At 44.4% G+C, this 72089-nt stretch overlaps 3 protein-coding genes, 1 long non-coding RNA gene and 2 other non-coding genes across 6 annotated transcripts; 5 read left to right on the forward strand and 1 right to left on the reverse strand.

Annotated features, from left to right (window-relative positions):
• The first annotated feature begins 15152 nt into the window (after positions 1 to 15152).
• LOC127343359 (D-glycerate 3-kinase, chloroplastic) lies at positions 15153 to 19012 on the forward strand. The gene is made up of 12 exons (XM_051369476.2): positions 15153 to 15358; positions 15788 to 16149; positions 16482 to 16561; positions 16648 to 16699; positions 16798 to 16839; positions 16943 to 17021; positions 17230 to 17261; positions 17341 to 17409; positions 17489 to 17563; positions 17640 to 17756; positions 17847 to 17897; positions 18680 to 19012. Exons 1-12 carry the CDS (start codon positions 15208 to 15210, stop codon positions 18821 to 18823), a joined length of 1254 nt encoding a protein of 417 aa, XP_051225436.1. The 5' UTR covers positions 15153 to 15207; the 3' UTR covers positions 18824 to 19012.
• Positions 19013 to 20330: 1318 nt separating this feature from the next.
• Positions 20331 to 20403, forward strand: TRNAE-CUC (transfer RNA glutamic acid (anticodon CUC)). The gene has a single exon. It is a non-coding gene; the product is annotated as a tRNA-Glu (tRNA).
• A 738-nt stretch (positions 20404 to 21141) lies between these two features.
• LOC127343360 (histone H3.2) lies at positions 21142 to 21796 on the forward strand. Its single transcript, XM_051369477.2, has one exon. It carries the CDS (start codon positions 21220 to 21222, stop codon positions 21628 to 21630), a length of 411 nt encoding a protein of 136 aa, XP_051225437.1. The 5' UTR covers positions 21142 to 21219; the 3' UTR covers positions 21631 to 21796.
• Positions 21797 to 22508: 712 nt separating this feature from the next.
• LOC127338534 (uncharacterized) lies at positions 22509 to 24252 on the forward strand. The gene is made up of 3 exons (XR_007874404.1): positions 22509 to 23559; positions 23771 to 23873; positions 23998 to 24252. It is a non-coding gene; the product is annotated as an uncharacterized lncRNA (long non-coding RNA).
• A 35266-nt stretch (positions 24253 to 59518) lies between these two features.
• LOC127343361 (katanin p60 ATPase-containing subunit A1) lies at positions 59519 to 65155 on the forward strand. Its single transcript, XM_051369479.2, has 7 exons — positions 59519 to 59786; positions 60642 to 61113; positions 62364 to 62561; positions 62935 to 63179; positions 63475 to 63633; positions 64334 to 64421; positions 64644 to 65155. Exons 1-7 carry the CDS (start codon positions 59668 to 59670, stop codon positions 64923 to 64925), a joined length of 1563 nt encoding a protein of 520 aa, XP_051225439.1. The 5' UTR covers positions 59519 to 59667; the 3' UTR covers positions 64926 to 65155.
• Positions 65156 to 65772: 617 nt separating this feature from the next.
• TRNAD-GUC (transfer RNA aspartic acid (anticodon GUC)) lies at positions 65773 to 65844 on the reverse strand. Its single transcript has one exon. It is a non-coding gene; the product is annotated as a tRNA-Asp (tRNA).
• Positions 65845 to 72089: the final 6245 nt, after the last annotated feature.

A 72089-nucleotide genomic window follows, 5' to 3' on the forward strand; every position in this document is an offset into this window, starting at 1 on the left:
CCATGTACGATGGATAAGTTATTATAAATCTTAATGGTGAAACACACATACATAACACTGACGCTAAAATGCCATAAGGCAAATGATTTGAATTCCACTTATTTGTGGAACCGCCATTTAGGTCATGTTGGAAAGGAACGCATGAAGAAACTCCATGCAAATGGATTATTGGAGTCATTTGATTTATGAATCATTTGACGCTTGCAAATCTCTTCTAAAAGGAATGACTAAAATACCGTTCATAGGCCAAGAGTTGAACGGGCAACTAACTTAGTGAAAACATACATAATGATGTATGTGGTTCACTGGACATAGTTGTGTGCGGGAGATTCTTCTACTTCATGAAAACTTCAATCAATGAATTGAGTATATGTGGATATATTCGATAAGGAAGAAGTTTGAAACATTTGAATAGGTTCAAATAAATTTCAGCATGAAGTGGAAATCATCGTAATAGAAAAGTCAAATATCTATGATTGGATCATAGTGGAAATATTTGAATTACTAGTTTTAGCGAACATCTAAGAGAGTTATGAAATTGTTCTACATCTCACGTTTCTTGGAGTATCATAGTGATGATGAAGTATCCGAGAGATGTATCCAAAACTTGTTGGATTAATGATGAGATAAAATATTATGACGCCATTATATTTTTGTGGATTATGCTTTAGTGACTACCGCTTTTACACTAAATAGAGCATCATCATGATCCATAGAAATGACACAATACGAGTTATGGCATGGGTATAAACCCTAATAGTCCTTTCTTTAAATTTTGGTCTAAAAGTTTACAACCAAAATCGGATAAATGTCTTTGTTGGTTATCCCAAAGAATTGATTGGGAATTCTTTCCACTATGAAGTAAATGACAAAAGTGTTTGTTAATGTTACTTGCTTATTTCCAAGAAATTGTTTTCTAGCGAAATATTTAAGTGGGAGGACAATAGAACTTGATAAGGTTTATGAACCTGAGCATAATGATCAGAGTAGCACATCATCGGAAAATTGGTTCCGGAAGCGGTCACAACGATCATGGCTCCCATGACTACAAAGTGTTTTTAGCCATGGAGATCGAAATACATATTGAACCTTGTAGGTATGGTTTACTTTGTGATAAAATAAATGATTTGTGGACAAAGGATTGATTTTGAACAATGATAAACCAACTACAAACAAAGAAGTTATGATGGGCCCTGACTCCGTTAAAATGGCTATACGCCATGAAATCCAAAATAGATGAATACTTTTTGAAAGTAAATGGATCTATAAAATTGATAAACTTGGATGAAATATCCTTGAAGAAGCTTGACCTGTCGAAAAGTTGTTTATGACAAAGTTCAAAGAGTTGACTACGATAAGATTAGATCTTCCATAGCAATGCTTATAGTCTATGTGGATTATTCTAGTAATCACTACATATTTCTTTTATGAGATATGCTAGTAGGATGGCAAAATACATTACTTATCAGACGTGTGTATTAAAGGTGTATACAAGATACAACCAATTGTTTTGCTAGTCCGTGGAATACTAGATAGGTATACAAACTTCAATTAGATGAAGTGAGTATCACGGAGTTGGAATCTTCACCAGATGAAATAGTCAAAGAGTTTTTGATTTCATCAGAAACGATGAAGAGGCTTGCATTTGCAAGAAATTAAGTGGGAGCGCTGAGACATATTTATAATACTTTATGTAGACGACATATAGTTAGTTATAAATAATGTAATTATATACTTGATTAAAAGGTTTCATTTAACTTTAATGAAAGGATATAGACTGAAACAAATTTTGTGTCAATATCTATAAAGATAGATTGAAACACATAATAAGTTTAAGTCAAAGTACATTGAATAGATATTGAAATAGTTCAATATAGAAATATTAAGAAAATATTCTTGACATGTTAAGTTTTAACAAGACTTGAGTGTATCTGACACTCAATGAGTAAAAACACATGAGTGATTATAGATCACGAATAATATGTACACAATCAGATGTCCTGTGCTATAAAGTGTTATGAGCATATACCAGAATGATTCATATGATGATCATTGGAAAACAGTAAGAATATTCTTGAGTACTTAAGAAGAACCAAGGATATATATATATATATATATAGTTTTGTATGGAGAAATGACAAACAAATCGCTGTAAGGTGATTACACCGATATTTGTTTTGTCACATATAAAAATAGAATTTCAATCTCAAATTAGACTAAGTGTTGTTAAAAGTAGCACAATGAGCTAGAAGTTGTCTATGCTAGATTTAGAAGAGTTCTAAATATTGTGACGGATTCTACAAAAGAAGGCAGAGTATGTCATTGTTTTGACAATGGCAAAGGATGTTAAGTCAAGAGGTTCTTTTAGAACTTGGTGTAGTTCCAACAGAGTCGGAATTTTGAAGCTATATTGTATGTGACAATATTAGTGACATATTTTAGACCGCGGAATTAAGGTTCCACCAAAAGACCAAACATATTTAATGCCGACTCAATTGGAAATGAGTGATGCGTTGAGATGCAAATGAATTACAAAATACATACGTTTCTGAGCATGTCAGATCCGTTGACTAAAACCTCTCCTGTGAGCAATACATGATAAAGCACCAGAAGGCCAAGGTGTTATATCTTTACAATGTAATCTAGATTATTGACTCTAGTGCAAGTGGGAGACTGAAGGAGATATGCCCTAGAGGCAATAATAAAGTGGTTATTATTTATATCTTTATGTTTATGATAAATATTTATATATCATGCTATAATTGTATTAACCGAAACATTAGTACATGTGTGATATGTAAACAACAAAGAGTCCCTAGTATGCCTCTTAACTAGCTTGTTGATTAATGGATGATTAGTTTCATAATCATGAACATTGGATGTTATTAATAACAAGGTTATATCATTATATGAATGATGTAATGGACACACCCAATTAAAGCGTAGCATAAGATCTCGTCATTAAGTTATTTGCTATAAGCTTTCGATACATAGTTACCTAGTCCTTATGACCATGAGATCATATAAATCACTTATACCAGAAAGGTACTTTGATTACACCAAACGCCACTGCGTAAATGGGTGGTTATAAAGGTGGGATTAAGTATCCGGAAAGTATGAGTTGAGGCATATGGATCAACAAAGGATTTGTCCATCCCGATGACGGATAGATATACTCTGGGCCCTCTCGGTGGAATGTCGTCTAATGTCTTGCAAGCATATGAATAAGTTCATAAAGAGACCACATACCACGGTACGAGTAAAGAGTACTTGTCAGGAGACGAGGTTGAACAAGGTATAGAGTGATACCGAAGATCAAACCTCGAACAAGTAAAATATCGCGTGACAAAGGGAATTGGTATCGTATGTGAATGGTTCATTCGATCACTAAAGTCATCGTTGAATATGTGGGAGCCATTATGGATCTCCAGATCCCGCTATTGGTTATTGGTCGGAGTGAGTACTCAACCATGTCCGCATAGTTCGCGAACCGTAGGGTGACACACTTAAAGTTGGATGTTGAAATGGTAGAACTTGAATATGGAATGGAGTTCGAATATTTGTTCGGAGTCCCGGATAAGATCCCGGACATCACGAGGAGTTCCGGAATGGTCCGGAGAATAAGATTCATATATAGGATGTCATTTTATGTGAATTAAAATGATCCGGAAGGTTCTATGGAAGGTTCTAGAAGGTTCTAGAAAAGTCCGGAAGAAACCACCAAGGAAGTGGAGTCCCGGAGGGACTCCACCTCCATGGCCGGCCAAACCCTAGAGGGGAAGGAGTCCCAAGTGGACTCCCCTTATGGGGCCGGCCAACCCCCCACATGGAAGGGGGGAATCCCACCCCAAGTGGGATTCCCACCTTGGGTAGGTTTCCCTATCACATGGAAGGTTTTGGGTTCGGGTCTTATTCGGAGACTTGTAGTCCAACACTTGGGGCTTCCACCTATATAATGAGGGGCCAAGGGGAGGGGGCCGGCCACCCAAGAACCACCAAGGTGGCCGCACCCCTTAGTGGCCGGCGCCCCCCTCTCCCAAACCCTAGCGGCCTCTCTCCTCCACCACATCCCGCACGCTTAGCGAAGCTCCGCCGGATTTCTCCACCACCACCGACACCACGCCGTCGTGCTGTCGGATTCAAGAGGAGCTACTACTTCCGCTGCCCGCTGGAACGGGGAGGTGGACGTCGTCTTCATCAACTACCGAACGTGTGACCGAGTACGGAGGTGCTGCCCGTTCGTGGCGCCGGAGGGATCGTGATCAAGATCTTCTACGCGCTTTTGCAAGCGGCAAGTGAACGTCTACCGCAGCAACAAGAGCCTCATCTTGTAGGCTTTGGAATCTCTTCAAGGGTGAGACTCGATAATCCCCTCGTTGCTACCGTCTTCTAGATTGCATCTTGGCTTGGATTGCGTGTTCGCGGTAGGAAATTTTTTGTTTTCTATGCAACGTTATCCTACACGGGGTCCACAGTTCACTAGTGGTGTCTCTCCCATAAGATAAATAGCATGTTGGGTGAACAAATTACAGTTGGGCAATTGACAAATAAAGAGGGCATGACCATGCACATACATGTTATGATGAGTAGTGTGAGATTTAATTGGGCATTACGATAAAGTACATAGACCGCTATCCAGCATGCATCTATGCCTAAAAAGTCCACCTTCAGGTTATCATCCGAACCCCTTCCAGTATTAAGTTGCAAACAACAGACAATTGCATTAAGTATGGTGCGTAATGTAATCAACAAATACATCCTTAGACATAGCATTGATGTTTTATCCCTAGTGGCAACAGCACATCCACAACCTTAGAACTTTCTGTCACTGTCCCAGATTTAATGGAGGCATGAACCCATTACCGAGCATAAATACTCCCTCTTGGAGTTACAAGTAACGACTTGGCCAGAGCCTCTACTAATAACGGAGAGCATGCAAGATCATAAACAACACATAGATGATAGATTGATAATCAACATAACATAGCATTCAATATTCATCGGATCCCAACAAACGCAACATGTAGCATTACAAATAGATAATCTTGATCATGTTAGGCAGCTCATAAGATCTAACAATGATAGCACAATTAGGAGAAGACAACCATCTAGCTACTGCTATGGACCCATAGTCCAGGGGTGAACTACTCACACATCACTCCGGAGGTGACCATGGCGGTGAAGAGTCCTCCGGGAGATGATTCCCCTCTCCGGCAGGGTGCCGGAGGCGATCTCCTGAATCCCCCGAGATGGGATTGGCGGCGGCGGCGTCTCTGGAAGGTTTTACGTATCGTGGCTCTCGGTACTGGAGTTATTATTGACGAAGGCTTATGTAGGTGGAAGGGTAGGTCAGGGGGCGCCACGAGGGGCCCACACAACAGGGCGGCATGGTCCCAGGCCTGGCCACGCGGCCCTGGCGTGTCGCCGCCTCGTCGCTCCACTTCGTTTCCCTTTCGGACTTCTGGAAGCTTCGTGGAAAAATAAGATCCTGGGCGTTGATTTCGTCCAATTCCGAGAATATTTCCTTACTAAGATTTCTGAAACTAAAAACAGCAGAAAACAACAACTGGCTCTTCGGCATCTTGTTAATAGGTTAGTGCCGGAAAATGCATAAATATGATATAAAGTATGTATAAAACATGTGAGTATCATCAATAAAGTAGCATGGAACATAAGAAATTATAGATACGTTTGAGACGTATCAGCGCGCGCAAGCGAGCCAGGGCAGCGCGAGGCTGGCTAGTGAGCGAAGCAGCACGGCACGCGGGCTAGCGCGCGGGCTAGGCCAGCGAGCGACGTGCGAGGTTGGCAAGCAAGCGGCGCGCAGCTGGGCCAGTGAGACGCGCGGTAGGCGGCCAGAAGCTGGGTGCGAAACTGGGCCGGCCCGATAGTTCCGCTGGGGGCGGGCCGAAGGTGCCGTTCTGCGTGGCCCGGCAGTGCTGCACACGGGAGCCGACAGTGCCGGTGGGCCAAGCGGTACTGCCGGCCCATCAAGGGCGGTAATGCCGGCAGCCTCACCTTTTCCTTTTTTTTTTCTTTAAAACAAATAGAAGACAAACTTCAAAAGACAATATCTCGAGTTTGGAAACTCCGATCAATACGAAACCAATTTTGTTGGAAAGAGGACAACAAAAGCTACCCCACAAAGTGGGGATTGATTTTCTATGAGTTTTAGAGGTGCAACCCCTCAATACGAGAAACCGAGAAAATACCCAAACTCGAAAACTCAACAAGTGATACATGCGAAAACCATTTTTGATGATCTAGAGCTTGCTATGGAAATAACCACAAGCTTTAAATCATCACATGGATAAGATCCAAATAACAACCAAGAAAGATGATGCAAGGATGTAAATGTTTGAGCTCTCCGAAGGATACGATCGAATTACTCACTCGAGAGCCCTCTTGATAGTACGACAACTAAACTATAAACCGGTCTGCAACTACACCATGAGACCGGTAATAAATAAACCCTATCAAGAGCAAACATTAACCTAGCGCGTTCCACTTGAGCTCGATGATGACGATCTTGACCGCAACAAGATGGAACGCCTTTCTTAACTGTGCTTGCTTGACGAAGTCTTGTGGATTGCTCCCCCATAATCCACCATGGGAGAGCTTCTTCTTCGGCGTATCTTCACATATCCATAATCACCATATGGATGGCAAGCTTCAATCATATGATCTCTTCGAGTTGTCTTATCTTGAACTTGCACTTCATTTATTCATTCTTCATCATGTTGATGTCTAGAAGTTAAACTTGAGAGCTCACTCACTTCATCTTTATCTTCAATACATACTTGACACTTGATATTCTTCATCAATTTCTTCTTATTGCAACCTTGAAGCCAACCTATGGTTCAAGCATTGCCTATGGACAACTCCTACAAATATAAATAAATGCAAACATTAGTCCATAAGAGTTGTCATTAATTACCAAAACCACACATGGGGCCTCCATGCACTTTCAAGGCTACACCACTCTCACCAACATTGTTATGCCCTAGACGGATGAGCCATGTTGGATAGATTAGCTATACACATGGATATCGGCAGAGAGATCGTGTTCGATCTAATGAGCAAGGAGGAGATATCCTAGCAGCTGGAAGTGATACTCCTAGCTTTGGGGATTGCTCGAATCTGAGTTATCATCGAGAACTTCTGCTACTAGCTCGATGAGTTAACCTAGTTCTAATCTCATTGTTGGATCTCCATAGATGCATCTTGGTGATTCTTGTAGGATGATTTTTTTTCCAAGCATGTAACCCAACAATAAAGGTTCGGTCGCCGCCTTCAAGAGAAATACTTAGTGGATCCGTTCATTGTGCTAAGACACGAGGAGAATAAAGTGGGCCTTTGTGGCGCTTGGTGGGCTTTATGCCACCACAAATCTCAAGCGAAGATGTACTCCCCCAAAGAAAGGAACTTAGGGTATGACATCATCTTTTGTGGTTATTTCTACCCTTTACTTACTTGTTGTTTCATTTGTGTATGCTCTGTATATGCTTGCCATATAGGTTTTCTACGTAGTTGCGTATCAAAAACTTGCATTTCTGTCAATCCCCTAAAACTAAAAATGGTAATAAAAATTGATAGACACATGTTCATTCCCCTATAATCAACCATACCAACCATTTCACTTCGTATGCAAGATTCTTACATCATTCATCTTCTACCGTTCATGTGCATAGAAAAACTTGGGGTTGATATGGTTTGTAAGATTTTGCTCTTCGCATAACCCTTTTAGAGTTGTGCAACATAAGTGGCATTATCTCCATAGATAACGGTGATGGTTTAGATGATGTTCAACCCACATGTTATCTGGATGTGGCCGTTCATCTGTCGAAGTCATAGAAAATCTCATCAGACTTCTCATAGTGTTATGATTTTCGAGGGGTTCATCGATCCTCGTTCTTTCGGTAAAACAAGCTAAGATCTTTTATTCCTTATATGTATCGGAAGATGTCCTTACTTTTTAAAAAAAATGATCCCTTATATGTATCGGAAGATATCCTATTTCCCAATGTTTTTTTGTAGACTTAGGAATGTAATTAGCAAGCAAATTGAGGTAAATGCACTATCCAGTCGTGTACTTCATGAGAAACATGAGTGCCTCAGTTGCCAAGTGTGGTAATTTTGTTCGCATGATTTGCTTCCCTTCTTTCTTTGGCCTGATGTAATTTTGTACAAAAATAGACAATTTCTCCCGTGTTCTCTACAAAAAGTTTGAGAACCTTTTTTTTTTGTGAATCAGAAGCTTTATTCATTAAACATCGGTATTACAATCCTTAACCAGGATACTACTACATCCCTTCCTATCAGACTAGCAATACGAGCACACAAATGAGCTGCCTCATTGGCACTCCTACTAACATAAATTATATTAAAGGTTCTTTTGATTCATAGGATAGGAAAAATATACGAATATGAAAACCATACGATTAATATGTCATGTCTACTTTTTTTTTCGACAAAAAGAGTATATATTAATATCAGAGATACCAATTACACCTAGCTTCTGCAACAACGCACTGCTCTAGCGATATTACGGATGCACACAGCCAAAATAGAAAGAATAATTACCAAAAAAGAAAAGCCCCGTTACAGTGATCTAATCCTTTAAACAACAGCACTAACACCACCATGACAGCACCAGAAGTTCAGCTTCTCCAAAAGCGACGCCTCCAAGAAGGTAACAGTGCATCAGCGCTGTCGTCGTCCGATCATAGATCTTAGGTTTTCACCTAAAGAAAATCCTCACTCTCAAAACAATGTCTTCAACAAGGACATTGTCACGCACAACCAATTAAGGCCAGACCTTGGATTTTCACCCTGAAAGGTAAGATTTTGAACTTCTCCAGTGCAGTCGTCCCCAATCGCATGCCGCTACTCCAAAGACACCGATCACGAAGCCAATTCCTTCTCGCCACCCAGACTCGAGCCACCATTGCAAGACCACAGATCTTGACTTTCATGTCATTCTCCGCCAGCACCACGGAACAAAAACGTGCTCCATGATAATAACCGCCAGCAGAGCTTCGAAACGCTCCCTCTGTAACCAAATGGCCAGAGTAAAAACATGGGTGCGCTCGACCGAATTCCACCCGATCCAGCAACCTCCAGGCTTGAATCGCCCAATGGAGCGCCGGCGGAGCCTTCCGGAACATGACACAGCCACCAAATCGATGAGGACAGGAACCAGCATATCGGCATCTTGGCGCGAGAAGAAATCTAAGGACCACCACCATTATTCGCAAAATCAGTCGGTCCCCACACCGCTGGTCAACTCCGATGCAGCAAAGGCCGAAAGAGGAAAAAAAGGGGATCCAGTGCAGGACCGGACTAACCCCACGATCACCGGATCGGGCCGCAGCCATCCACCAGATCTCACGGGTCAGGGCGCCGCCACGGACGCCTCACCCCTCCTCCTCGACGCCTCCCGCCGGAGACCTCAAGCGCCGGCCATGGGGCAGCCGCGCGGCCCTGCGCCCGCGAACCGATCTCCCACCTCCTCCCATGAGAGACCTCCAGGGCGCGCCTCCCCTGCCCACCATCGGGTGGGTGCCGCCACCGCTGCCTGTGAGGGTAGCAGCGATGGCCAGAAGGGCAGGGGAGGGTGGCCTTGAGGCGGCGGCGAGGTCCCCCGGAGTCGCTCGAGAGAGGAGCGACTCGGGAGGAAACGGTTCGGCCAATAACAGCTCAACTACCCATGTCATGTCTACTTGAATTCTATAGGAAGATGAAGTATGTTGATTGTAGCAAAGGAATTTTTCATGGGGTATGAGCTAATGTTTTTTTCCTATAAAAATTACACTACAAAATTCTTATAGGAATTTTTTCTATGGGATATGTTCCTATGAATAAAACAACTTGTATAGAAAAATTTTCATAGGATCCAAATTTTACACAATTCCTATGAATCAAATGAGCCCAAAGCTAGTGAAGAAACTGTGGTGACCCTGCATACCACTGCATGTTGTAGTATGCCAGTCGTTGATATAACATTCACGAAGTACCATTCCGCAAATATTACATCCCTCAGAGTAGTACAACAGAACATAGCAGGGTCCATAACTCATTCACATATTATTACAATTAACATACACATGTCGTCTTGGAGCTCCTCTTGGGTCCTAAGAGGAATACTCCTGGGTTCGAGGTGAACCCATCTTAACTTACAATACCAGAGTTTCATTAAACTAAACATTTATTTCATCGAGCAGCTAAATACTAAGAGTTCCGGCTGCTCGGTTACTACTACTAGCGGATATCCCTAGGCTTGTTCTCCTCCGGAAGCCTCTCCGGATCCGTAGACGATGAGGTAGTCTACGCCTTCAACTCCTCCTGAGAGGTCTGGTTCCTCGTAGCCGATGATCTCGGCTCCTTCATTGTTGTCGCAGTCCTCCTCCAGACGATTCAGACAATCTAAGCATGGGATTTAAGAGTGGTATGAGTACGAGCGTACTCAACAAGTTCATTATAGATAAGAGGTGTTTAATGCACTAGCTACAATATTAGACCAGAAAGCCTAATATCAATGCAAGTTTTGATAAACATTTCTTCAAGAGATTGCTTTTATTTTAAAGAGCTATGTCCGTCAGCCTTCACCGGTTTACTAGAACTTCATGGAGCTCCTTTCCGGCCGCGTTCGCAGTTCCTCAATCCCGGAACAGGGAGTGACAGGTCACAGTTTGTTACACTCTGCAGAGGTGTGTTGCTTTACCCATAAGAGATCTTAACCTTGGTGCCAACCGGGCAGCTTTCCCGTCCACACTTCCTTTGGTGTGAGGCCCGGTATAAGGTCTAGCCAATCATGTTCCTCCGCTACCTCGAACACCCACCCTTTGTTGCATGCGCCGACCCTGGGTCCACGTCGGTCCCATTATTCCCGTAATTTCAGGGTGGACCCCGACCACGACAACAGTGCTGGGCTCTACCATACACTCCTACGCCGGTGGCTGCAACCCATCATAGACCGCATTACCGTGGGGAATTAGAATGGGATCCCCACCCTCCGGTTGTTCCGCAAGACACAACTGCTACGGCAAGCAATGCTTTACCGTGGGGAATTAGAATGGGCTCCCCACCCTCCGGTTGTTCCGCCAGACACAACTGCTACGGTAAGCGCATCCGTTGATGAACGAGAGGTGGAAACACTTTTGACTACTCCGTCCCACTCCGGATCTTATGGTTAACACGGGTATTACGGCACAAGAATCATCGACATTTGTTGTTTAATCCTAGATGGATATAAATCCGTGCAATGGAACCTCCACCATATCAACACAATCCATGGTTCCATTGCCCACCACATAGTCATATTCATAGTTATGAAAGTAGTGGTTTTGATTTTTATGCAATAGTGTTAACCATAATACTTTGCAAGTAATTTGATAGAAATACTCAAATGACATGAGCAAGTGATGAACTTGCCTGAACACTGCAAAGTTCTGCAGTTGGAAGGTATGGACTGACCCTTGTCCTCTTGTTCTGAAAAATAGCATCATTGTCCGATAAGGGCAATGGTTAAAGAAGCAATTATGCATGATTCCATTTTTAGGGTTTGTTTCCCCCTTCCGATATCGTTATTATTTCATGTAAGAGGTTAATACTAAGAATAATTTGGGAATACTTGTTTAAGAGTAAAATTCTACCTTGAAATATTGTCAAGGTGTTTTTGAAGTCCAAATACATTAATGGACTTATTTTCTTTATTGAAAATGATATGTGTGATTTAAATCATTATTTAAATCATCAAATTAAGACTTATTCATAATTATCTTCAAAAATCCTCTTTGATATTTTATTTGGATAGAGAATTTTATGCTGATTGATTTTCATATTTTTAATTATTTTTTTAGAGCCATATTCTATTTTATAAAATTCTTTGAAATTCTTACTTAAATGGTATTTTGGAAATGCCCAAATTGCCCTCGGGCCCACCTGTCAGGGTGAATCCGAGTGGGTTGGGCTCAACCCAGTTGGCCTGGTCCGGCCCACTCGGTCGCCCTCACTTCCCTTCTCTCTCCCTCGCGAACCCTAATCCTTGAGCTCTGGCGACGCATGTCGCCGCCGTCTTCTTCGATTTATTCCGGCCATCTCCGGCCGTTGCCGCCGGCGAGGTGTGGCGCATCTGAACCGCCATTCGACGGCGATTCAGATCCACCGCGGCGATTCGTGCTGCGCTGCTTGCTCGCTTCGCCCCCAACGCATCTGCGACACGGCGGTGGCGATTCCAGGCGATTCATCGCCCGCCGATGATCCAGACGCCGCGCCGCGACGTGGCCGTGTGCCTCGCCGTGGTGGTCTGGGGCGTTTGCGCTCGGCGACGCCCGGCCCTGGCTGCGACCCTGGCGCCGCCGTGTTAGGTCCGTGCCGCCGTGCCGCCATGGGCACGCTGCGGTGCTCTGCTCCAGGTGTGTGTGCCTCCTTCTCTCCTGTCTTCGCTACCTCCTCTTCTTCCTCTGGTTGCCTTGGCCTCTACCTTGTTGTGCTAGTTGCTACTGCCTACATGCGTATGCTGCTATGTGCTACTGCTATCTTTGTGTTCTAGCTTGTGCTGCTCTACTTGATTATCAGTGCATGCTTTTGTGCTTCCTAACTACTTCGTTCATGCCGTGTCCTGTTTGTGGCCCTCCCGTAATTGCTCTTGAGCATCCATTGATGTTCATGGCCTACCGGCATGCTCCTATTCTTTTTCTTGTCACTTGGGCATACTATGTGTGCTTAATCTTGTCCCTGGCTTGATTGTGGTGGTTAATCCTTGCATACTTGCAAGTGCCAGTGCCTCTGGTGAGATCCTTATTGAGTTGTGATTCATAGGAATGTTCTATTAAGCATGACTGTTGGCTAGACAGCTTCATTCCTTGTTAGTGTGCTTCTGCATACAATTTATATTTCATATATTTGATTATCTGTGATGCAATGGTTGGTTAATTTGTGGCTTTGGATGATCCTATGATCACCAGCTTGCCGGTAACTCGCTCTTTGGTGTCTGTGTGCCTTACCGTTGCTCACATGTGTATTACACAGCCTGGCCTCGATGTGTCTTGTTGCTTGCTTGAGCATCAATTGATGCCCGTAATGATCCATTTGATCATTTGCAAGACCCCGGTGCATCAATTGCTTGTCTGCTTTATTTATCTGTTTATCCTTGCTTGATTAAATGGATAAGTAATGTGAACCGAGATTCGGTGATGATCATTTCAATGAATTTGTTAGGGTTAGAGGGATGCCAACACTTGTTGGGTACCCTAGCCCTCCTTTTGAACCCTACTGGGTGATGATATCTGTGCAGGGTTTCTTTGTTGGAATTGGTTAAGTGGTTGAGGTGATCCCGGCAAGATTTATGTGCTGCCCTGGGATAGCTCCCCTCTTGTTGGCTTGTTGTGGCTCACCAAATGCTTTCTGGGTGATCCATTTATTGGATTGCCGGTAGCTCTTGATGTTGAAATCAAAATAGACAATGATTTGTCCAAGTCTGATGGCCTGAATAGCTATAGGTGCTGAGTGTGTGGGCTAGGCTAGGCTAGGACTTCATCTTTTGCTGGATTTCTTCGATTATGCAATCGTTTTGCATGACTGATGTTCCCATAGGCTGATTTCCTAGAGTCTTTACCCATATTTGCTTGCACCAATTGGCTTTGTAGCCAGATGATGACATAAACAGGGTTTTCTACCCTTCTGTGCTCCTGTGATGCATTGTATGCTTATTTATGAGCAAAACTTGGTTTTGCTCAGGTTGATTTGGTTTATACCTCACTCCAGCTCCTAGATGATTTGTTGGTGTAGAGGATTCAGCTGTTGGTTGAGTTCTTGGCTTGCCCTGCTCCTCCTTGCAAGCTTGATCTCTTGGTTATATGCTGTGGTGGTGGAATTGTGTTGAACAAAGCAGTGACTGTTCAAGCCGTTCTTGTGTTCTTGGTTTCTGATGAACTTACCCGGTGCAATCCTGTCGATGGATTGACTAGGGTTTACTTGTGGAGGTTTTATATGGTCTCCTGCTCCTTCTCTCGGTCGACAAGCCCCGGCAACCTGTTGGTGACTCACCAGCTGTGTGTGTGTGGTGTGCTGCATGCACACTGCTGTGTGAGCAGCCTAGCTGTGTGTGTGTGCAAATTCATGGTACCTGGCTTGTGTCTTGGCTGTGAGATGATCAGCTCGGCAGAGCTGATCCATATCTACTCAATTTCATTATTCTTCTAACCTGCCAAGTGGTTTTACCACTTGGCATAACTTCTCTTTGGTTGTATTTATGTACAGGGACAATCTGTGGCTCCATTGATCATGAAGATCATCAAGTTAATGAAGTTTAGCTAGTAGTGTTTAGGATAGATCCTTAATTTGTAATTTTCCTTTTCTTTTCTTTTTCTATTTTTTTGTTGTTGTCAAATTCTTGTAATATGTTGTAATGTTCATATTTTATTCTGGATATTGTAAAAACAATGTATCTTGTGTGAATATCAATAAAGCTCCAATTTTTCTCTATTGAGCTTTATATATTAATTGTTCTATTTATATCTTGGTTATTAAAGATTGTTTATTAAATTATCTCAAGTTTGAATTATGAACTAATATCCTGATGTTTGAATTTGAAATTCAAATTCAAATTTGGTTTGAGCTTGATCAACTATCTTAACTTAGAATTCAATCATGCAACTTAAATTGGTGATTCAAACTCTCCCCTCTCAACTCAAAACCCTAATCTAGTTAAGTGAGATGCAAGTTTGTCGCACCCTCGAAACCCTAACCCTGTAAGGTGTCGAGAGAGAAACTTGTCCCCCTTCGATGCAGTTTTTGTTTAAAAGCGCGAAATTTCCCCAGAATTTACTATGCAATGCACATCCCTTTCTAAAATCTACCCCTCGATCGTCTCTAAACCTGGGATATTACAGAAACCACTAAGCTCCCTAATCTCTTGACATACACTAGGAATGATCGATCTTCACGTCAAAAAAATAATGATCGATCTTCCAATGCCAGGTTCCTCCTAAAGATTCAAGTTGGGGTCAAATATTTTGCATATCAATTTTATTTGGCTCTGGAAAGCGACAGTTGGCGTGCCGCCCTGCACGCACTGCATCGAGAGGCCGGCTTCACTCCGCGCCCAATCCTGAAAAAAATCCCCTCCGCTCCTCCACCCCAAAATCTTGCACGCTCCCCCGCACGTCAGTCCAGCATCATCTCGTCTGCTCGGGACCAGGAGAGATGACGCCGCTCCACGCCGCCCCGCCGCCGCTCTCCGCGTCGGCGGCGGTCTCGTCGTCCGCGCCACCCCTCCTCCTCGCTAAATCTTACCATCCCAAGGCCGCTGCCTCTTGCTCACTTGCCGTGACCGCCGCCACTCCATCAAGAAAAGGTTCAGCGCGCTCCCGCCCAAAACATTATTTTTCTTCACACGAGAGACGATTGCACAGCAGTGCGTCGTGTGGAATCCGTTGTCTGTGTTCGCTCGGTTTTGGTTTGTTTAGTGCCGTGTTGCCACTTCCCACTGTTGGTTTTTTTAATCGATTCTCGTTCCGTCTTGTCCCGTGCCCGCACAACATCCGGGAAGAGGATAAGAACGGCGGTGGAGGCGATTATTTTGTGCCTTTTCGATCGATTTGTCATTTGCTAGTTCGATCGTTCAGGTTCTTGCAACAGCATGGACGACGGTAATCTTTCTTCAGATTCCAAGACGGTTGCTCGACAAATTCTTACCAAATGGACCTTGCACCATGGCTTGTACTAGCAAGATATCCCCTGCCGTTTCCGCTGACGCAATAAATTTCTTGTTTCTTGGCGCCAGCTTTCCTCGCATGCCCGGATCACAGCCCGGCGGCCGGGCGGTCGCTGGCGCCGGCGCGTTCCGCCCCCGCCTCGTCCCCAGCGCTCATCTCGGCGGTGCAGGACCTGTACGAGTTCATGTGCAGCGGCCCGCTGGTGGACAGGATCGGCTACACCCGGGAGAGGATCGCCGAGTCCATCGACCGGTGGCTCTGGTGCGGGTCGCAGGTCAGCCGGCTGTTCCGCCTCGACGAGCTCCGGCTCTCAGACGCCGAGAAGGCGAGGATATACCACTTCTACATACCTGTCTTCCTCTGGTGCGAGGACCAGGTCGCCGACCACAGGTCCAAGTACAACGAGGGGGACGAGATCCCGCCATTAGTGGTATGCATTTGATCAATGTTGGTTCTATTTCAATTTTCATTCTCAAGTGAAATTAGTTCATATAACTTTGTCCTCTTGTGCCGACAGCATCCAAAACTCTCATGACATGTTCAGTCCACTTAGACACGAGCACATATTCTCTTGCATTATGCCGGATGCTTCTGCATTATGCTTTTAGCAAAACAAATATCATCAAAGGCATATGCTGTCTTGTGTGGTTATTACCACAGATTGAGATAACTTGACCAAAATGTGATCTGAATATTATCAAGTTACAAGAATGAAAGTACTTCGGTTCATTCACATTACTTAAATGGATCGTCTTTCTGTAGATCGGGGTCAGCGCTCCCCAAGGCAGTGGAAAGACAACTCTTGTTTTCGCACTTGATTATCTATTTCGAGTTTCTGGTAGGTGAGTTTTCCTCACCATGTTGATTACCTTGTGTTTTGTTTTCCTTTATGAATGAAAGTTGACAGCCAAACTATTGCGCGCCGCAGGAATTCTGCCACGTTGTCTATCGATGACTTCTACTTGACTGCAGCAGAACAGGCATGAATGTTCAAATACAGAGCAATTAAATATTGTATTGAAAAATATTCGCTTACTGAATTTCAGTGAAATGATCGACAAATACATTTTATTTGCAGGGTAAATTGAGGGAAACACATGCCGGAAATTCTCTTTTAGAGGTACAAGAATACCCCAGTAGCCCAGTCTACTACACTGTGTTTTAGACTTTTAGTTGAAGTGATGTTCAGCATGAACTGAGAGTACCTTACTAAAACTTCACAGTTCCGTGGAAATGCTGGAAGCCACGATCTCCAGTTCTCAGTCGAGACACTTGAGTCACTGGTCAAACTAACAAAGGAAGGTACTGGTCACAAATAAGTATTTATATCTTCTTCAAACCCTTTGCGTTTCTATTCCATGGTCATTTGTGCATAGGTCTATCATTTAGTTTTTTTTTTCTATTTGTTATGTGAGCTGAATACTAGATTTTTTTAAACGAAAGGCATCATAGATTCATCAATGAAAAATATATTATTACTGAAATTACAATTGTTTCCTACAATCTTTAGGTATGAAGATGAAGGTTCCACGGTATGACAAGGTAAAGGGTTGCAGTTATCTTCCTGTACCTGATGTTTATGTTTGAGTAGCTGCATGACACACCTCAGATGTCCATGTAGTCTGCTTTCGGTGGAAGAGGTGACCGGGCTGATCCTTCAACATGGCCGGAGGTTGAAGGGCCCACAGAGGTAATCTCGTGTTTAACGGAAAAAACATTTTCAGTTGAGACTGTTCTCAACTTTTTGTATGCTTTCTTTCCTGTTGTAGGTTGTTCTCTTCGAAGGATGGATGCTGGGATTTAAACCTCTTCCAAATGAAGTTGTAACAGCAGTGGATCCTCAGGTTTGTCTCTAGCATGAATACATTATTTGATTTGTTTGTTCTTACAATAATTTGACTTTTTCTTTTTCTTCTTCAGCTTGAGGTGGTTAATAAGAACCTAGGTGCATACTATGACGCATGGGACAGATTCATTGAATCATGGATTGTCATAAAAATTAAGGAACCTAACTGTGTATTTCAATGGAGACTGCAGGTTATGATTACATTTATCCAACTAGTGGCTTCACAGTATGCACAAGAAACCCTGAATTGGAATTTTCTGACGCTATTATTTTGTCTGCAGGCAGAGGTAGCTATGAGAGCTGATGGTAAAGCAGGGATGTCTGACGAGGAGGTGCGTTTCTCATATAGCTAACTTGTTCATCATAGTGACCTTTCTTTCCAGTTGGATCATTTGTTAGCGCCGTACTGATTTTCAAGGAGAGTAGAGTTCTTTAACTGGGTGATCGGACTGCCCTAACAAAACTTGTCACCATTGTCAAGCTTCATGCACTAACCAACGCAAACAATCCACTTCTACACTTCACAACACCCCTCTCACGTGTGACGGGGCAACAAGAATTTTAGGATAAATTGCGGAAACCAGGACTTGAACTCAAGATGGCTCTGCTACCATGTCAAGCTTCCTGCACTAGCCAACGCAACAAAAAATTCAAACTGATGGAAAGGGCTAATACAATCCGCTTATACACTTCATAACAACCATATAGGACTTTCTGAGTTCTTAGCTGTGGGTTGTGACCAAACTGGATAGTGCATCTCTCGAATCCGGAAAGTCATCCGCGAAAAAAAATTAGGACTGTTAGAAGCGTGTCTTCTGAATAAAAAGTACAATTGAGCAAAAAATACAAGGATGCAAGTGCGAACGTACTTACCAACCAGTGCCATAACTTTGTACCATTTTTTCGATAAAGATAACTTTGTACCATAGTTGGGCAATAAACCAATTATGTTAACTGGTATCAAATCATACTGTATTGAGTATTGACTTATGCAATTTCTTCAATAAACCACTTCCATCATGTGTTCATTTATCCATTGATAATCTTGAGATGCCTTAATTTGACTGTTCTTTCCAATGCTGTTGACCATGATGAAATCTGACAATTCCTGCAGGTTATGGATTTCGTATCACGCTACCTACCAGCATACCATGCGTATTTGCCCACGCTATATAAAGAGGGACCAAATGGCGCGAAGAAAGACCATCTGCTGGTCATTGACATAGACGAAGAGAGGACTCCTATCTCTGGTAGCTGAGTCCTAAATGTACATACTGAAATGGATATCTTGACTCAGTGGTTGAGCTTGGGATTTCTGATCTTTCTCAGACCAGATATGCCAAGCAAGCACCACCGACCTCTTTTTCTTATCGCTTATATAAATTCTAAATGTGTAAATTCAATGTATACCAAATTTTGCTATATATTTAAAGAAACTGGCCTCCCATTCCTTCTTCTGCCACCAGCATTATTTGCCTTTTCGAATTCACAATTTGCAGAACAGTTCTTTCTGTGTTCTGCGTGCATCATTCTAGGCCCCTTTTACGCATCTCATAATATATGCATTCAGTGATGTAGTTTGGCCTCAGAGTGCTGACTGACAAATAGGACCAAGGTTCTGTTGATAATCACGCATTCTTTTTCCGCATTAGTGCATTCATTCTATTGAGTGACTACTTACTACTAACTTCAACTTATCGTTGTCAGCCTCTTTCAAGTGACCCTGTATGTGAATCCTGCACCATCAGATGTTTGAATTCCATACTTTGTTTTTGTAGCAAAGGGGTTTCTTTTTCTGTAAGTAGCTTAGAAGCTGGGAAACAGAGATAGTGCTTGGTTTCAGATTGTAAAGAAGGATTACCTTTAGAAACACAGGCCATCTCAAGCTGTTGCCGAGAGAGGGGTCTCTCCTTTGTTGTCAGGGCTGATGGATGTTAAATGATACTACGATTCGGATATGGTCTTCAAACTAGATTCTTGGAGGACCCATGGTGTGAGGAGCAAGAGATTTTGTTTTTGATCTTTGCCAGACTTTGCAACCCAAGTTATTAGTCTAGAGGGCAATGCCTACAGTTCAGGAGGGGCTTTTGCGGAGATCTAGCTCTCAGAACAATCTGCATCAACACTCAACTCAGTGCTGAACCTGACAGACTATCTTGGACACCAAATAAAGAAGATTTTACTGTTAATTTCCTGCAAACTGGGAAGCGCAAGAGAATTATTTACTTACCATATTTGTAAGCTAGGTGTTTGCCTGGGACATTTCCAAGGGTGGGTTGTGTGTAAGATTTTCCCAGCCCGGCTGCTTTGTTCTGGACTCTCTGGAAGGCAATGAATTCTCCTTGTTTTGAGAACAAGCTCCTTGCAGGTGCCAGTAATGTTCTTTACCGCATACTGTTTGCTAATTGCTTGACTAGTGGACTGATCGGAACAAACAAAAGGTGTCAAAAGGATGAGAACTAACATGTCAAAGAATCGCTAGTGGAGTATTAACTCTATGGACCTTGGTTTTTTCTCGGTTCGTTTGCTGGTTTGTTAAATTGTTATGCTGCTTACGACATTGTTGTGTACTACTCCATTGTAGTACATGCATCCAATCGAAAATAATCGACGCCAGCACAGTACATACATGCAAGCCTAGTTTCCCGTCAATCTAATGCGATAGGAGGGAGTACTTGTGTTAGAATTCATATTTTTCGAAGCCAACTCGTCAAGGTTTTTTTTCTATGCTTGTTATTGGCCAACGTAGCAAGCTTACCATGTGATCCGTCGTAGTCTAGGTGGTTAGGATACTCGGCTCTCACCCGAGAGACCCGGGTTCAAGTCCCGGCGACGGAATTTTTGTTTTTCCCATTTGCGCAGCTCCCTTCAGTACTTTGTTTTTCACTTTACCAGGTTACCAGCTACAGCCGGCAGGCAATTGCAGAAAGTTTTGCAGCCACACATCCCATTGGTAGAACCAGACGTAGTGGCTGGTTCGACATTTTATCCAGCTGATGCTTTTGGAATTCACATCTGTGACTCCGCCGGTTAATGGTTAATAGAAAACATCTTTTCCTACTTCTCTCCCTCTGACCACTGCCGGTGATTAGAACCTGATATTTTTTTTTTCAACTGGATTAGAAGCTGATATTTGGTACGGTATCAATTTATAAGCTTGAAGTTTTCCTAATCACTTGTTCGTGTCTTCTAGAAACCTGATAACCATTTGCTGGTCGAATCATGGAGATGGCCACAACCATACCGGGACCCTCCATTTTTGGACGCGATGCAACGGTGCCCGTCGCGTGCACCACGCCCACAAAGGGTCAAAGGCACAACCAGCCAGGGCAGCTGCGAACAGCACACGGATGCAGCACGGATCGCGATCCGTGGCCAACTCCCCCTGACACATCACCGCCGTCCAATCCTACCTAATCCTGCGGCTGACCCAAACCCGCGCTCCACCCTCCTTTCCCTTCCAAAATCTTTCACACGAAATCCCCAAAATTTCAAGCTACGCGCCGCCCGCCGTCGCTCCCGCCCGCAAAATCCCGCGCCCCCTCTACTTAAACCCGGCGAACTCCTCCCCGAATCCTCACACAACAGCGACGAACCATCTCACACCAATCCACCCCACCAATCCTCTCTCCTTCCCCATCCCAGACCCACGAGATGGCCCGCACCAAGCAGACGGCGCGCAAGTCCACCGGCGGCAAGGCCCCGAGGAAGCAGCTGGCGACCAAGGCGGCGCGCAAGTCGGCCCCTGCCACCGGCGGCGTGAAGAAGCCCCACCGCTTCCGCCCCGGCACCGTCGCGCTCCGCGAGATCCGCAAGTACCAGAAGAGCACGGAGCTGCTCATCCGCAAGCTCCCCTTCCAGCGCCTCGTCCGCGAGATCGCGCAGGACTTCAAGACCGACCTCCGCTTCCAGAGCTCCGCCGTCTCCGCGCTGCAGGAGGCCGCCGAGGCCTACCTCGTCGGCCTCTTCGAGGACACCAACCTCTGCGCCATCCACGCCAAGCGCGTCACCATCATGCCCAAGGACATCCAGCTCGCGCGACGCATCCGTGGCGAGAGGGCCTAGAGGCCTAGGCGCCCCCGTCCGTCCTTTGTGCTTGATTCGTAGTCCTGCAGTATGTGTTTAGGCGTCGTTCATGTCGTGATCTAGTCGCGCTTCTCTGTAATAGCTTAATGGTTATCATCAAATGTTGTCTGGAGCTATGAATGGGAGATATCTGCGTTTGTGTCCATGTGTTCACGACTGTCGATGTTTCAATTGCTTGGCATGATGAACCTCCTGATTTCTTACTTTCTATTCTGTCAAACAACTGTGGTTTGACAATCTCATGGATTGATTCACTGCTGAATTCGGCCAAATCCATGCCTCACCAATGCCAGTTCAGAGACAACACCTGTTGCTACCTGGTTCTAATAATTAAGCTCATTTCTAGACACACAAGGCCTGGTCGACAAGTTTCCAATGCCCACTTATTTGGGGAGACAAAAGATGATATGCTGTACTGAAGTTGCATCAGGATTCCCAACTGTCATTCTGCTACTGAATGTCAATTGCACTGGGATCACAAGAACAAAAGAGTCGATGCTATGATTTGTTTTAGTAAAATGGTTTGTTTTGGTAGATTAACATTTCCTTCCATCCTTGGAACATATGACACATTCTGACTGCCCGAGTTCATACTTTGACTAATATGGTTTTGTGACACAAAATATCGAGGAAAGCAGCTCACAATACCCAATTTTCATTTCTTAATGGAAATTGATAAACAAAACTTAATTTTAGAGATCCTCGCACACCAAAACTACTAAACAAGCAAAATCTATATCTATACCTAATAATAAAGGAAATGGTTTCTCGCCAAAAAGTCATTAACGCTTTTTTGAATCGTTTTCGCCTCTCCCACCAAAACGCATAATACATCAAATTGCCACCGACCGGTTATTTATTCTCTTTTCTTTTCCCCTACCGAACTCGACTTCTTCCACGACCCAGATCTGGCTGCTACCACGTCGATCTGGGGCTGCAGGCGACCTCCAACTCCAGGTGCAGCTCGCCGCTAGGAAAGATGACGTCGAGCCACTACCGAGACTGATTGGAGGAGCTCTAGCCGGCCGAGCTCGCATCGAGGCGCTCCCGCTGAACGGGACATGTAGGCAGGTAGAGCCGTAGAGGAAACCGGCTCGATTGGGAGCTGCCAAGGCTCGACGAGGTGGCCTTTGCGTCTTTGGTTGTGCTCCAGGATGGCGACGTGGCTATGGAGGTGTCCAGGCGCCGGAGATCGGCCGGCGGCATATCCAGATGTCAGGGCGGCAGGGTGCGGACGTTTGTGTTCGTAATACAGTCGGTATTGGCCGGGAACCGATGCAAACGCAGGCGGGCAGGTATAGCCACGAGGAACCGGTCCGAGCTAGCGTCGTCTCGCCGGAATTTTGTCGGCTGCGGAGGTGATCTGCAAGGGACATAGAGAATGACGGCTCGTTTAGGAGACATAGAGAATCGGGGCAGGCGCGACCAGTTGTGGAGGAAGGCACAAAACCTTCACTGCTGTCGAAATTGTTGTCTGCAAAGACTGAAGATGGGGCAGTCGGAGATGAGTATTCACGAGTCTGCGCACTCTGCATCTCAGCACGCATGTGTGCCCTCCTTCCACCAATTTTTTTAGCAGGGTAAAATCGATTTCCGAGCTCTTGCATGTATTCAACTATTCCAAATTGTAATTTAGTTCAAAAGCTTCACTATTTGTGGAGATGGTGCTCCAGGTGAGGATCGACCGAGTAGTTGGAGTGGAGGGATGTGACCTGCACATGCGGGAGAGGGAGGTGCTGACTGCTGACCCTGTTCTCCATTATTGCGCTCAGCTCGACAATGATTTGTGTTGTGTTCGTGGAGGCTATGCTAATACTCATCTTCTAGATGCAAGGGTGGACTTCAGATGAGGTACTAATACCCAAATTATAGACTTCAGACCAGATTTTCTGGTAGCTCGGATGTAAGGTAAGTATTGAGAATCATAGAGACTCAAATCATAGTACTAGCTTAAAGTATACCAGCAGTTGTAAGATGCAGTTTTTATTTTTTATTTTTTAATGAATCAGTTCAAATTCTGAGGCACTATCAACCTGTCTATGTATATAGCCACCCCTGCCACGAACGAACATGAAGGCCATCAATCTGCTCTCTGGTCTAACTCGCAGCGAAAATGCAGGTTTCAGTCTGTAGATGAACTATGCTAGAGTGTACTTTTATTTCGATGAGAAACTGCATGTTCAGACTCCATGGCCATATATCCTCCAATCTCCTCAAACTGGGTAGGTGCATCCTACTCTGTTCTTTCAGTTTCTCATGTAACATATAACATATTATGGCGGTCACAGTTATTTGGTCTAGAGGAGTAAACGATTGTCCGATTTTGATTCTTCACAACTGTCACAGCATTGATTTAAAGAGCATGAAGATCGGCCGGACTAGGATGTGGCTGAGCAAATTCATCAATGGAGTTTACTAAGGACGATGGCAGCTGAGTGTCCCGGGCGATATATGATTTTTCGTACCGACCTGAATAATGACTGAAAAGGTACAAGTACACATTTCAGACTCTTTTCTATATTTGTAAGTCCTAATATGTCATTGTACGGCAAATTAACCATGCTAACTTTAGAAGTGATAAAGTGAAACGTTCTTCGTCAAGCTTGTAGTAACCTCTGTTCCTGATAAAACTAAACTAATTCAAATACAGCGCCAAACTTCTATGGTCGTTGAGTGCATACTGCTAATGTCATTTTGATTCGATTGGCATACGTATTTTGAAAGGATATTTATTTTATTTAGTATGACGCCGTAGCAACGCACGGGCTTTGTCCTAGTAACAACTCATATGGCATTTACTTGCCAGATGTTTAGCAACAAAAACTCAGCTATAAGATAGAAAGGAAACTAATCACCAGACACACCATCAAAACACGCCAAACCTCACAAACTAGATCACAAAAGACAATAGCTCCGCTCCGCCATGTCTTATATCCGCCAGTCAAGCCAAGTATCATGAACCCCCATTCATCTTTCGAAGGAAGAATTCAGTAGCCACCATGGCTAGCAGTTTTGCTCCTGCACTATAGTTTTTGCGAACCAGACCAACAGGAGATATAGTGACAAATATGAAATTAACAGTAGTAGCACTGGTGGCGCCTCTTGGAGACCATACCAGGTCATGGCCCGTTTTTCTAAAACCAAAAGGCAAAATTAGTGAGGTGTTTTGGCCTATTGGATTCATTGAGGCCAGGGCCTTAAATTCTTAGAATTTCTTAGCCAAATAGCTCAATTTGGTCCAGCCCCTTCTTATGTGGCTGTCACGCTCTGCCACTGATTAGTAGGTTCCTATGGAAATACTCCCTTGAAGTAGGCATTGTTCCTGGATTTTCAGATTGCCCAAATCAATGGAACAATTCATGTCGACGAAAATAGCCATTTTTTATCAGGAAAAAATTAACCCAACCTAGTAGCTAATCACATCTAACCACCACATAGACATACCTAACTGCTGTAAATAGCTACTGGACAGCTAAAGAAAAGATGAACAATACCTTCCCTAGCACTGTAGACATGCATTTGCCACTGCCTCTATAGCCCCTGTGAAGCGGCACCCCTTTTGTAAGCATTACTTCTCGTAATGCAAGCCACATAAACACTTTAAGTTTATGTTGTGTCTTCAGAAAGCACATCTTTTTATAAGGCACTCTAAATTGTCAGCCTTTTAGAGCTACATACATATAATTAATGGAAGCTAAATTGTCCAAACTTTGTTAGCATCCATCTACATGGCTACATCCCATCTTCATTATTCAAGGACACTCCAACACAGAAGATCTTGTAACTAGTAGCCTTCATCACACAAAATACTTACACAACACTAACAATTTTACTGTGAGGAAGATTCTATAACGTAGAAAAGGAACACATAAGGGTTTTCACCCACCCATAAATCTTCCCAAGAGACTGGTTCTCAGAATATTCCCTATATTTTCCTGCAAATACTAAAAAAGATATCTCCAATGTCCAGCAAACAATACAAAAACTGACAGTGCACACACTTTAATTTAGCATGAGAAAGGAAGAAATATTAAACATTACTAAGCAAGCAAATTTCCATTACCTGTAGATCTACGACCCCTAGCCCCCTTGGTCTTCCATTACTTGCAGATATATATAACCAAAGGCGGATCCAAAAATTTACCGAGGCCTAGGCGCGCAACAAGGCACCTATTGTTCTCTTGGGCAAACTTAACCATTACATGGAACAAATATTGTTTCTACAATAGATCTAATGCAGAAACACATATACGCTATGCAGAAATACTTTTGTACTTACATGATAGCAATTAGTAGGTTCTCCCAAAATACGGTTGCGTGAATCGGAGTCTCATCATCATATGTCTAAAAAAACCCACTCAACTCGATCATAAACTTTATGAATGTCTAGTTTTACAATGCATTATCCATTCCTTCCACCCCCCCTTTGAGTGTATGGAAACACTCATTAGGGTATTGCGTTATTGCAAAAGCCGAGTGTATTTAGTATCTCTTGATATTAATATATTTTCTTTATCAAAAAAATGGAAACACTCATAAGCTACCAACACATTGTCTGTTATCAAACACCTATAACAAAAGCAGTCTGGTTCAAACTTGAATCTTTTGTGGTATGACTTTCAATTTATTAGCAAGTACCTTGGAGATAATATTGTATGGTACATTACATAGGCTAACTGTCCGATCATTCACCTTGAGATCAAAGTTATAACCTATTGTCATATCATTCCATCCCGATGGTATACCACCAGATTGTAAAGCCTCCAATATCTATGGTTGTTACTGTTAGATGTATATATTTGTGTATTGTAGTTTCCTCATATGTTAGGGGGTTTCCTGCATATTTGCACTTGTACATGTACTATATATTGTGGCCTTTGGCCCCCAGATAATACAAGTTGCTTATTCCTAACATGGTATCAGAGCCCAGGTTTAGGGCATCCACCGCACGCCGCAACTCGTGCTTGATCCAACTTTTTTCCGATCTTCTCCAGACCGGTGCTTCTCCTCTGCTGCCCTCTCCCCGCCATCGCCTGCCTTCTCCAGGCTGCCGCCGGCTCTTTCCCAGCCGCCACCGTCCCTGCTCGTCAGCGCCCGTGGCCGCCGCTCGTCTCTGCGTGCAGCCGCTCGCGCCCTGCCGCCACCCGCGCATCTTCCGGCGCCACCCGCCCGCCCGCGCGCCGCCTGTCCGCTGCCAGGTGCTGCCAGGACCGTTGCCGTGAACTCCCGTGAATCCGGCTCGTTTTGGCCGGCCCGTGCTTCGATCTGCCGGCCTCCATCTTGATCCGGCTTGTTCTGATCGATTCCCTTCGATCTGTAGTTGGAGCGGTTCCTGGTCTTGGCACAGGAGCACGTCCCTGTACTTAGAAGCTGTGGAGCGGCATCCCCATCTGCTACAGGAGCACGATTTGTGCTCTATAGTAATCGGTTGCCTGTGCGTTTCGTGATCCAGATCGAGAGTAAAAAAAAAAAAAAAAACAGAATGTCAGCTCTATCGTCTGTTGCGGATGATTTTTCCGCTGCTCCCGTCTTGCACTCGGGCCTTTCTTCGGTCCTTGGTGCTTCTCCATCGACACCGTGTATGTCGGCTTGCCGCTATTCGTCGACTTTCGTGGACTCTTCACGCGGCTATGGCCGCCCTTCGCCGACTTCGTCTACGTCGGTCTGCCGCTCTACGCCGATTTTCGCGGCCTCTTCATGTGGTTATGGCCGCGCTTCGCCGACCCTGTCTATGTCGGCTCGCCACTCGACGTCGACTCTTGCGGCTTCTTCAGGCAGTTGTGCCCGTCTTTCGTCGACTCCGTCTTCATCGGCGTGTTGCTCTCCGTCGTCACCCTTGGCGGCCTCTGCGTGTGTGGGTGACAGCTCTTCATCGGCACCTGATTGTACTTCGACCTCTCCAGTCGTGCCCCTTTCTGCGCATGAGATAGCGCAGCTTCGATGCCTGCTTGATGCTTGGGATTCTTCATCGACGGGTTCTGCTGGTTCTGCGACTGAGTTTTCTGGCATTGAGCGACCAACTCCTCCTTCTCCAGGTACATCCCCATGGCTTCTTGATACTGGAGCTTCTTTTCATATGACTCCTGATTCTTCCTTGTTACATTCTGTTCGACCTGTCGACCCTCCTGTTCGTGTTCTTACTGCCGATGGTACCCCCCACCCAGTCATTAGCCGAGGCATTCTTAGTACTCCCTCGTTTCTTGTTCCTTCTGTTGTGCATGTTCCTCAACTTAACATGCAACTCTTTTCTGGTAGTCAGATCGTCGACTCTCGTTGTAGCATCACTCTCGACTTTGATTCCTGTTCTGTTCAGGATCGTCGCACCGGCACTATGCTTGGTGCTGGCTGATACGCGTACAGCACGCGTCCGTTGGGAACCCCAAGAGGAAGGTGTGATGCGTACAGCGGCAAGTTTTCCCTCAGTATGAAACCAAGGTTTAATCGAACCAGTAGGAGCCAAGAAGCACGTTGAAGGTTGATGGCGGCGAGATGTAGTGCGGCGCAACACCAGGGATTCCGGCGCCAACGTGGAACCTGCACAACACAAACCAAATACTTTGCCCCAACGAAACAGCGAGGTTGTCAATCTCACCGGCTTGCTGTAACAAAGGAAGATGTATAGTGTGGATGATGATTGTTTGCAGAAAACAGTAGAACAGTATTGCAGTAGATTGTATTTCAGTATAGAGAATTGGACCGGGGTCCACAGTTCACTAGAGGTGTCTCTCCCATAAGATAAACAGCATGTTGGGTGAACAAATTACAGTTGGGCAATTGACAAATAAAGAGGGCATGACCATGCACATACATATTATGATGAGTATTGTGAGATTTAATTGGGCATTACGACAAAGTACATAGACCGCTATCCAGCATGCATCTATGCCTAAAAAGTCCACCTTCAGGTTATCATCCGAACCCCCTCCAGTATTAAGTTGCTAAAAACAGACAATTGCATTAAGTATTGCGCGTAATGTAATCAGTAACTACATCCTCGAACATAGCACCAATGTTTTATCCCTAGTGGCAACAACACATCCATAATCTTAGAGATTTCTGTCACTTCCCCAGATTCACGGAGACATGAACCCACTATCGAGCATAAATACTCCCTCTTGGAGTTACAAGCATCTACTTGGCCAGAGCATCTACTAGTAACGGAGAGCATGCAAGATCATAAACAACACATAGACATAAATTGATAATCAACATAACATAGTATTCTCTATTCATCGGATCCCAACAAACGCAACATATAGAATTACAGATAGATGATCTTGATCATGTTCGGCAGCTCACAAGACCCGACAATTAAGCACAATGGGGAGAAGACAACCATCTAGCTACTGCTATGGACCCATAGTCCAGGGGTAGACTACTCACACATCACTCCGGAGGCGACCATGGCGGCGTAGAGTCCTCCGGGAGATGATTCCCCTCTCCGGCAGGGTGCCGGAGGCGATCTCCTGAATCCCCCGAGATGGGATTGGCGGCGGCGGCGTCTCTGGAAGGTTTTCCGTATCGTGGCTCTCGGTACTGGGGGTTTCGCGACGAAGGCTATTTGTAGGCGGAAGGGCAGGTCAGGGGGCCACACGAGAGGCCCACACTATAGGTCGGCGCGGCCAGGGCTTGGGCCGCGCCGCCCTATGGTGTGGCCACCTCGTGGCCCCACTTCGTCTCCTCTTCGGTCTTCTGGAAGCTTCGTGGCAAAATCGGACCACTGGCGTTGATTTCGTCAATTCCGAGAATATTTCTTTACTAGGATTTCTGAAACCAAAAGCAGTGAAAAACAAGAATCGGCACTTCGGCATCTTGTTAATAGGTTAGTTCCGAGAAAATGCACGAATATGACATAAAGTGTGCATAAAACATGTAGATAACATCAATAATGTGGCATGGAACATAAGAAATTATCGATACGTCGGAGACGTATCGCATCCCCAAGCTTAGTTCTGCTCGTCCCGAAGCGGGTAAACGATAAACAAAGATAATTTCTGGAGTGACATGCCATCATAACCTTGATCATACTATTTGTAAAGCATATGAGCTGAGATCAAATCATTCAAAGCAAGTATCTATATTGACATAAGAGATGATAATGCAAGAGTTAGATAAGTTAGAAGTTTTCATGAACTATTGCTTTAAAGACATGCAACCGTACAAAGTTCATTAAAGATGTATTAAGCATTCAGCATAGAAGTTCTATCCTTCATTCCAAGCATCAAGTAAATTTTCACAACATAAGAAGGATTCAGTCAAGTAAACATAAACATGAACGTCATGAATCAACTGTTTCGAAGTCTACTCAACCGGTGAGCGCAAGCATTTGGTATTAGCACCAGGATGTTATGGCATAAAGAACGTTAATGGGGGTTTGGAAGGCCAAATGGAAGGAAGGCTTGCAAAGCTGTAAATGACCATTAGACAAGAGGAAGCCTTATGATCGAAGCTATGCAAGGAGTAGTGATTGCCATGCAACGGATGCACATAGAGCTATATGTGTATGAAAGCTCTCCAATGGAACTAGTGGGGGTGCATCCAACTTGGTTGCTCACGAAGACCTAGAGCACTTTTGAGGAGGCTCATCATTGGAATATACAACCCAATTTCTATAGTGTAAGTTCCCCACATAGTTATACTAGTAAAACATGAAAACTCTCTCATATGAATGTAGGTGCTGAACATGAGCACAAATGATGACTATGAATAATGCTGGTGCTAAAACATGAGCACAAGTGTGGATAAAAGATAGTAATGCTGCCCCCTTTTTTCTTTATTCTCCTTTTTCTTTTTTCTTTTTTTTTTCTTTTTTTTTCTTTTCATTTTTTTTCTTTTTTCCTCCTTTTTTTTCTTTTCTTTTTGATGGCCTCCACGGCTCTTTTCATTTTTAGGGGCAACATCCTAATATGACAACACACTTTTTGGTACAAATAACTCATAATGAATGAAACATGATGTATGAAAATGTATGCCTCTGCCAGTGTAGCAGGATATGCAATGATCTAGCGTAACATGGGTAAACCACACATCAGCTGTATATGATCATGCAAAGCAATATATAAATAATAAATGACAACATGGCATGTAATGTAAAATGGATGTTGCATGGCAATATATCTCGGAACAGCTATGGAAATGCTGTGGTAGGTAGGTATGGTGGCTGTTTTGAGGAGATGTATGGGCTTATGTGTAGGAGAACAAGAGAAAGTTCTCCCACGGGTTTGGATGTACCGGCGAAGTATGCACAATTCTCAATGTGAGCAAAAGGCAATGCACAGTACCGAAGAGGCTAGCAAATTTGGATGGTGGAAGTGCCAAAAACCGTAGCTTAACATTAGTCAAAAAGAACTCACAAGCTTATTGCAAACAACTAGCAGGTTCATCATTAAGAGCATGATTAAAATTTACTCCAAGGAGGGCCGTTCACGGTGGCACAAGTACCCCGCTAGCTCCCTCGACCTTCAGCACAACTTAGTTATTACGATGAACTCTCAGACATGGAAAGCTATCAAGTCCAACTACGCCTTCAACTATTTAAATAGAGTTTGTAGTACGGCACAAGCTTAAAGACAACAATCCACTACTAATTTTAACTCATTTATCCAGCAAGCCTTACCATCTAAATATCTCAAAACATTTGCAAAGAATCAAGTTATCAAAACTCAATGTTCTACAAGTATTTTATTATTCACTACCACATGCAACATTTCCCATTTCCAACCATACAACAATTTAACGAAGAAGAAACTTCGCCATGAATATTATGAGTAAAGCCTAAGGACATACTTGTCCATATGCTACAGCGGAGCGTGTCTCTCTCCCATAAAGTGAATGCTAGGATCCATTTTATTCAAACAAAACAAAAACAAACCGACGCTCCAAGAAAAGCATATAAGCTGTGATGGAATAAAAATATAGTATCAGGGGAGGAACCTGATAATGTTGTCGATGAAGAAGGGGATGCCTTGGGCATCCCCAAGCTTAGACGCTTGAGTCTTCTTGATATATGCAGGGGTGAACCACCGGGGCATCCCCAAGCTTAGAGCTTTCACTCTCCTTGATCATGTTGTATCATCTCCCTCTCTTGATCCTTGAAAACTTCCTCCACACCAAACTTAGAACAACTCATTAGGGGTTAGTGCACAATCAAAATATACATGTTCAGAGGTGACATAATCATTCTTAACACTTCTGGACATTGCACAAAGCTACTGAAAGTCAATGGAATCGAAATATCCATCGAACATAACAAAACAGGCAATGCGAAATAAAAGGCAGAATCTGTCAAAACAGAACAGTTCGTATTGACGAATTTTATCGAGGCACCAGACTTGCTCAAATGAAAATGCTCAAATTGAATGAAAGTTGCGTACATATCTGGGGATCACTCACGTAAATTGGCATAATTTTCTGAGTTACCTACAGAGAAAACAGCCCAGATTCGTGACAGCAAATAAATCTGTTTCTGCGCAGTAATCTAAATCTAGTATGAACTTTACTATCAACGACTTTACTTGGCACAATAAAACACTAAACTAAGATAAGGAGAGGTTGCTACAGTAGTAAACAACTTCCAAGACACAAAATAAAAACAAAGTACTGTAGTAAAAACCATGGGTTGTCTCCCATAAGCGCTTTTCTTTAACGTCTTTCAGCTAGGCGCAGAAAGTGTGTATCAAGTATTATCGGAGGATGGTGCATCGTTATCATGAGCTCCCCCATCCGTAGTGGTACTAAGGGCTTTCTCAATTTTAGGCCTATAATAATACTTCTTTGGTTTAGGCACTTTAGAGACATACATAAACTTTTGCTCCTTACCCACATAAGTTTTCTCCTTATATTTAAGAGAAGAAAATGTTGAACCCAAGGTTCCCATAGCCTTTTCAAGTTCGTCAATCCTATTGATTTGATCATCATGGACAGCACAAGTTCCTAGGACACTAATTCTTTCATCAATTCCTCCTAAGGATTTATCAAGTTCATCAGTTCTATCAAGTAACATTTCCAATTTAGTTGCAACACTTGGAAATTTTTTCTCTATGGTTTCCAATTTTTTCATAACATCTTCGAGAGAGATTTCAGTTTTAACTTCATCAACAGGGGGTATCCCAAATAGACTCTCAATAATGCAACTAGCTTCTAATGCAGGAGTACTTAGGAAGTTACCTTTCGCGAGACTATCAAGAACATACCTATTCCAGCTAGAGATACCAACATAAAAATTCCTGAGTAAGATAGTCGTGGAGTGTTTCTTAGTGCTCCTATTATGGGCATCACTAATTCTATACCAAGCATCTCTTAAACATTCTCCCCCTCGTTCCTTAAACGTACGAACTTCAACTTCAGGATTACTCATTTTAGCAGTAGTAAATAAAGCAAACTAGATAAAGTAAATGCAAGTAACTAATTTTTTTGTGTTTCTGATATAGCAAACAAGATAGCAAATAAAGTAAAACTAGCAACTAATTTTTTTGTATTTTGATTTAGTGCAGCAAACAAAGTAGTAAATAAAATTAAGCAAGACAAAAACAAAGTAAAGAGATTGGGATGTGGAGACTCCCCTTGCAGCGTGTCTTGATCTCCCCGGCAACGGCGCCAGAAAAAGTGCTTGATACGCGTACAACACGCGTCCGTTGGGAACCCCAAGAGGAAGGTTTGATGCGTACAGCGGCAAGTTTTCCCTCAGTATGAAACCAAGGTTTAATCGAACCAATAGGAGCCAAGAAGCACGTTGAAGGTTGATGGCGGCGAGATGTAGTGCGGCGCAACACCAGGGATTCCGGCGCCAACGTGGAACCTGCACAACACAAACCAAGTACTTTGCCCCAACGAAACAGCGAGGTTGTCAATCTCACCGGCTTGCTGTAACAAAGGATTAGATGTATAGTGTGGATGATGATTGTTTGCAGAAAACAGAGAACAAAGATTAAAGAGATTGTATTTCAGTATAGAGAATTGGACCGGGGTCCACAGTTCACTAGAGGTGTCTCTCCCATAAGATAAACAGCATGTTGGGTGAACAAATTACAGTTGGGCAATTGACAAATAAAGAGGGCATGACCATGCACATACATATTATGATGAGTATTGTGAGATTTAATTGGGCATTACGACAAAGTACATAGACCGCTATCCAGCATGCATCTATGCCTAAAAAGTCCACCTTCAGGTTATCATCCGAACCCCCTCCAGTATTAAGTTGCTAACAACAGACAATTGCATTAAGTATTGCGCGTAATGTAATCAGTAACTACATCCTCGAACATAGCACCAATGTTTTATCCCTAGTGGCAACAGCACATCCATAATCTTAGAGATTTCTGTCACTTCCCCAGATTCACGAAGACATGAACCCACTATCGAGCATAAATACTCCCTCTTGGAGTTACAAGCATCTACTTGGCCAGAGAATCTACTAGTAACGGAGAGCATGCAAGATCATAAACAACACATAGACATAAATTGATAATCAACATAACATAGTATTCTCTATTCATCGGATCCCAACAAACGCAACATATAGAATTACAGATAGATGATCTTGATCATGTTCGGCAGCTCACAAGACCTGACAATTAAGCACAATGGGGAGAAGACAACCATCTAGCTACTGCTATGGACCCATAGTCCAGGGGTAGACTACTCACACATCACTCCGGAGGCGACCATGGCGGCGTAGAGTCCTCCGGGAGATGATTCCCCTCTCCGGCAGGAGTGCAGAGGCGATCTCCTGAATCCCCCCGAGATGGGATTGGCGGCGGCGGCGTCTCTCGGGAAGGTTTTCCGTATCGTGGCTCTCGATCGGGGTTTCGCGACGAAGGCTATTTGTAGGCGGAAGGGCAGGTCAGGGGGCCACACGAGGGGCCCACACTACAGGTCGGCGCGGCCAGGGCTTGGGCCGCGCCGCCCTATGGTGTGGCCACCTCGTGGCCCCACTTTGTCTCCTCTTCGGTCTTCTGGAAGCTTCGTGGCAAAATAGGACCCTGGGCGTTGATTTCGTCCAATTCCGAGAATATTTCTTTACTAGGATTTCTGAAACCAAAAACAGCAAAACAAAGAATCGGCACTTCGGCATCTTGTTAATAGGTTAGTTCCAGAAAATGCACGAATATGACATAAAGTGTGCATAAAACATGTAGATAACATCAATAATGTGGCATGGAACATAAGAAATTATCGATACGTCGGAGACGTATCACTGGCCCCCGCCGTCATGATGGCCTCTGGGAGCTTCACTGGCTTCGTCTTCCTTCTGATGCCACCGTCGCCAATTCCCCGGCGTCTGTAGCCGTCGCTACTAGCTCTTTTCAGCAGTGGCATCATCGTCTTGGACATTTATGTGGTTCTCGCCTCTCGTCTTTTGTTCATCGTGGTGTTCTGGGGTCTGTCTCCGGAAATGCTTCTTTGGAGTGTCAGGGTTGTCGGCTTGGTAAGCAGATTCAGCTACCGTATCCTCACAGTGAGTCTGTGTCCGAGCGTCCTTTTGATCTTGTTCACTCTGATGTTTGGGGACCAGCTCCCTTCCCGTCGAAAGGGGGTCATCGCTACTATGTTCTTTTTATAGATGATTTTTCTCGTCACACTTGGATATATCTTATGTCTTCTCGTAGTGAGGTCTTGTCTATCTATAAGAAATTTGCTGCCATGGTTCGTACCCAGTTCTCCACTCCTATTCGTGTGTTTCGTGCAGATTCCTCTCATTCACTGCGCGCTTTTCTTGCTGAGGAGGGTACTCTTGCTCAGTTTTCTTGTCCTGGTGCTCATGCTCAGAATGGTGTGGCTGAGCGCAAGCATCGTCACCTTCTTGAGACGACTCGTGCGTTGATGATTGCCGCTTCTCTTCCGCCTCACTTTTGGGCTGAGGCTGTTTCCACTGCCACCTATCTCATCAATATTCAACCCACTGCTGCTCTGCATGGTGGTATTCCTCTCGAGCGCCTCTCTGGCCATCCTCCTGATTACTCGGCGCTTCGTTCGTTTGGTTGCGTTTGTTATGTTCTTCTTGCCCCTCGTGAACGCACCAAACTGTCCGCTCAGTCTGTTGAGTGTGTCTTTCTTGGATACAGTGATGAGCATAAGGGCTATCGCTGTTGGGACCCCGTTGGTCGTCGGATGCGCATTTCTCGTGATGTCACGTTTGATGAGACGCGTCCTTTCTATCCTCGCCCCACCTCCTTGACCTATCCGATGGAGGATATCTCCTTTCTACTTTTTCCTGACACACCTCCTTCTGTTCCTATTGATCCTCCTTCGGGACCTCTTATTGCTGATGTCTCCCCTCCGACCCCGTTGTCCTCCTCCCCACCTAGTTCTCCTCCTTCTCCTGATTCTCCACCCACCTCACCGTTGTCTCCTTTTCCCTTCCATTATTCTCGCCGCTCTCATGTTTCGGATCCCCCTCCTGTTATTCCTTCTTCTTCTGATATGTCTTCTTCTTCTGACGAGCTTCCCTCTCCTCTTCCGGCGACTCGTCTTCGTCATCCACCTGATCGTTATTATCCTAGTCGGTACGGTCTCTCTGTTGCTCTCGAGCCGACTTCTTATCGGGATGCTGAGCGTCATCCCGAATGGCAGCTTGCCATGGCTGAGGAGATTGCTGCGCTTGAGTGCACTGGCACCTGGGATCTTGTTTCTCCCCCACCCGGTGTTCGTCCCATCACGTGCAAGTGGGTCTATAAAATTAAGACCCGCTCTGATGGATCTCTTGAGCGCTATAAAGCGCGTCTTGTGGCTCGTGGTTTTCAGCAGGAGCACGGCCGTGACTATGATGAGACCTTTGCCCCTGTGGCTCATATGACCACTGTGCGCACTCTTCTTGCTGTCGCTTCTGTTCGACACTAGTCTGTGTCTCAGCTTGATGTTCAGAACGCTTTCCTCAATGGAGAATTGAGTGAGGAGGTTTACATGCAGCCTCCTCCTGGGTATTCTGTTCCCGATGGGATGGTTTGTCATCTTCGGCGTTCTCTTTATGGCCTGAAACAGGCCCCTCGTGCCTGGTTTGAGCGCTTTGCCTCTGTGGTGACTGCTGCTGGTTTCTCTCCTAGCTTTCATGATCCAGCGCTATTTGTTCACACTTCTCCTCGTGGACGCACTCTTCTTCTTCTCTATGTTGATGATATGATCATTACTGGTGATGATCCTGAGTATATTGCCTTTGTTAAGGCTCGTCTTCGTGATCAGTTTCTTATGACTGATCTTGGTCCTCTCCGCTACTTTCTTGGGATTGAGATCTCCTCCACTTCTGATGGCTTTTCTATCTCTCAGGAAAAGTATATTCAGGATCTTCTTGCTCGTGCTGCTCTTGGGGATGAGCGCACTGTTGAGACTCCTATGGAGCTTAATGTTAAGCTTCGTCCTACTGATGGTGATCCCCTTCCTGACCCTACGCGTTATCGCCATCTTGTTGGGAGTCTTGTTTATCTTGCTGTCACTCGTCCTGACATATCTTATCCTGTTCATATTCGGAGTCAGTTTGTCTCAGCTCCTACCACTGTTCACTATAGTCATCTCCTCCGTGTTCTTCGTTACCTTCGTGGCACGATCACTCGCCGCCTTTTCTTTCCCCGTTCCAGCTCTCTCCAGCTCCAGTGCTACTCGGATGCTACGTGGGCGAGTGATCCTACGGATCGTCGCTCCCTTTCTGCTTACTGTGTGTTTCTTGGTGGTTCGCTTGTTGCTTGGAAGACGAAGAAACAGGTAGCAGTTTCACGTTCGAGTGTTGAGGCTGAGTTGCGAGCTATGGCTTTGTTGATTGCTGAGGTGACCTGGTTACGGTGGTTGCTTGCAGATTTTGGGGTCTCTGTTACGACACCCACTCCACTTTTGTCTGACAAAGACTGAGTGCTATCAGTATTGCACGTGATCCGGTCAAGCATGAGCTGACCAAGCATATTGGTGTTGATGCTTTTTACACACGTGCTCAGGTGCAGGATGATGTTGTTGCGGTTCATTATGTGCCTTCAGAGTTACAGTTGGCGGACTTCTTTACAAAGGCACAAACTAGAGCGCAGCATGATTTCTTACTCTCCAAACTCAGTGTTGTGGATCCACCATGAGTTTGAGGGGGGGTGTTAGATGTATATATTTATGTATTGTAGTTTCCTCATATGTTAGGGGGTTTCCTGCATATTTGCACTTGTACATGTACTATATATTGTGGCCTTTGGCCCCCAGATAATACAAGTTGCTTATTCCTAACAGTTACAACCCCACCTACAAAAGTAAAAAAACTTCCTAGTAAAATACAACATGCATACCATAAGTTCCATGCTCTTTAAAATACCCAATCGTAAATAGATCCTTCTTCACATCTTCATGTAAGAATGGAGCAATTAGCCATTCATTCATATCCCATGTAACTTTCGATTTTACCTCCTCGAGTAAATCCTCATATGTTTCCTCCACTTGTGATGTAAAGAGATAGAAAAATAGTTAGTCTAATAAGTGCAATACCTTCTCTCCATAATCCGGGTCTTTTAATTTCATATTCGCATTCCGTTTCTTGTGTGCTATTGCATAATTATGAAAGGAAGCCAAGTTTCTATCTTCATGTGTTAGCCAATTATCTCAACTTTTTTTTCCTGCATTTTATATCTCTCCTCTTGCTTCAAAGCCTTTTCTATCCCCTTGGTTAATTATTCTCGACGGAACATTCTCCTATGACACTTCTCTCCTTAACACTTCTCTAGATGTCATGACATCGTCTGGATTTTTGCATGCGGCATTCTCCCATGCACACAATGCATTTTGAGCGGATACCACCACTTAGCCACATCCCCTTGATTTGCCTCTAGTCCACTGACCCATGAATTTTTGATGACGTTGCCCATCCCTCTTCCGTGAGACGTTTTGCTTCAGTTTTTTTTCCAAACCTCAAGTGACAATGCAATATGACATAATATATCGTGTCAAGTAGGACCGACATGGTAAAAAAACCTTCGCTAGCACTTAAGCTTACCATGCTTCATCGTCGTGCTGGTAGACTCACCCGCAACCACCTGCTGCCACACCCACCCCCTACGGCCAGTGACGGCTGCCGCGCCACCTCGCTGCCTGACACCATGCCCAAGCCTCAACCTCTCCTGGTGCATCTCCCCTCTCCCCTCCCTCTAAACCTTGTTAATCTCCGGCGAGCCCCCTTCCCACAACCCCAACCCTAACCCTATCGGCCACCGAAGATGAAGAAGCTCACCACTTCACCACTTCACCCGCACTCACCACACCCTAAGTGTATGCCTTGCCTCTCATGTCGGCGACATCACGACCATCCTCATGATCCATGTCTGTAGAGAAGCCCATGTGATGCTTATATTCGTCAAAGGAAAATTTTATTTGCCTTACTATGCGCCTAGGCTTCGAAAAATTCCTGGATCCGCCACTAGCCAAGATCATATGTTCAAAGAGCGTACAACAATGACCATGGCTAGGGTGCAGAGTGATAATAAAAACGGTATGTCTTTAATATTAGAAGGATGCATTCGAGGATCAGTTGGTTATCAACACGTCCCTTAACTCCACGTCCTGCAAGGATAGACTCCGGCTTCATGCATTTAATTTCTGCGACAATAAGAGAGTTGAACCGGTCTGACCGATTTGTTTTTCTCTGTTCACATCAAGATTTACTAGCTAATTCCTTCTCCCACAGGAGACGACCGGCGCTGAAGCCCGGGCAAGTGCCGGGTAATAGGGGCGTCAAGTCCGCCCGCGACCCCTTGTGTTATTATCATTCATCACTACTGAAGGAGATATGCCCTAGAGGCAATAATAAAGTGGTTATTATTTATATCTTTATGTTTATGATAAATGTTTATATGTCATGCTATAATTGTATTAACCGAAACATTAGTACATGTGTGATATGTAAACAACAAAGAGTCCCTAGTATTCCTCTTAACTAGCTTGTTGATTAATGGATGATTAGTTTCATAATCATGAACATTGGATGTTATTAATAACAAGGTTATGTCATTGTATGAATGATGTAATGGACACACCCAATTAAGCGTAGCATAAGATCTCGTCATTAAGTTATTTGCTATAAGCTTTCGATACATAGTTACCTAGTCCTTATGACCATGAGATCATGTAAATCACTTATACCGGAAAGGTACTTTGATTACACCAAACGCCACTGCGTAAATGGGTGGTTCTAAAGGTGGGATTAAGTATCCGGAAAGTATTAGTTGAGGCATATGGATCAAGAGTGGGATTTGTCCATCCCGATGACGGATAGATATACTCTGGGCCCTCTCGGTGGAATGTCGTATAATGTCTTGCAAGCATATGAATAAGTTCATAAGAGACCACATACCACGGTACGAGTAAAGAGTACTTGTCAGGAGACGAGGTTGAACAAGGTATAGAGTGATACCGAAGATCAAACCTCGGACAAGTAAAATATCGCGTGACAAAGGGAATTTGTATCGTATGTGAATGGTTCATTCGATCACTAAAGTCATCGTTGAATATGTGGGAGCCATTATGGATCTCTAGATCCCGCTATTGGTTATTGGTCGGAGTGAGTACTCAACCATGTCCGCATAGTTCACGAACCGTAGGGTGACACACTTAAAGTTGGATGTTGAAATGGTAGAACTTGAATATGGAATGGAGTTCGAATATTTGTTCGGAGTCCCGGATGAGATCCCGGACATCACGAGGAGTTCCGGAATGGTCCGGAGAATAAGATTCATATATAGGATGTCATTTTATGTGATTTAAAATGATTCGAAAGGTTCTATGGAAGGTTCTAAAAGGTTCTAGAAAAGTCCGGAAGAAACCACCAAGGAAGGCGGAGTCCCGGTGGGACTCCACCTCCCATGGCCGGCCAACCCTAAGGGGGAGGAGTCCCAAGTGGACTCCCCAAGGGGGGCCGGCCACCCCCTCCCAAGGAAGGTGGAACTCCCACCTCTAGTGGGAGTCCTAGCTTGGGTAGGTTTCATGAGTTATGGAAGGTTTTGGTTTGGGGTCTTATTCGAAGACTTGTAGACCAACTCTTGGGTGTTCCACCTATATAATGAGGGCCAAGGGGAGGGGGCCGGCCACCCCAAGCACCACAAGGTGGCCGCACCACTAGATGGCCGGCGCCCCCTCTCTCCCCAAACCCTAGCCGCCCCACTACTCCTTCTTCCCCGCACGCTTAGCGAAGCTCCACCGGGATTCTCCACCGCCACCGACACCACGCCGTCGTGCTGTCGGATTCAAAAGGAGCTACTACTTCCGCTGCCCGCTGGAACGGGGAGGTGGACGTCGTCTTCATCAACAACCGAACGTGTGACCGAGTACGGAGGTGCTGCCCGTTCGTGGCGCCGGTGATCAAGATCTTCTACGCGCTTTTGCAAGCGGCAAGTGAACGTCTACAGCAGCAACAAGAGCCTCATCTTGTAGGCTTTGGAATCTCTTCAAGGGTGAGACTCGATAAACCCCTCATTGCTACCGTCTTCTAGATTGCATCTTGGCTTGGATTGCGTGTTCGCGGTAGGAAAACTTTTGTTTTCTATGCAACGTTATCCTACAGTGGTATCAGAGCCGTGTCTATGCATAGATGGTTGCACGAGTAGAACACAATGGTTTTGTGGGCGTTGATGCTCTTGTTATCTTTGGTTTGAGTACTTTGCATCTTTGTGGCATAGTGGGATGAAGCGGCTCGGACTAACTTTACATGACCGCGTTCATGAGACTTGTTCCTCGTTCGACATGCAACTTGTATTGCATAAGAGGCTTTGCGGGTGTCTGTCTCTCCTACTATATTGAAGATTCAATTTACTCTTCTATTGAAAACATTAGTATCAACGTTGTGGTTCATGTTCGTAGGTAGATTAGATCTCTCTCGAAAACCCTAAACCACGTAAAATATGCAAACCAAATTAGAGACGTCTAACTTGTTTTTGCAGGGTTTGGTGATGTGATATAGCCATAATGTGATGATGAATATGTATGAGATGATCATTATTGTATTGTGGCAACCGGCAGGAGCCTTATGGTTGTCTTTAAATTTCATGTTGAGTAGTATTTCAAAGTAGTTGTAATAGTTGCTACATGGAGGACAATCATGAAGACGGCGCCATTGACCTTGAAGCTACGCCGATGATGATGGAGATCATGCCCGAAGATGATGGAGATCATGTCCGTGCTTTGGAGATGAAGATCAAAGGCGCAAAGACAAAAGGGCCATATCATATCACATATGAACTGCATGTGATGTTAATCCTTTTATGCATCTTATTTTGCTTAGATCGCGACGGTAGCATTATAAGATGATCCCTCACTAAAATCTCAAGATAATAAAGTGTTCATCCTTAGTAGCACCGTTGCCAAGACTTGTTGTTTCGAAGCATCTCGTGATGATCGGGTGTGATAGAATCAACAAGTGCATACAACGGGTGCAAGACAGTTTTGCACATGCGGATACTAAGGTGGCCTTGACGAGCCTAGCATGTACAGACATGGTCTCGGAACACGTGATACCGAAAGGTAGAGCATGAATCATATGGTTGATATGATGAACACTTTGAGTGTTCGCCATTGAAATCACACCTTGTCTCGTGATGATCGGACTTAGGTGCGGTGGATTTGGTTCGTGTGATCACTAAGACAATGCGGGGGATATTGTTTTGAGTGGGAGTTCACCTAGATTTTTAATTATGTTGAATTAAAATTTGAACTCAATTTGTCATAAACTTAGTCTAAACTTTTGCAAATATATGTTGTAGAGATGGCGTCCCCAATCAATTTTAACCAGTTCCTAGAGAAAGAAAAACTTAAGAGCAACGGTAGCAACTTCACCGATCGGTTCCGTCATGTGAGGATCTTCCTCTACGGCGGAAATCTGCAATATGTGCTTGATGCACCGCTAGGTGACCCTCATGCAGAAACCGAAACCGATGAAGTAAAAGCTGTTTACGAGACTCGGAAAACTCGGTACTCTCAAGTTCGGTGTGCCATCCTGCAGTGCACGGAATCCGATCTTCAAAAACGTTTTGAGCACCACGATCCTCATGAGTTGATGAAAGAGCTGAAAGCTATTTTTGAGACTCATGCGGCCGTGGAGTGCTATGAAGCATCGAAACATTTCTTCAGCTGCATGATGGAAGAAGGCAGCTCCGTTAGTACATGCTCGCCATGACCGGGCATGCGAAGAAACTCAGTGACTTGGGAATAGTGATTCCTAACAGACTGGGGATTAATCGTGTCCTTCAATCACTGCCACCAAGTTACAAGAACTTTGTGATGAACTACAATATGCAGAACATGAACAAGGAGTTACCTGAACTCTTTGGCATGCTAAAAGCTGCTGAGATTGAGATCAAGAAAGAGCACCAAGTGTTGATGGTCAACAAGACCACCGATTTCAAGAAACAGGGGCAAGTCTAAGGGAAAATTCAAGAAGGGTGGCAAGAAAGCTGCCACGCCTCCTATGAAACCTAAGAACGGCCCTAAGCACGATGCTGAGTGCTATTACGCAAGGAGAAGGGACAACTGGAAGCGTAATTGCTCCAAGTATCTCGGTTGATCGAAGAGCGGCCTTGTCAAGAAGAAGAAAGAAGGTATATCTGATATACATGTTATAGATGTTTATCTCACTGGTTCTCGTTCTAGTACCTGGGTATTTGATACTGGTTCGGTTGCTCATATTTGTAACTCGAAACAGGAACTAAAGAATAAACGAAGACTACTGAAAGATGAAGTGACGATGCGCGTTGGAAATGGATCCAAAGTCGATGTGATCGTTGTCGGCACACTTCCTCTACATCTACCTTCGGGATTAGTTTTAAGCCTAAATAATTGTTATTTTGTACCCGCGTTGAGCATGAACATTATATATGGATCTTGTTTAATGCAAGACGGTTATTCATTCAAGTCTGAGAATAATGGTTGTTCTATTTTTATGAATAATATCTTTTATGGTCGAGCACCAGAAAAGAATGGCTTATTTCTGTTAGATCTCGATAGTAGTGATACGCATATACATAACATTGATGCTAAGCGAATTAAATTGAATGATAATTCTACTTATATGTGGCAATCGCTGCCTTGGTCATATTGGAGTGAAACGCATGAAGAAACTCCATACTGATGGATTACTTGAATCACTTGACTTTGAGTCACTTGATAGATGCGAAGCATGTCTAATGGGAAAAATGACTAAGACTCCATTTTACGGTATGATGGAGCGAGCTACGACTTATTGGAAATCATACATACCGATGTGTGCGGACCAATGAGCGTAGCATCGCGCGGTGGTTATCGTTATGTTCTAACCTTCACAGATGATCTGAGTAGATATGGGTATATCTATTTCATGAAACATAAATCCGAAACTTTCGAGAAGTTTAAGGAATTCCAAAGTGAAGTAGAAAATCAACGTAACAAGAAGATTAAATTTCTACGATCTGATCGTGGAGGTGAATATCTGAGTTATGAGTTTGACATGCATTTAAAGAAACGCGGAATACTTTCACAATTGACACCGCCGGGAACACCACAACGAAACGGTGTGTCCGAACGTCGTAATCGAACTCTCTTAGATATGGTTCGTTCTATGATGTCTCTTACTGATTTGCCGTTATCATTTTGGAGTTATGCATTAGAGACAGCCGCATTCACTTTAAATAGAGCACCATCAAAATCCGTAGAAACGACACCGTATGAATTATGGTTTAATAAGAAACCTAAGTCATCGTTCTGAAAGTTTGGGGTTGCGAAGCCTATGTAAAGAAGTTACAACCGGACAAGCTAGAACCCAAAGAGGAGAAATGCGTCTTCATAGGATACCCTAAGGAAACTATAGGGTATACTTTCTATCACAGATCCGAAGGCAAAATCTTTGTTGCTAAGAACGGAACCTTTCTTGAGAAAGAATTTCTCACTAAAGAAGTATTTGGAAGAAAAGTAGAACTCGATGAGATTGATGAATCTATACTCGTTGATCGAGTAGCGCGATCGGAAGTTGTAATTGCATCGCCTACACCGGCAACAGAGGAAGCTAATGATAATGATCATGAAACTTCGAACGAGGAAACTACTGAACCTCGCAGATCGACAAGGGAACGTGCCACTCCTAATTGGTATGATCCTTGTCTAAATGTCATGATTGTGGATAACAATGATGAGGACCCTGCGACGTATGAAGAAGCGATGATGAGCCCAGATTCCAACAAATGGCAAGAAGCCATGAAATCCGAAATGGGATCCATGTATGATAACAAAGTATGGACTTTGGTAGACTTACCTGATAGCCGAAAGGCTGTCGAGAATAAATGGATCTTCAAGAGAAAAACAAGTGCTGATGGTAATATTACTGTCTATAAAGCTCGACTTGTCGCAAAGGGTTTCCGACAAATTCAAGGAGTTGACTACGATGAGACTTTCTTACCTGTAGCGAAGCTAAAATCTGTGAGGATTTTGTTAGCAATAGCTGCATTTTTCAATTATGAGATTTGGCAGATGGATGTCAAAACGGCGTTCCTTAATGGAGACATTGAGGAAGAGTTGTATATGGTACAACCCAAAGGTTTTGTCGATCCTAAAAATGCTGACAAAGTATGCAAACTTCAGCGTTCAATCTATGGACTGAAGCAAGCATCAAGAAGTTGGAACCGACGCTTTGATAAGGTGATCAAAGACTTTGGGTTTATACAGTGTCATGGAGAGGCCTGTATTTACAAGAAAGTGAGTGGGAGCTCTGTAGCATTCCTGATATTATATGTAGATGACATATTATTGATTGGGAATGATATAGAACTATTAAGCAGTGTAAAAGGTTATTTGAATAATAGTTTTTCAATGAAAGACCTTGGTGAAGCATCGTATATATTAGGCATCAAGATTTATAGAGATATATCAAGACGCCTAATAGGGCTATCACAGAGTACATATCTGGACAAGATTCTAAAGAAGTTTAGAATGGACGAAAGTAAGAAAGGGTTCTTACTTATGTTACCAGGCAAGGTCTTGAGTAAGACTCAAGGACCGACTACGGCAGAAGAAAGAGAAAGGATGAGTAATATCCCCTATGCCTCGGCAGTAGGATCTATCATGTATGCCATGCTATGTACTAGACCGGATATAGCACATGCTGTTAGTTTGACTAGCAGATATCAAAGTGATCCAGGAATGGAACACTGGACAGCGGTCAAGAATATCCTGAAGTACTTGAAAAGAACTAAGGATATGTTTCTTTGTTATGGAGGTGACCAAGAGCTCGTTGTAAACGGTTACACCGATGCAAGTTGGAACAACTGATCCACGATGACTCTAAGTCACAACAGGTACGTGTTTATATTGAATGGTGTTGCAGTAAGCTGGGCAAGCTCGAAGCAGTGCACGGTGGCGAAGTCTTCAACAGAATCAGAGTACATAGCGGCTTCAGAGGCTTCATCATATGCGGTATGGATGAAGAGGTTCATTGTAGAGCTTGGTGTGGTTCCTAGTGCATTGGACCCATTAATCATCTACTGTGATAATATGGGTGCCATCGCTAATGCACAAGAGCCAAGGTCACACAAGAGGCTGAAGCATATCAAGCTGCGTTACCACTCGATTCGCGAGTACATCGAAGATGGAGAAGTAAGGATTTGCAAAGTACACACTGATCTGAATGTAGCAGATCCGTTGACTAAAGCTCTCCCTAGGGCAAAGCATGACCAACACCAGAATGCCATGGGTGTTAGGTATATTACAATGTAATCTAGATTATTGACTCTAGTGCAAGTGGGAGACTGAAGGAGATATGCCCTAGAGGCAATAATAAAGTGGTTATTATTTATATCTTTATGTTTATGATAAATGTTTATATGTCATGCTATAATTGTATTAACCGAAACATTAGTACATGTGTGATATGTAAACAACAAAGAGTCCCTAGTATGCCTCTTAACTAGCTTGTTGATTAATGGATGATTAGTTTCATAATCATGAACATTGGATGTTATTAATAACAAGGTTATGTCATTGTATGAATGATGTAATGGACACACCCAATTAAGCGTAGCATAAGATCTCGTCATTAAGTTATTTGCTATAAGCTTTTGATACATAGTTACCTAGTCCTTATGACCATGAGATCATGTAAATCACTTATACCGGAAAGGTACTTTGATTACACCAAACGCCACTGCGTAAATGGGTGGTTATAAAGGTGGGATTAAGTATCCGGAAAGTATGAGTTGAGGCATATGGATCAACAGTGGGATTTGTCCATCCCGATGACGGATAGATATACTCTGGGCCCTCTCGGTGGAATGTCGTCTAATGTCTTGCAAGCATATGAATAAGTTCATAAGAGACCACATACCACGGTACGAGTAAAGAGTACTTGTCAGGAGACGAGGTTGAACAAGGTATAGTGTGATACCGAAGATCAAACCTCGGACAAGTAAAATATCGCGTGACAAAGGGAATTGGTATCGTATGTGAATGGTTCATTCGATCTCTAAAGTCATCGTTGAATATGTGGGAGCCATTATGGATCTCCAGATCCCGCTATTGGTTATTGGTCGGAGTGAGTACTCAACCATGTCCGCATAGTTCACGAACCGTAGGGTGACACACTTAAAGTTGGATGTTGAAATGGTAGAACTTGAATATGGAATGGAGTTCGAATATTTGTTCGGAGTCCCGGATGAGATCCCGGACATCACGAGGAGTTCCAGAATGGTCCGGAGAATAAGATTCATATATAGGATGTCATTTTATGTGATTTAAAATGATTCGGAAGGTTCTATGGAAGGTTCTAGAAGGTTCTAGAAAAGTCCGGAAGAAACCACCAAGGAAGGCGGAGTCCCGGTGGGACTCCACCTCCCATGGCCGGCCAACCCTAAGGGGGAGGAGTCCCAAGTGGACTCCCCAAGGGGGGCCGCCACCCTCCCAAGGAAGGTGGAACTCCCACCTCTAGTGGGAGTCCTAGCTTGGGTAGGTTTCATGAGTTATGGAAGGTTTTGGTTTGGGGTCTTATTCGAAGACTTGTAGACCAACTCTTGGGTGTTCCACCTATATAATGAGGGCCAAGGGGAGGGGGCCGGCCACCCCAAGCACCACAAGGTGGCCGCATGTAATATCCCAGGTATTGGGGTTACAAAAATAGAGGAAACAGATGTGTGCATTGCATTCATGCATAGAAAATCTGGAGAATTTTCGCGCTTTAAAGTAAAACAATCACAGTAACTGAAGTTTCACTTGACCTTGGTGGAATTGAAGTAGCTCATCAAGTCAAGCGTTATAAACCTCAATGTGACTTTGCCAAAACTTTGTTTTGGGTAGAGATGATTTGATCTAAGGGGTTAGATCAAATGGAACTAATAATCAACACAACAATACTTTACTCAATGATCAACTGCTTGATCTTATTAAAAATCACAACATTATATTCCTTGCCATAACATATGAACATCCATTTAATTGAAAATCAAGTAACAACAATTGGAGAAACCATTCTTGACTTATCTTTTCCATGTCTTAAACTAATCCTTGAACTTACCATGAACCACATGGTAATCATTCCACTTCAAACTTGGAAACATGACAAGGAGATCAACTCTAGAAATATATATCTTTCTCTATTCCATATTATTATACATCAAACCAAGAGAGATGAGAGTTCTACAATAATTATTAGAGAAGCAACAAACCTTGAGCTAAACCTTGGATATACAATCAAGTATTCAAATCATCATCTTCAAGAGGAACACTAGGATATTATTCAAGATCTTTCCTAGAGAGAGAATCCATTTATGTTAACCATAGATAGTGGTGACCACATCATTCTCTATGGAGCCTAACCATAGGTTAGTATTAAAGACCTTTCCAAATGAAAGAGACCCATCATACAAATCATAGCTTTACCTATTTAAGAATAAGTGACAACCATTGAACTAAATCATTAGGAGTTAAACCATATCATTTGGGAGTGGTGAGATAGCCAATGCCAAATGGAGTAAGATCATATCTATGAAATGATGAAGTAAAGTAGCAACTAATCCAACTAAGCATCTAGGTGGAGACGTAACCCTTTATTATCTGATGAGATCTTGTGAACATACCATAAACCCTAGAATAATCCATTCCTATACAAGAGAGCTCAAGATATAGTGTTACACTCAAGTTAGTTGAGGAACACTTGGATTCAAGGGAGAGACCTATTATATATTCAAGTGGTTAAACCATCAATCCTTGAGAGAACTCCAGGTAATTATCTCAGGAATTCTCCTGGGATATGATCTATTGAGACAACCATAGTAGGACCATCCAGGAAAATAAAACATGAATACTATACCCTAGTTGATCAAGACAATGTTTGACCATGGAAGTGAGAACCTCAGTTAATAAGAGATCATTAGGAAGCCAAACCTTGATCATTATAAATTGAGTGATGATCATAAACCATAAGAACTTGAGGTAGAGATATTAAGAACAAGTTGATCATGCCTAATCCATGATCATGCTTTTGAGATATGTGAGGATAAGTTAAATCCTAAAAAGATAAGCAGATATCATTTACCACATGAAATCATAGGGAGGTAACTAGTAAGAAACCCTAGGCTTGGATCCCAACCTTAACTTGTGAATCACTTGGTGATCATAAGTAGAATCTTACCACATTTACTTTCCACCTATTCTTCACTTAAGAACCACAAGAAAACCCTTAGAGTCAAACTCTATACTTTATATGGTGAGAAACCATCAATCCATATGACCAAAGTTAACTATAAAAAGAACTATAACCACTGTAGTTACTTTAATAATTAATTGAGGATAATAATAGAAGTTAATTGGTAGAAGATAAAACCAATTCTCAAATTCTTAGTAATTAGAGAAGCACATGAAATATTAAGCAAATAACCATCTTATCATGGTTAGGGGAGATTAACCCTAGCACATGCAATATGGTGTCATTTCATCCCTATAACCTAAAAATATAACTCAAACCTAGTTGGTGCATCACTTGGGTAATCACAACTAAAACCTAAATCATAAATTGAGATTCAAACCAAGTACCATTAGGTGAATATAATTAGAACCCTAGAATTGCCCATTAGCTAAATTCTATGCTTCACTAATTAAACTTCAGAAACATCTAGTGCTTAAAATCACAATTGAAACCCATGTGTGGTAATCAACCACCTATTCTTATAACATAAACCAAACCCTTATAAGAGTAATGTCTACTCTAGGTAATTCAAGGTGTTATTAAATATAATCCTAGTGCCACCTTTGAAATGTGGTTATAATAAAAACCACAAAACCTTAACAAGAAAGTGCTCACATAAAATTATGTGCAAGTGACAAATTCCCTAAATTGAAACCAACTCTTAATACAACCTTTAAAATACTTTGAGATGAAAGTATCAACTATACTAATCCAAATAATTGGATTCACAAGGAAAAAGAAAATTAAAAATGAGGATATAAACTCATGCCTATTTATTTTTGATAAACACATATGTATAAACTTCAATCAAATACAAAATACTTTCTTCAAATAGGAGAGTGGTCTAATAATCATTGCACTAACTCTTGATAGAATTAACATAATTGAAATACCTGTAAAATAGAAAAGAGTTAAAAATTGAATTCAAATCTGGATTCAAAATAGAATTATAAAACAGAAAATAAAAGAGAAAAAGAAAAGAGGGGAGAAAAAAAAACCTTACCTAGCTTACCTGGCCGAGCAGCCCACCAACAGCCCAGCAGCATCGGCCCAACACCAGCCCAGTACCTCTTCGTTGAAATATCAACGGGAGGGGGCTTCGTCCTCATCGTCTCTGGGCGCGGGGACGATAGCACGACGACGTGCTCGCCCCTCCATCTCGCTGTCGACCTCCCCTAGCTCGACGTAGTGACTAGGCGCGCTCTGGAGCCGTATAAAGGATCAAGACGAACCATAGTTCACTTTCTTCTTCCTCTGCCTCACATTCGCCCCCAATTCCGAAACCCTAACTCCCGGACCTCCATCTCTCACCGGCGATTGGGGCAGCCCCGTGCCTCGCCGTGGATGCTCCCGTCACCGCCATCTTCTCCTCGTTCACCTCGTATACGCGTGCAAGCTAGGAAGCCCCGGATATGGCGAATTTCGCCATTTCTTCCGACCACCGCCACCGCGGCCATTGATGAAATCGTCGCCGTCTGAGCTTCCTCGACCTTCCCTTCAAGCCCTTCGTCATCAGGGTGAGCTCACGCTTCTCCCGAGCTCCTTAATATGCCCTGGCGTGCCCCGTAGCTTGTCATCACCGTAGTCCGCCGTGTACTGCCACAGTTAGAGCTCGCCGGAGTCACTCCGGCGACCTTTTCGAGGGGGCGCCGCTACCTTCTGGTTCAGCACGTCGCCCTGAGTCGCGCCAGCATCCGCGCAGCCCCGCGGGAGCGCTCCAGCTCCGGCGACCATCGCCACTGGCCGCCGGTGAAGGCCCTGGTTGCCACCTCACCGCCACGGGGGCAGCCAGCGTGGACACGGCCCACCAGTCATGGACTGTGTGGGTATGCTGTCCGGGTAGATTTAGGCTTTTCATTTAAATTTAAATTCCAGAAAATACTGCAACTTCGAATAATTATAGAAAAATCATATTAACTCAGAAAAATAAAAATAAGACATCAAAATTCTTATAAAAGTAAATTCTATTTAATAAAAATATAATATGAAATTTTTATTTCTAATAAAAATTTAATTGTTTAATACCTGTTAATTAAGCCTTTAATTTAATTCTAAATTCAATCAAAATTCAATAATTAGGAAAACTATCTAAAATAAATAAAAAACCAGTAAGAAGTTGAATAAAACATTATAACTTATTTTCTTTAATTATTATTTTGTTAAATCCTTATTAGAAGGATTTAAACCTAGTTAATAAGTATCTTAATTATTAATTCATTAAAAATAATAACATATCAAATCCAATATTATTTTTATTTCAAAGATATTAATAATTTCAACTTGATAATGAAGTTCTTAACCTAAGAACTAAATAGTAATTATGAAACCTAGTTCCATTTTAAATAACATTATGGTTTCATAATTTCATGTGGAACCCTAAAACCCTAATTCAATTATGCACCAAACCCTAGCTCCAATAATCAATATGAAACCTAATTTGCTTCTAACCTAAAACCAAGGTTAGAACAGGTGATCATGGTACTTTATTTCAAATCATAGAACCATCATTAGCAACTAAAAGACATACCTATGTCCACATAAAATGTAGAACCCTATCACTAGCAAATTAGTATTCCATGTATGCATATCACTAAACCTAGTTGATCAAGTAGGATCAACCAAGCTTAAACCCTAGTTTCAATTCCCAGAAACATCAACCTTACTATCCATGCTTAGCATCACACCATTGTGATGAACTTCAATAACAACTATGCCAAATCTTAAGCATTACCTAATCATATTCCACTAAACCCTACTAGTGTGAAATACTTAGGAACCATTCCATCTAAGAACCAACCATTCTTTACTTAGGGAATTAAATAGCAAACCTAAACAATCTCAACCTAATTGATATACTTCTTATTATTTAAGACGTATGTTCTTCAAAAGTTATTCTTTTGAAGTAAACCGAGAACCATCATCAACCCTGCTTATAAGGACCTATAAACCCTAGCCAGCTATCACTAGCAAGATAAACCAATCTTGATAGCACCCATGTGGAATTAATTGCTTAAGATGCCTAGGCTTAATTCAACAATACAAGCCCTAGTAGTTGATGAATCCAACTAGGTTGTGATCCATCTAAACCTTACTCCAGAAATTAGTTGAAACCATAGTAAACCATAGAACTCCACAACCCTAATTATCATACTTGTTCTTTATTAAAGATAATGTTCTTCAAAAGTTATTCTTTTGAAGTATATGATAATTAATCATTAACCATGCCATGTAGTGCTAAAAACAACCACTATTCATTACATGTTAGGATTATACCAAATGTTATAGTTATGTGCTATTAATATTTGTTATGATATATTGCATTACCTGTTTATGATACCATGTAACCACACCTGAATAAGAACCTTGTATGAGAATCATTCTAAAAGTGCAACACACCCTGAACTAATCAATACCACTCACTAATCCTAAATCATCGGGGTTAGGTCACGCTAAGAGCGATTGCATCTCATACTTATGCATTATTGCATCCCTGCCAATCTTTTAAACATCGTCCTTACCGGACGACGATGCTATTTCAGAATTTGGAGTTATTGCGTATCGAAGACCTTGTCTGCATAATCTTGCAGCCAAGAAAGGCAAGTTCATCACTTGCTCATGTCATTTGAGTATTTCTATCAAATTACTTGCAAAGTACTATGGTTATCACTATTGCATAAAAACCAAAACCACTACTTTCATAACTATGAATATGACTATGTGGTGGGCAATGGAACCATGGATTGTGTTGATATGGTGGAGGTTCCATTGCAAGGGTTTATATCCATCTAGGATTAAACAACAAATGTCGCCAGTGATTCTTGTGCCGTAATAACCGTGTTAACCATAAGATCTGAAATGGGACGGACTAGTCAATCGTATTTCCACCTCTTGTACATCAACGGATGCGCTTACCGTAGCAGTTGTATCTTGCGGAGCAACTTGTGGGTGGGGAACCCATTCTAAGTCCCCACGGTTATGCTGTGCATACCGTAGCGGTTGCGGCTTGCGGAACAACTTGAGGGTGGGGATCCCACTCTAATTCCCCACGGTAATGTGGTCTATGATGGGTTGCAGCTACCGACGAAGGAGTTTGGTTCGATCCCAGACTGTTGTCGTGGTCGGGGTCCGTCCTTAAATGGTGTAAGTGGACCGATGAGGACCCAGGGTCGGGGTTTGCAACAAAGGGTGGGTGTGCGAGGTAGCGGAGGAATATGATTGGCTATGACCTTATACCGGGCCTCACACCAAAGGAAGTGTGGACAGGAATGTACACCTGGTTGGCACCAAGTTTAAGATCTCTTATGGGTAAAGCAACACACCTCTGCAGAGTATAAAGAACCGTGACCTGTCACTCCCTGTTCCGGGATATGGAACTGCGAACGCGGCCGAAAAGGAGCTCCATGAAGTTCTAGTAAACCGGTGAAGGCTGACGGACATAGTTCTTCTGAATAAAAGCAACCTTTTGAAGAAATGATTATAAAAACCTGCATTGGTATTAGACTTTCTGGTCTAATGCCGTAGCTAGTGCATTAAACACCTCTTTCCTATAATGAACTTGTTGAGTACGCTCGTACTCATTCCACTCTTAAATCCCCTGCTTAGATATGGAGGCCACGAAGGAGGATCTACGGTGCAACTCGAAGGCCGAGGAGTCAACAACTACTTCAAGAGACAGGACCCTGTCAGTGGAGTCAGATACCACATCCAACAAGGAGAAAACCTAGTTTAGCCATAGAATGGAACTAGCTTCCTAAACCTAGCTCCTACTTAGCTAGAATCTATTCTTAGCCTATATAGCTAGTTAAATACTCTACAAATAGAGTTCGTGATAGAATTAGACTACGAGTCATTCTTCTGGAGTTATTTGCAGTTTTACCTCATTGTAAAGTAGGAGGCTATGATGATCTTATGTAACAGAGTCAATGTTGTAATTCTATAGACATGCCTTGGACCCGCATATGTTTCTGTTGTACCACTCTGAGCGATATAATACTAGTGGAACGGTGTTTCCTTGGTGTTATATCAGACTTGCATACTACACCATGCAGTGGTATGCCGGGTCACCACACCGCACCACTAGATGGCCGGCGCCCCCTCTCTCCCCAAACCCTAGCCGCCCCACTACTCCTTCTTCCCCGCACGCTTAGCGAAGCTCCACCGGGATTCTCCACCGCCACCGACACCACGTCGTCGTGCTGTCGGATTCAAGAGGAGCTACTACTTCCGCTGCCCGCTGGAACGGGGAGGTGGACGTCGTCTTCATCAACAACCGAACGTGTGACCGAGTACGGAGGTGCTGCCCGTTCGTGGCGCCGGTGATCAAGATCTTCTACGCGCTTTTGCAAGCGGCAAGTGAACGTCTACCGCAGCAACAAGAGCCTCATCTTGTAGGCTTTGGAATCTCTTCAAGGGTGAGACTCGATAAACCCCTCGTTGCTACCGTCTTCTAGATTGCATCTTGGCTTGGATTGCGTGTTCGCGGTAGGAATTTTTTTGTTTTCTATGCAACGTTATCCTACAACTACGTCAACAAATTTGCGTGAGCTAGTTCCATTATTGCGAAGTTTGTCGATTTCTACCTCATCATGGCTGCTCCATGGCATGCCACGTCGAGCTCTCCTTCTAGGGCCTAAATCGGTTCCCCATCGTACCACCACAACCGAGGATTAGTTGGTTATCAACACATCCCTTAATTCCACTCTCTGCAAGGATCGACTCCCGCTTCACTTTTAATTTCTGCAACACTGAGAGAGTTGAGCCAGTATGACCGATTTGGTTTTTCCCCTGCTCACATCAAGATTTTCTAGCTAATTCCTTCTCCCGCGCGCAGGAGGCGAGCGGCGCTGAAGCCTGGGCAAGCACCGGGTAATAGGGGCCCCACGTCTGCCCGTGACCCCTTGTGTTATTATCATTCATCATTGCGTCAACTAATTTGCGTGGGCTAGTTCCATTATTGCGAAATTTCTTGATTTCTTTATCATCATGGCTGCTCCACGGCATGCCACGTCTAGCTCTCTTTCTAGGGCCTAAATCGTTTCCCATTGTACCACCACAACCGCCTCCGAAGCCACCCCATGGCGCTAGACTTGGTGGAGGATCAACACATAGCCATAATCCATATTTTCGATCCTTATATTCATGAACTCCCTATCGGCAATCCTTATGCTCGTGCCGTAGGATCCGTACACAACATAGAAGTTAGCAAGTTTTTCATCTCCTCTACCCACGAGAAGCCATCACATGGCTCAAAAATAACTTCCCAATTGCAAAAGAGCGATGACCATGTGAAAGGATGAGATGTCGCCTAAGGGGGGATAGGCGTTTAAAAAAACTATTACAGATTTGGCTTGTAAAAATGCAGAATTAAACTAATGTTTATTTTATAAGCACAAAACCTAAATATGCTAGACTCAACTAAGTGCAACAACAACAACTTAAGCTTAGCAAGATAACACAAGATATAAGACACAAGTGATAAGCAAGATATAAGTACTTCAACCTTGATGGCTATCACAAGGAAAGTAAACTCGGGTATAGTTATAACTGAGGCATACAGAGATAAATATGTATTCCCATGTTCCCTCACACGAAGTGAGGTACGCCACGTTGGAAGACGCGGGCTACCACGAATGTCTCTAGAACGCCACAAAGGCTCACCTTCTTCTCCAAGCCAATACCAAGAAGGACAAATGCCTTTCCCTCATGGTTTTTTTTTTTTCACTCCGGAGATGGCAAGCCCCACAACCACTTCAGAAGCTCCACGAAGGAGAAGTTCGAACCTCTTCACAATCTTCCACGAATAGGTCACCGGAGCACAAACCGCGAATCCAACTAGGAGGTAACCCTCCAAGAGTAACAAACTCACAGTATCTCACTCGAATTAATCGTAATGGAGAGCTCAACACTATGCAAGGATGCAAAACAAGAACACCAAAGGTGTTCAAATCCTTCACATTCAAATCCCACCAGAGCAACAAATGCTTGGGAGGAATTAGAGAGGAAGAACAAAGGAGGAAATCAACAAATGACTCCAAGATCCAAACCCCGAAAGTTTCTCTCACTTAAAGGAGGAATTGATTGGTGGAGATTGTAGATCTAGATCTCCTTTTCCAAATCCCTCATGAAGATGAAAAAATCATAGAAGGGAATGGAGAGGAAGCAACCTTTGGAGGTTCAACAATGGAGTATGAGAGAGAGAGAGAGCAAATAGAATGTTTGACCCTTACGTCCTCAAGGAGGAAGAATGGCTATTTATAATCCAAGGAAGAAAACAAGCCATTTGGGGAATCTCTGCGAATCAGTCCGACAGAAACTCAACATCGCCATACCAGCATGCTAGACCACTCGCCAAAACCGGTTCACCAGTGCACAAGGCTGGCTGACGAAACAGGCCGGCAGGCCAGGATGGCGCCTAGGCTAAACCGTTTCGGCAGGCTGGGATGGCACCAGGGCCTGCGCCAGACTAGCCGGTGGGCTACATGTCCTTAGCAAAGGGCCGTCCAGTGTAGCACTTCGGCGGCACCGACATAGGGCCCGATGCATCGCCGAATGGACCAACGGGGAGCGCGGTATTGCCGGTTTGCTCGCCTGTATTCCCGTAGACTTACCAAACTGCAGTTCTCTCAAAAGAACTTAAGCTTTCACTATGTTCCCGAACTCCGATTGAGATGAAACCAATTTTGTTGGAAAGATAACGACGAATAGAACCCCTCCAAACTGAGAGCTGGTAAAAATATCCAAACTCTCCACATGATTTTGTTGGAAAAATATTGTTGGAAATATTAGGAATCAATACAGGATATTTTTACACAATTTTAGAAGGGCAACCTCTCCAAACTAAGAACCGGTAAAAGCATTCAAACTCGAAAATGCAATAGAAGATGCATATAAATTCCGTTTTTGATAAACTTGGGCTTGTTGAAACGCTAGCAACAAGAGTAAGAACCCCATTCAGAGAAACACTAAGAAGCAACAAGAATAAGGGATGCAAAGTATGCAAATGATTGAGCTCCATAAGACGATGTGACCAAGTCCCAATCGAAGCCCATCTTGATAGTGCAGCTATCTATCCTATAACCTAGTCTCTCAACAACCACCTCGAGACCGGTAAAAGCAAAACCTACCAAGGTCATACCTTTGCCTTGGCATCCTGCTTGATCTTGATAACAACGCTTCAAGCTTCATTCAAGCTGGAATGCATCACTTGATCATTGTTACTTCGTGAAGGCTCACAATTTGCTCCTCCACATATCACTATGGGATAGAATCATTAGGGGATCAAATGGACGACAAGCTTCAAGCATGACCTTCTCGACATGCTTATCTTTAATTTTCCCTTCTCAACCTTGATCACAATTACCTCTTGATATCATCCTCCCACGGGCTATATGAGATCTTGATTTTGATGCATGCCCATGGAACGATATCTAACCTACATAGACACCACAAACACACATATATGATAGGTTCGTTCATGAAGCATAATTGATGAGGCTTACCATACCGGCCACAAGATCACATGCTCCAATGTGGTACAAGCATTATGCTTCATATGTTAATCAACTTGAATTCAATCTTTGCTCTTAGTCTTGGTCAACCTTGTATCTTTTCATGATATATCATAATATCTTGACATCCATTGCTTAAAACATAAGCTAGAGTATGGCTAAATTAGAGTGTCACACAAGAAATCCATCTTCACTTCTTCTCTTTGATCATATCATACTCTTCTCTTCAGATCGATGATCTTGATGCTAATACTCAAGGTATATCACTATCATGGCATCCACACATGAATCCAACACATGTACAACAAGAAATACCTATAGAGTTTTCTTTTATATAAACTCAAAGAAAATATTAGTCCGTATAAATTGTCATTTATTACCAAAACTACACATAGGAGCAATGTACCCTTACACCATGTATCCATGACACAATCCTAATCCCCAGGCAGAATACTTGGACAATGAACATATGTTGCTCTGAATCATACTCTTTGAGCTAGATTCCACGTTGCCCTCATCTCTACATAGAATAAACCTTGGCTGAACGACTCTTCAATTTTAACCCTTACTAGGGCAAGCAATTGCATGTTTTTCCTAATCTCATCCTCATCCACGATCATGTGATGCATGTCCTCCTCCTTATCTGGTAGCTCCAACATCTAATCAATCGTATGTGGGTTTTTACATTTAGATCCTCCACTTGTCCCCGTGTTTGCATCCGAAGCATACAACACCTTTTCATCACCTTGCGTGTGTTCCGAACCCTAACTTGAAACTCGTTACTCTAGCGTACATACATACCAATGCTGACATGAGATCAAGTCTCCCCCTTAATCGTCCTGGGCAAGAGGGTGGCCAAGGATTAGAGACGAAGAAGGATATGGCCTCGCCCCAGATTCGCCGCTAGGAGGAAGAAATCCTAGTCACCTAGGGAAAAAACTCTTCTAAGAACCCATGATTTTATTAGGGTGTGTTCGTTTTTTTGGATGGGGTGGAACAGAATGGAACCATTCCATTCCACTGTCACGGAACCGTTCCATCCCTGTGTTTGGTTTGGACAATTTTTTTTGTCACGGAACGGTTCCATCCCTGTGTTCGGTTTTGAAATGGGATGAGAATGGAATGTAATGGGTGAGATAGTCACCCGATTAATTATTCTAAACTCGATTAATTATTTGCTAAACTTGATTAAGTAGTGCTAAACTTGATTAATTATTACTAAACTTGGTTAATTATTGGTAATCAGCATGTGACAGTCACCCGTTCCACCTCATCCGGCCGAATCGGAGGAACCACTTCATTCCGGATCTAGGGGGAATATTTTATTTGGAGGAACCACTTCATTTCATTCCAGTTTGCAACCGAACGCAGGAACAGGCTCTGGGTGCGGAACGGTTCCATTCAGTTCCACCCCATCCGCAAACCGAACACATCCTTGATATCGATTTTCCTACTCAGTTAAGGCTAGTTGTAGCTACTAGCAACTGCAGCCGATGAACCAATGAGTAAATACTTCCTCCATTTCAAATTAAGTGTGAGAGCTCTGGTTATATTTGATCTAGATAATATGTTCACTTATTTTGAAAAGAAGCTGGATTAATTTGGAAATTGGAGAAAAGAAGGAAAACAGAAGTGCGGCGGATGGGAGTTGGCTGACAGTGGGCCACTGCCGCGTCGGTGAGCGAGTCTCCTTCTTCCCAACAGACAGGGCCATCGCAGTCCTCTGTTATACCTGCTGCTGTCTCTGAATTCGAAATCACATCTTCTCCATCCGCCCGTGTTCAGCGTCTCCTTCTCTCCTCCCACTCCGCGCGGGCTTCGGCGAATCCGCTTCCCCGCACCTCGGCGGCGGCGGCGGCGGAAATGGCGAACCCCCTCGCCGGGCTGCAGGACCACCTCAAGCACGCGCGCGACTACGCGCTGGAGGGTCTCTACGACACCTCCATCATCTTCTTCGACGGCGCCCTCGCGCAGATCAACAAGTGAGCACCCCAGGCCCCTAACACACCCATCTAGATTAGGCCTAATTTGGAGAAATCAACTTAGATGTGGAATTCGCGTGGTCGGGCCTAGTGAGGATCTCCGGATTTGTTCGGTGGGGATCCGTTCGATTGCTTCCGTATAGTGGGTTGTGGTCATTTTGCTCTGAGCGAGGAGCCTTACAGTTGTTATGTTGTTAGTCTTGTCATTATTTAGGGTTGAGAAAATCATTTTCTATTTTCACCGTTCTGCCGTCATATATGGCTCTAGTTAGGTCAAATCCGGCTCCGGTGTAAGTTTAATGAACTTTTGAGTTTCGACTCGATAGCTTGGGCTTGTTTTTTTTTTTTTTTTTTTTTTTTTTTTTAATAGATTTAGAGCTGTTGAAAGCGTCACGGTAGCTGATGTTTATGATTTGGGTGCTTCAGAATAATATCAAGCGATGCATGTAAAGCCTGTCTGGAAGTCAGAAAAGCAACCTTGTTTATTGTAAAGTGGCAATGGCGTTTTTCATGGTTGCATAACAGACATCGATGCTCTATTTCATCTTGAAACTTTCAAAACAATAGCGGTGTGAGTTCACTAAAACAGCGCATTAGACAATCCTTTTGCGGATCAACTTTCAGTTGCATTATGCAACTGTTCCAAAGAAAAATAGGCTCCTGTTCTTGTTCATTTGTTTATTATTTACATATTTGAAGGTAAAATGATGGATGCGTGAACATTTGTTATACTATTAAATACTTAGAGAAAGCATTTTACCTATCTTGGTTCTTTATCTTTAGTACTTAAAAGCTTAATATATGCACTTTACTTGTTCTCCTTCCTGTTCTGATAGATAAGACTTGATCATGCAGGCATCTGACTAATTTGGACGACGGTTTCACTCGCACAAAATGGATGAAATGTAAGCAAGCTATCAGTGAAGAGGTGGAGATTGTGAGGCAGCTTGATGCCCAAATGAAGTCCTTTAAAGAAGCTCCTGGGAGTGGGACAATGCGGTCCTCATCGCCTCCTATTCGCTCTAATAAATCATTTCTGTTCCAACCGTTGGATGAGTATCCAACATCATCGCCACAAACCTTTGATGACCCTGATGTGTGGGCGCCTCCAAAAGATACACCAACCCGAAGGTCAGCAAGAGGCCAATCTAGTGCCAAAAAATCCTCCCAAGATGGAGCTTGGTCACGGGGTCCGTCGAAGACTGGAACACCTAGCCGTGGTGCAAAGCCCAACGGGAGTAAATCAAGCTCTGTGGTGAGATCATCTACTGCTTCTGGCGCTGGTGGGAGGAAAGGAAAATCAAGTTCAAGCAAGGGTGATTCAGCGGTAATTTCTGTCAAGCAAATATTCTGTTCACTATAAATTCTTTATTTGTTTTTTGTTTTTTTGCTGCTGTTCGTTTCCTCTGTCTGCACCCGTGAATGAGAAAATACACATGTTCTGCATATGTTTAAGATATTAGACTTGTAGTGCTTCGTTTTCTTTTGGCACTGTTTACTACCTATCTGCGTAGTGCAAAAAGGACGGAAGCTTCACGATATAATCTAAGATACATACTCCCTCTTTTCCATAATTCTTTGCCATGATTGTATTCAAATTTGAACTAAAACCACGACAAGAATTATGGAAGGAGGGCGTACTTCTTTTATAGTAGTGCTTGTATGTGTATGGCTTCAAAATGTTTGTAGATCCGTTATTTCTAGCATACCTTCTTGGTGCATTCAAAGTAACAATTTTCTGCAAGGTACTGCTGAAGTCAATCACATGATGCCACTCAGTCCAACTTAGCACTTCTTTTGTATAAAGCTAACTTGGGTTTCTCCATTTGTTCCTAAAACTATTTAAGTTTGTCCTAGTGAGAAAACACGTCTCTTTAGGACCTGTTTGGGTTGCAGGATTTACAAAACACAGGAATAGGAAAAAAGTAGAAATAGAATGCCATGGCTTGTTCAATCCTTTAGGAATTGAAATCACAGGAATTTGTATTGCATGTTGTTTGGTTGCACCATGGAAAAAGCATTTCCTTTGTACGTGCCGAAGACGCAAGTAGCCCAACGACAGGCTTGTGTGGAGTTGAATAGAGGTCTTTTGGCGAAACTGGGGAGGAATTGTTGTGAAGGATTATGTGTTTGCCATAGTTGTTATAGAAACAAGGGAAATTTTCTATGAGGTTGGACCTAAGGGAAAAATTCCTATGGGATTGCATGCAAAGTAGACCATAGGAAAAATTCCTATGGGTTCAAATCCTACGAACCAAACAAGCGCTATAGGAAAATTCCTAATGAATTGAACCCTACAGGAGGAATACCATCATCATCTATTTGTAGTTCCTTGCTGTTCATATTTCATAGAGACAAAATATGATGGTGCACACAACAAGAATGATGTTGAAATCACCAAGCATCTCAAAAGCAATCATCGACTGAAACAAGAGAGCATATGTTGTTATTTTTTAAGTCAAGGAACTGGAATATTCATGTATACATTGTGTAAAATAATTTTCCTCTCTTGTTGAGTACCTTTATATGACATTCAGATTTCTTGAAATTTCTAATTTTCTGATCTTTTTGTTTCAGAGTAGCGACGCCGAAGAAGGCAAGTCCAAGAAGTCACAATATGATGGGCCAGATGGGGACTTAGCTGCCATGCTTGAAAGAGATGTTCTAGATTCGACCCCAGGAGTGAGATGGGATGATGTTGCAGGACTTAGTGAGGCCAAAAGACTCCTTGAGGAGGCCGTTGTGCTTCCTCTCTGGATGCCTGAATATTTTCAGGTAATGATTTATAATTTGGACTATGCTATTGTATGGACCTCCTCATACTTTCCACAATAAAGCGTCTGTTATTTTATTCATCCATTCTTGCTGCTATTTAACATCACGGCCAAGGATAATGTTGCTGTCTTTATTTGACAGCATGTGTGAGTAATCTGTACATCACACATGGCAATCGTTCTTAAATACGACCGGTTTTAGGAAAACTTCATTCAGAATTATGTTCCAATCACCCTAACCACAATTTGAGTTTGTAACATTAGTAAATTATGATATTCCATGTAGTATATTATCTTCTCTCTTGTAACCTTTTTCATCCAGTCTAAGTTGCATCTAGCCTCATCATGTCCCTTTGGGTTTTATTTCTGATCAGGGTATTCGTCGACCTTGGAAAGGTGTTCTTATGTTTGGCCCACCAGGTACTGGAAAGACCCTTTTGGCAAAGGCAGTAGCTACAGAATGTGGCACAACATTCTTTAATGTTTCTTCTGCAACATTGGCTTCTAAATGGCGGGGGGAGAGTGAGCGCATGGTCCGTTGTTTATTTGAACTTGCAAGGGCCTACGCTCCAAGTACTATCTTCATTGATGAAATTGACTCCCTATGTACATCTCGTGGGTATGTGCACATACATTTTTCCGTTTGCCATGCAAGTTCAATTTCTATTGATTACTGCCAAGATAATGATAACTCCCTGAACAGCTTGTATCATAAATGAAGACACTCTTAATTTCTTTGTTTGGTAAACAAGTTACGTTTTGTAGAAGAGAATATTTCATGCTTTTATATCTTTCTTTTTAATAAAGCTCAACAAGCAAATGACAGAAAAATCTGAAATTGGTAGTTCTTTTATTTTATTTATAATCATTAGAAAATACTATGTCCAGCTTTATCAGCTTATGTATTTATTCAGAGCTTCTGGTGAGCATGAATCATCGAGGAGGGTAAAGTCTGAACTTCTAGTGCAAATAGATGGTGTTAACAATAGCTCTACCAATGAAGATGGTCAGCCAAAAATTGTTATGGTTCTGGCAGCCACCAACTTTCCATGGGATATTGATGAAGCACTCAGGTTGGCAAACTATTTTCCGTGATATTTGCATATATTAATTTCTTAGAGTTGTTTCTGTTAGTATCAGAACTTCAGGAATAATATCCTGTTTTATACAAGATCATTGATTCCTTGAGTTGTACTGCTGTTGGAGTCCTTCAAAATGCAAAGAATCCTTTTGTTCAGTTCATGCTTCATTTCTCATTTACCGCTTATATGGCTTAAAATCAGAGCCTTGCGCATTTGTAACTTTTGTCACTGGTTAGTTTCATAAGGCCATAAGCCTTGTATAGATGTAATTTCCTGGAAGAAATAGGTTTATATCTTGTCTAAATTTAAAGTCAGTTCAGCATGTAAGTAGAAACACTTTGGATGAAGGACTAGAGCAGTATATATGATTGAATTAGTTGCTCCATGCAGACATTATACTTCACATTTACATCATTCACTAACATTTAAATCAGTGTGACCTTCTTGGCTAGAGTCATATCTGGTTGTTTTGACTTTTGACTGCTCTTACGCCTCTACCGGAACCGTCTATTGTAAAAACATCTTTTTTCTGCAGTGGGGACAACAACCTACAGCTTCTGTTATTTAATTCTACTTGGCTATTTCTTTGACAGTCAACGTGCTAGCTACATGCAATTATTGCAACTATATTTCTTTTACTACACTTTTGGTACATGTGTCTTTTTAACTCGGTGTATCTTGATTGGCTCAGGCGGAGGCTGGAAAAGCGTATTTACATTCCACTTCCAAGTTTTGAAAGCAGAAAGTCACTCATCAACATTAATCTTAGAACGGTTGAGGTATGGTGTAACTACAGTACTAATGCATTTCTTGCTCATATTTTCTTCTGTTGTTATATGTTCGATGTGATGTCTTTTGTTGTTTCATCCATTGGTACCGCGATGTGATGTCTTTTGTTATTTCATCCATTGATGCCGTTCATTTATCAGTACCGCGGTGTCTTATTTGACAATAAATTACCGTTTCGTATCTCCGGTTGCTTACTGCTTTTATACCAACAGGTATCTTCTGATGTTAACATCGATGAAGTTGCAAAGAGGACTGAAGGCTACAGTGGCGATGACCTTACAAATGTTTGCCGTGATGCTTCGATGAATGGCATGAGGCGAAAGATTGCAGGCAAGACCCGTGACGAGATCAAGAACATGTCGAAGGACGATATCTCGAAGGACCCAGTGGCCATGTGCGACTTCGAAGAGGCTTTGGCCAAGGTCCAGAAGAGTGTTTCACCCTCTGATATCGAGCGGCATGAGAAGTGGATGGCGGAGTTTGGATCTGCCTAAATCATTGGTTCTCGTTTAAAGCTTGCTAGATTCTGTGTAATCTTTTGTCTGTGTGTGTGTTTTCCTGGCATTTGCTTTATGTAGACACGGCCATATGTTCGTTTAACCATGTTCCGTTTGTTGATTCTTTCACTGGAAATAGTGTTCTTGTTGTTAATTCTCGAAATATGCTTTGTACTGCCACTACTATCACTAGACTTCCATTTGCACAATCAAATTTTCTTTATCTAGATTCTAGACTGGTGGTATGCTGCTTCCGCGGCCTTATGTTCGTTTAACTATGTTCCCTGAGCCTGGTAGGTTATTAAAAGAGAGGCCATAAATAAGCTTGGAAGCGTTTGTTGATTCTTTCACTGGAAATTTGTTAATTGTGGAAGTGGTATGTATTGCCACGACTATCACTAGATTTACATCTCCGCAACCACTCTACATAGCAATTTTGGGAATCCGACTGCTGTTACTGCATCAATGTTGCATGTATGGTGCGTCTGCGTTGAACAAAGTTTGCTCTTTCGTGGGCTTCGCTTACATATCTGAAGACACCCGCCTCTGACTCTCAGCTCTGGTCGTGTGAAGCGATTTTTGGCCGTCTCAGACCTTGAGCAGGTATGACCCTGTCACCAAGACCTTGAAGACCCCTATGCTGTGGCTTTATTTGCGGCCTGGTATCGTAGCCTGCATCTCCTACTTCGCAATCTAGTTGAAGACCCTCATTTGACTTCTTTTCACGCGAGGTGGTAGCATACATCAACAGTGCATGCTTCATTGCATGGTAAACAGGTCGGCAATACCAAAATACTCTTCATAAATAACGAAAAGAAAAACAATCTAAAAACGCAAAAATTAACGCCGTTGCCGGGGATCGAACCCGGGTCACCCGCGTGACAGGCGGGAATACTTACCACTATACTACAACGACTTGGATGTTTATTTTGCAATCTCAAGCTACTCATAATTGACAAACCAATCATGTTACGGGCTTAACCTGTTTTATCTTCCTTGTGTGCAAGGTAAACTGTAGGAGGTTACAGGTTGGTGATAGTTCAACTCCGCCTATTCGGCGTTCGGCTGCAAAACTGTACTACTGTATAATTAAGTTTGTCGCAAGCCGTTGTAGCCTTGTCAAACAGAGGAATATATAGCCAGTGCCCTAGAGTTGCCAAGCCGAACAATACCATGCATGCTACGTGCTCATGCTATGTACTAGCTGTAGCCAAAGATGCATGGCCTGATTCAGAAAGGCGCAGGCAGAGCATTTACCCTTCTTCCTCCTCTGCGTTGCCCTTGCTCCTCCCACGGCACCGCCGAGACCGAAATTAAAAGCATCTGGCGTAGAGTACAAGAGCAAAAGGAACGAAAGAGGGCGCGCACAGTGCGCGGGCTTGAGCTGCGCCTGGAACATGCTGGTGGCCGTGAGCCCGTGACACTCGAACGGAACAGTGACGAGGGATCTTGAGCAGCTGGAACAGAACACACGAGGGCTAGCCGCTGTTGCTGCTGCACGCGCATGCTACACGGCACGGCACCGTGCTGCCGGCACACTGTTGGGGCTGGAGAGGCGTGGCGTGGGCGCGTGGCGGTGTGGGCTTGCGAGTGCGGCAGCACACGTACGCTCGCGCGCGTGGGCGTGCGCCGTGCCATGGCGCATTGGCGCGCCGGCCGCCGGGGCACACGCACGGCAGATGCCATTGTGGGCAGCAGCGGTACGGGCGCGCGCTGTGAGCCATAAGTAAAAAGCCTCGCGCTAGCTGTGCTGTGCATGCACGCACGAACGCCAGCGGCATCTCGCGATCTCCTATCTTGTCCATCCTGCCGTGCCGCTGCCGGCCGCGCGCGCGCGTCCGTCCTTGCCGGCCGGCCGGTACGTACTTGACACTAGCTAGCTCGCGGCGGGGCAGCCGGCCCTGGCTTGCCTCCTGCTGTCCTGCAGTGCCGTGCTCTTAGCTAATAGCTGCCCCTGCATGCTGGTACGTGTCCTCCTTTTTCTTTATTCCTCTGGGCTGTGCCGGTACAGGGAGACGTACGTGCGCTTTTGCTAGCGCCATGGCTTGTCAAGGTCGGATGGCGCCGGTCCTATCGAGCGTGCGTGTGGATCGGTGGCGCATGAAGCGCGGGGACGTTTTGTGCGTGGCCGCTAGCGTCAACAAGGGGAATCAAAGTTTTATTTTTTGGTGACACCCTATCACATAATACAACTACTGTGGTACACCATCTAACAAAGTGCCTAGAGGTAAGGGCATCTCCAGCGGCGCGAGGCAAACGGTCGCTGAGCGACCGTTTTCATCCGCCGTGACCGGAAATGCGTCTGAGGCCTGTTCCAGTGGGGCGACGCAAAGTGACCGGGCCGTCCGCGGAGACGCAAACCTGACCCAAATATGCGCCAGGTTTGCGTCTCCGCGGACGCTCGGCGGTCGCGGAAAATGTCCGCGTTGGGTACATCCGGGCCCGGTCGGCAGTGACTAGGTAAGCAAAAGATTTTTTCATTACTATTGATTGGCTAAAAGGACCATCTTTACAGAGATGGTTAGTCGAGTTAACCTAAAACTACAACGGCCGTACCTACTCGCCGTCGCGCGGCCTACGCCGGCCTCGGTTACTCGCGATGTCACCCTACTATCGTGCCGGATGGGCCGGCGCCGTCGTCAGCGGGAGCGCTTCTTGCACTCCGCGCGCCGCGCACGCCGGCGAACGGACTGCTCGTCCTGCCGCTTGCGGCGTTCGAGGACCTCGGCCAGGGAGCTGTCCCACAGGGCCGTCACCGTCGCAACGGCCACCTTGGTAGCCGCCGCCTTCGCCGTCGCCCGGGCCTCCTCCTCCTCTGCCGCCGCCTGGACCGCCGCGGCCGCCGGGCCTCCTCCTCCGCCGACGCTGGACCGCCGCCGCTGCCGCGTCCTCCTCCGCCGGACCGCCGCCTAGATCGCCGCCACGTCGGCGGCGAGCGGGCCTCGCCTAGCCGCCGCCGCCACGGCTTCGTCCACCGGCGGCGATGGCGACCTCCAGCTCCCGGTTCTCTGCTCGACCCGCGCGGGAGAAGGGCCCTACGCTGGAGCGAGTCCAGTCGGAGCACATTAACCCCCGACCATGGCCATCGCATAGGCGTGGGCTTCCTCCTCCGCTAGCCAAGCTCGACGGCGGCCGGGCGTCCCCGGCCGAGGACTCGAAGGACGCGAGCGAGAACCAGCTGGTCACCGGCGCACTCGAAGCGCATGGGCACGGGGACGTCGTCGTCCGCGATGTCGTGGATGACGGCGTCGGCCGGAGGCCGCGATGGCCGCCCGCGCCTCCGCGAGCTCGGCCCTGGCGTCGGCGAGCTCGGCCATGGCGTTGGCGATCTCCGCCCTGGTCGCCGCGAGGCGCCCTTCCGCGCGCTCTGCCGCCTCCACCTCCGCGACCTCCGCCTCCGCCGCCACCACCTCCAGGTCCAGCTGCTGCGCCTCAACGCCGGCGGCGGCTACCTCGTCTTCCTCCTCCTCCGGGTGGAGCCGGCGGCACATGTGAACAACGTGCTCCCAATTCATGTGGTCGGCCATGGATGGATGGTAGCTTGAGGTGTGCCCGTCGCCCCCGCCGGTGTTCACCATATATAGCCACGGCGGGGGCGGGAAACGGCGTTGGCGCGCAGGGCGTTTCCCGCGCGCGCGAACCACCGGCGAAACTTGCCAATGTATTGGGCGCGCGCGGGAACGATCGTCGCCGCGCGGGAACAGTTAATCGCCGGCGGCAGTCCTCGACGGGACGTAAAACGCCATTAGCGACCTTGATGCTGTCCCGGGATAAAATATGCGTCCGCACCGCTGGAGCTACCCCCGACGCAAACGGTCGCCCTGGCCCACAACGCGTCCGCGGGCCGGCGCAAACGGACATTTTGGACGTCCGAAATGCGTCGGCCCGCTGGAGATGCCCTAACACACACACCAAAGTGCCTAGAGGTATTCTCCCATTTTCCCCTTGATGTTAGCTGATTGTAAACTTTAGTTTTGATCGAATTTGTCCAAATCTTGGAAACCCTAGCATTTCAAATAAACCCAACATACATGGTTGATTCTTGTTGCATTGGCAGATGGTGGTTGTTATGGTTGCTATGAAGCATTATGCTTACAATTTGTAGGTTAGGGTTCTTGGTAGATTTGCAGATTAGGCCTAATGTTTGATTATGTCGCTAGGATTCTGTGTGTGCCTTGCCATGAGTACTTATTGTTTACATTTACATATATGTTGTAATTATTTAGGCAACATAGAGCCGGATCCGGATGAGCTTAACTTGGTGTTTGAGTGTTGTCCTAACCATGCCGAGGTTTTGGAACAATTGAGGATTTATTTGCATTGGGATGAGTCAAGTGATGTTGTTGAGTTGGAGGGAGGAATATTGTGGGGGTTTGGAATGCACATCCCTCTGGAAGACAATGTGTATCAAATCGAAACAACGTTGGGTTGCATACAAGGAGGCGGTAGCGGAACAGAATCACAAGACAAGACTCTCGAGTTGTTTGTCACGAAAAAGGTTGATGCTACTTTGTACTTTGACTTCAGGGGTCGAAGTATCTGCAAGCACAATGTTGTGGGTATACTTCATGGGTGTACCATCGACAGTGCCTAGATCCGGCAAGCCCGGGTGGCCCATAGATGGTGATGTGGCATGTGGCCCATCGGGCGGCCCAGTTGCTGTTGATCTTGAAGGATGAAGTCTAGCCCAAGGTAGGGAAGCCGGATCCCAACCGACCTTCGGAGGAAGCCGGATCCGTGGAGGCCCATATGGAACCCGGATCCAGTATGACGTAGACGGGAAGGCGGATCCTTGACGTACACGGCAAGACATTGTGCCGTAGTTAGGCAACCTGTAATCCGGCTAGGACTCTCCATGTAAATCCTAGATCCGTGCGCCTTTATAAGCCGGATCCCGGGAGCCCTAGAGGCACAACCACAACTCATTGTAACAACGCGAAAGCGCCCAGATAATTCCAGACAAGCAGCAGTAGGCCCTGACATCGTGCATGTGTTCCGAAGCTGGGTAAATCGCGTACCACCGTCCCGTGTGCACTCCGCCCTAAGGCCCCTACTTCTTCTCCCCCTCGTGAGGATCCCTCCTCCGAGGCACCGTCGAATAGGCAACGACAGTTGGCGCCCACCATGGGGCCAGCAGCGTCTGGAGGCCGGAACCGGGAGGGTTCCGCCATGGGAAGCTACGACGACACCATCGCTGTGGGGCGCGTCCTCTACGCCGGAAATCTTCCGATCGTCCCTCCGGATGAGTGCTGGATTCCGGCTAAGACAAACCCCATCAAGCTCTCCATCGTCCCAGTCGGCGGCATACACATCTTCATCGGCGAAACCGTCGATTCTGACGGAAACGCACTGGTAAGTAACGCTAACGCGACCGCTGTTGAGCAAGACGCAGTCGCGAAGGTCCGATCTGAAATGCAGGAGCTTCCCAAAGAAGATTCCTCCTTGGATCTGGAAAAATCAAAACCCACCCAATCCGCCCCTGAGCAGGAAGTAAAGGTGGAAGACCAATGCAGATCCGCCTGGGTCTCCCAGGTGTTAGAGAAGCAAAGGTGTCACTTCGTACACTTCTTGGCCCATACCGCCGGAACCGCCCCTCAAGAAGCCGGAGCTGGTCCCGAGCAGGTTGAGGCACTGGAGAACAACGTTGCTCCGGATCAGCAGGAGGCTGTCGGAGAAAGCAGCGCTCCGGCTGAAGAATCAATCCTGGGAAACCTAAGCCCAATTTCCGGGGATACCCCCTCCATGGATACGGAAGAGTTCGATCGCAAGGTGAAGGAATATGGATACGGTGATCAGCCTGAAGTTGAATCCGCCCAGCCTAAACAGGTTCTCGCAACCTTGGCAGCGCTGGATCAACGGGAATCAGAGGATGAAAACACCCAATCCGACCCACAGCCATCCCATGCAGGATCTCCGCTCTCGCGGGAACAACTGCATAAGGAAGTCTTGTCTCCAGAAGAACTGGTTGAGCAAGCAGGCATGGATGCAATCGCGCACTCGGATATCCTCAACAAACCCATTACCCCCGAAGATGCAGCAAATGCGGAAGCTCTAGAAGCTAAGAGACAGGAGATGCTGGCCACGACCAAAAAATTTGCCCAAACCGCAGCTGCAATGATTGACGAGAGGAAGGAAGCCGCGAACTTTGTGGATAATTTTCTCAAGCGAGAGCGTGAGGTGGACGAATCACTGGTGAAAGTCAAGCAACTCCGGAAGCATTGGGAGGAAAAAATCACTGAGGCTCAATAGGAGGTCGATAAGATCCGGCGAGAAACTATAGCTCCCCGTAAGATCACCTTCGCAACTCCGACCGAGCAACAGCCGTTCGCTACTCCGAAGGATAATATGAAGAAGGCTGCGGAGATCTTGTAGAAAAAAGACGAGGAGATCGACATCGACTACGTCCGTACGCTCGTTGCTTCAGCAATGAAGCAGCAGAGCAAGGAAGATACCTTGCGTAGGTTGGAACCCAATCCTGAACATTGCATCTCTACCGCGCAGAAGGACGCCTACGGCAATCGCCATCGCGATGATGAATCACGAACCGGATCCTCGGAACGCAGAAGGAAAACCAGAGAACACCCAAATCCAATCCATGTACCATCAAAGACGCCTCTGTCAGATCCGAAGAAGGGAAAGGATGCAATGTACACTGGTAAGGACAAGTACCGCAATCCCTCACCTCCACCTAATGGATATCCGCGTCCTCCACCTCCTCGCCGCCGTAGTCCAGCCGGAAACACCAGACCCCATGGGCTTGGTGGAATCAATATCCGCGACAACGTGCTGCCCTCAAGGAACAGGAACAGGGAGCGAACGCCGGAACCTCGCCGGAGCCAGATCAATGATCGCGAGCCTGAGCCCAGGAGGAGTCGGAACGAAGAACGCGACCCGGAGCCTCGCAGAAGCCGGAACGGCCAAGGCAGCCAGCACCAAGGTGAAGGCAGCCATCGAAGCCGGAGTTAGCATCACGAGGGGCGGGGAGAATCAGAAGGCGGAAGCAAAAGGTCGCATCGCCCCCCTCGCAGGTCTCCCTCACCACCACCTAGAGGTGGAGGAGGAGGTGGAGGCGGAGGCGGTGGCCGGAGATCTCGCTCACGCTCAAAATCCCCCCGCAACGGCTCGCGTGACGCGCGGGAACGTCTCAATGAATACAAAACT

The sequence above is a fragment of the Lolium perenne genome, chromosome 3 (assembly GCF_019359855.2).
Source record: "Lolium perenne isolate Kyuss_39 chromosome 3, Kyuss_2.0, whole genome shotgun sequence".
In the NCBI taxonomy this organism is placed as follows: Eukaryota; Viridiplantae; Streptophyta; class Magnoliopsida; order Poales; family Poaceae; genus Lolium; species Lolium perenne.

Excerpts from the sequence above, each read along its gene's own strand:
- LOC127343359 (XM_051369476.2), top strand. The coding sequence starts at position 15,208 with ATGACGCCGCTCCACGCCGCCCCGCCGCCGCTCTCCGCGTCGGCGGCG. Across the intron at positions 16,150-16,481 it reads ACGAGATCCCGCCATTAGTG|ATCGGGGTCAGCGCTCCCCA; the intron begins GTATGCATTTGA and ends GTCTTTCTGTAG. Across the intron at positions 17,022-17,229 it reads GGTCAAACTAACAAAGGAAG|GTATGAAGATGAAGGTTCCA; the intron begins GTACTGGTCACA and ends TACAATCTTTAG.
- LOC127343360 (XM_051369477.2), top strand. The coding sequence starts at position 21,220 with ATGGCCCGCACCAAGCAGACGGCGCGCAAGTCCACCGGCGGCAAGGCC.
- LOC127343361 (XM_051369479.2), top strand. The coding sequence starts at position 59,668 with ATGGCGAACCCCCTCGCCGGGCTGCAGGACCACCTCAAGCACGCGCGC. Across the intron at positions 59,787-60,641 it reads GCCCTCGCGCAGATCAACAA|GCATCTGACTAATTTGGACG; the intron begins GTGAGCACCCCA and ends TTGATCATGCAG. Across the intron at positions 62,562-62,934 it reads GGATGCCTGAATATTTTCAG|GGTATTCGTCGACCTTGGAA; the intron begins GTAATGATTTAT and ends ATTTCTGATCAG.